General features: G+C 45.9%; 3 non-coding genes across 3 annotated transcripts; 1 reads left to right on the top strand and 2 right to left on the bottom strand.

Moving 5' to 3' along the window:
* Positions 1-35,533: 35,533 nt before the first annotated feature.
* On the bottom strand, positions 35,534-35,606 carry trnak-cuu (transfer RNA lysine (anticodon CUU)). The gene has a single exon. It is a non-coding gene; the product is annotated as a tRNA-Lys (tRNA).
* A 6,186-nt stretch (positions 35,607-41,792) lies between these two features.
* trnaw-cca (transfer RNA tryptophan (anticodon CCA)) lies at positions 41,793-41,864 on the top strand. Its single transcript has one exon. It is a non-coding gene; the product is annotated as a tRNA-Trp (tRNA).
* An 11,786-nt stretch (positions 41,865-53,650) lies between these two features.
* Positions 53,651-53,728, bottom strand: trnak-cuu (transfer RNA lysine (anticodon CUU)). Its single transcript has one exon. It is a non-coding gene; the product is annotated as a tRNA-Lys (tRNA).
* Positions 53,729-72,089: the final 18,361 nt, after the last annotated feature.

Here is a 72,089-nt window from a genome sequence, read left to right as displayed (position 1 = left end):
CTTTGATGTTACGGTTTAAACGCTCCACAGGCCCGGATGACTGCGGGTTGTGGGCGACATGCCATTTACCTTTAATGCTGAGCAACTTAAGGGTCTCCTGCATCACCTGCCTGGTGAAGTGGCTCCCCTAGTCGGACTTCACGTACTGGGGTAGTCCCCATCGGGAGAACACCTCCCTGACCAGGATCCTGGCTGTTCCCAGGGCAGTGGCTGTTCGGCATGGGAAGGCTTCCACCCATTTGGTGAATACATCCACCAACACGAGACAGTACTTGTAACCTCCATGGGCAGTGGGTAGGGGCCCAATGTAATCGACCTGGATCGACTGCCAGGATCCCTCTACCCTCCTGATATGTCCCATAGACACCTTCCTTTTCTGGGGGTCGGGGTTGTTGGCAGCGCACACCAGACAGCTGGCACAGAACTCGCGGACGTATTCCCTGAGTCCCGGCCACCACCCTGCCTGTTCCACCCGTTTCCAAGTGGTCTCAGGTCCAGGATGTCCTGCTCCTGGACCCTCGTGGGCCAGCTGGAGGAATTCTCTCCGCTGTTGTTGGGGTACTACCCATTGCTCCCCCCTGAACAGCATGCCTTCTGTACGGGCCGTCTACCCTATCCCCTTTTTCTAGCGTGTTCAGGACAGTTTTGGGGACGGGGTCTTGGATCTGAACCGTTTTTAGGTCCGGGGACAATGCTACCCCTGCCCTCCCTGTCATCCCAAAGCTGCCCCTGACTGCTGCGATGGGGCCTGGGTTGTACAGATCCTAGAGCTTGCCCGTGCGCGCACCTTGCTTGGCCAACATGTCAGCCTGCTGGTTTCCCTCGCTACGGGGTTCAGTGGTGGAATGTGCCTTCACTTTATGTATATAGATCTTCCATTCCTCCCCCACGGCTGTCATGATCTTTTCCAGTCGGGGCTTAATTGCCAGGGGTCTCCCGTCTGCAGATGTGTATCCGCGACGGGACCAGATAGCCAAGTACTCCAGACACGAATTGCATGTGAACATACTGTCCGTGAAAATCGTGTGTGGGCTGGGGGATTCTTCGGGGTGTGTGACTAAATACACCACCGCAGACAGTTCAGCGTGCTGGGCACTCATCGTACTGGGGAGTTTAATCACCAGGGCAATGCCTGCCTCTGGGTCATAAACTCCGCAGCCTGTGAGTCGTTCACCCGCAGATCCGTGCTTGAACCGTCCAGAAGGATCTCTCGGCCTCTGCGGTGTAACCCAGCCCGAAAACCTATGTTAATTTCCCACCGTACACCGGTGGGCAGTCCCTGGATAGATCATGTTGGCTGCGAGTCTTCGCTCGCAGAGACCCTTTACCCTCAGGTCCATCTGGGAGAGGAGTAGGGTCCAGCGAGCAATGCAGGCACTGCTCTCTGTCCCGTCCTAGATCCGACCGTCCAGGAGCATTTGGGTGGGCATATGGTGGGGAAGGAGTGTGATCGGGGACCCCCCTGTGAAGATCAGTGAACTTTTCACAGCCCAGTGAGTGGCTAGGAGATGCCGCTCACAGTTGGAGTGTCCCTTCTCCACATCCGTGAGTATCCTGGGGGAGTAGACCACTGGTCTCAGCCGGCCATGCCACTCTTGGAGCAGTACTGCACTCAGGCTGTCCCTTCACTGGCTGCTACCTCCAGGAAAAACTCTTTACCCCCATCAATAGCCCCGAGAGCTGGTGCGATCTGCAGGTCTTTCTTGAGTTGGATAAATGCTGCCTCGCAACCTTCGTCCCATTCCCACTCCACTCCCTTGTGTAGGATTCGGAGCAGAGGGGCTGCTGTGGCTGCATAATCCTCAATGAGATCTCTGCAGTACCTGGTTAGCCCGAGAAAAGGTCTTACTCCTGTCACTGTGTCGGGAGCTGGTAACTTCTGCACTGCTGCCCTTCTAGCTTTGTCAATGGCCCTTTCCCCAGCGCGCACAGCCAGTCCCAGGATTTTTACTTCCTTCAGGCCGATCTGTGCCTTTGTGGGATTCACTTTAAACCCTTCTTCTTTCAGCAGCTCCAGCAGTTCAGCCAGCAGTGGGCCATGTTCCTCCCCCTCATCGGTGAACAGGAGCAGGTCGTCCACATACTGTACCAGCTGCTGGGGTCTGCTGAAGCTCTTTAAAAAGTTGGCCATACATTGATGGAAAATATTGGGGCTGTTGTGGAAGCCCTGAAGGAGACAGTTCCAAGTGTATTGCTGTCCTTTAAAGGTCAAAGAAAAATTGGACTGATCGTTCCTTCTTAAAGATATGGACCAAACCCGTTGGAAATATCCAGCACTGTGAAGGTGGTCGCGGAGGCTGGGATATGTCCAATGAGGTCGATGACAGCAGCAACAGTGGGTGCACAGGCGGGGATGTTACGGTTCAGTACTCGATAGTCCACAGTGGCTCTCTAGGTGTTGTCCTGTTTCTTAACCGGCCACAACGGTGAGTTCACATGGGTAGCTATTGGTCTCAATACCCCTGTTTCACTAAAGAATCCAAGGCTGTTTCCATGTCTGCCTCCGCCTCCCTGGGGAAGTTATATTGTTTCTACGGTCGGGTCATGGGGTCCCCATCTATGCTAACCTGGACCCCGTTTATCCTCCCACAGTCGTGTTTGTGAGTGGCAAAAGCTGCAAGATTTGCCCTTACATACTCTTGGTACTCCATTGGAGTGTTACTGACCAGTGATTCACGGTCGTAACACTCCTTTGGCTTCATGGTGCACACTGTCCCCTTTCCCCGTTTTTCTGGGATAACCATTACCTCACTCTCCTGTCCCGTACAGACTGACCCCCAAAGACAGTCGTTTCTTAAATCCACTAGGATCCCGTGGCCTAGAATAAAGTCAGCCCCCAGGATCCCTCTCCCTTCCTGTTCCCACATCATCAGGACACAAGTCCACTTGGTGTGGAGTGTTCCTAAATGAACAGAGAGTGTAATGGAGAATGAGCCAACGTGCTCGGTGCCTGTGAAACCCACCAAGCTCTAGGGGACCCCGTTAGACAGAGGTGAGGCGGCGGGGTTATTTACATAGACAAGGGTGCTTGATGCACCGGTATCTAGCAGGTCAGTCCCTTTCACCTTCTCCACTTCCATCTGAACGGTCGGTCTCCCCCATGCATCGTACTCGAGGGAACACAGGTGAACAGGCTGTGTCTGTTCTAGTCACTGTTTTGGCTGGGATGGGGCAGATGGGATTTTGGTACCGGTGGCGGTGGCTACCCTCCCAGAGCCATCCAGCATTGTTCGCAGCGCAGTCAGAAAGGTATCAAACGTGTGGGGAGGGGCTGGCTTCTCGGTCTCGGTCTTTTGGGCAGGGGCAGGAGAACTCTTCCCTGCGCTACTCTTCCATGGGTTTCTACAATCCTTTCTCCAGTGCCCACTCTTTCCGCACCCAAAACAGGTACGTTTTGTACCGGAGGGATTGCCCCCCTCGTGGCACCATTCCCTCTTGTCCTGACTAGGTCTGATTTCGAGGACCATTCCCTTGGGTGGGTTCTCTTCCATCCCCCTGCCGTTCCAGTAGGCTCGGGTAAGTTCCCTGACCACTCCCTGTTCGGTGGCCTGGGGATCTCTCGGGTCAAACCAGGCCTCAGCCTTTGTCCTTATACGTGGTAAATTGTTTGCCATCAGGCTTCGTAGCCAGTGGGCTCTCTCATCCCGGCTTAGGTGATTCCTTTCGAGGTCCCCTCCACAGACGCTCTGGTACACAGGCCACAGCCTGTCTGCGAAAACCTGTCGGGTTTTCCCTGTGAGCTGCACTGTTGGGACTCCCATCATTACAGTCCATGGCTTCTAGAATATCTTCCTGGACAGCGGCACATGTCCTCTGCCCCCTCTTACTCTCGGCAGAGAGGGACTGGTACAGTTTGCCGTCCAGTGAGAGGAGGTGCATATTTGCAATCTCAGCATCATCACACGCGTTAATATCCCTTGCCTGTTCCACTTCCATAAAGTGGACTGAGGTGTCCCCCTTTGGGGTGAGCTTTCCCAGGTGACTTATCATAGCCCTAAGGTGTTGGTTCATGTGGGGAACCACAAACTGACTTTCCACGGGCCCCAGACACCCAGCACCGGTGGGCGGGCCAAACGTTTGTTGCCGGACCAGGCACATTGGCCCTGGTTCTGGCCCTTCCTGTTCTGGATCGCCTACCCCTCCTCCCTGCTGCCAAGCCAAGCTGAAACTCGGGGCCACAGGTGGTGGTGGTCCGCTATCCCTGTCCGCCCCACAACTCGTTCACCCTCCTGCTGCCGAACCGGTATAGTCACCGGCACCACAGGTGGTGGTTGAACAGTTTCCTCCTTCTCTTCCAGGTTTACCCGGGCCATACCCGGGTTTATTAGGAATACCTTGCCTTTTTCCTTGCACAGAGCAAGGGTTAAACTTTTGATTGTTGCTGGCAGGGACCGTGGTCTCCTGACTCAAACCCATTAGTGCTGGCTACTTTATAAGCTGCTGTACGTCTCTTAACTTATCCTCCAGCTCTTTTACTTGAAGGGTGAGGCGAGTGTTTTCCTCCCACAGTATCTTTTCATTATTCTTCGCCTCGGTAACCTGCCACTGAAAATAGTCCTGGCTGTTTTTGAACCTTTCCATTCGCTGTGTCTTTCCATGTTTTAGTTTACGGAGTTCCCCCCACACCTTTCTTCTGCCATAGCCCTGTCATGTGATGTTTCTGCACATTCACATCGTTCTGCCTGCAGTGACTCGATGTTCTTATCTCGGGGTTGGACCTTTTGCTGTCGTCAGGACAACCAAATTGCCTTTTCTACTGATTCCTTATGGTACTTGCTGGCTGTCCACTGGGCCGCAGCGTCTCCTGAACACTCAGCGCGCAAAAGACCAAGCACCCATTCCTTAGTGACATTCACTTTCTTGTACACATAGGAGGAAATCCTCTCTTCCATCTTTGTTCTTTCCTCCAAAACAGCAATCTCTGCATCACATCCTTTACACCAAAGTACTGCCATGGTCGCCATTCTGTCGGGCGTGGTGTGTGGGGTGAGGTTCACCTCTGACCTTCTGAGCGGTTTGAATCGCTCGCACTATCTGGGTTTTAGACTTTGGATTTATTTGGGAATGTGACAAAGTGCAAGAAACAACTGGTTTTGGTGCAAAGAACCTCAATTTTATTCAGAGCACGAACGTAAAATGTCAAGCTTGTAATTACTAGAATAAAAAAACACTTATCACACTTTAAAGGGGTTACAGAAAAATAATACACCTCCCACCTCCCAATGCCTAACTCTGACTCGGTGAAACTCGAGGGCAAACAGGGATTATGCTCACCAATCCTCTTATTGTTAGTTGGCGGTGGTTTGCAGTTTCGAGGTTCGCTGGACTCTGTAAGTTCTGCTTGCCGTACCCCGAACGTCGTGGAAGACGTCTTACTGCGTGGTCTTCAGTTGGGTGGTGTCCGCTGATGCGGTAGGGTGCGTATTGGATTTATGGGGTGAGTACCCACTTTCTTCCGTCAGCAGTAGGTTTTAAAGTTCTTTTGGGTAATGTTTCACCTGTTGGTATCGTGGAACAGATTGTAGAGGGGAAACTTTCGAAGCTTCGGTTTATTCTTGAGGACTTTTGTTCTTCGAATTTGTCGATCGCGGTGTTTTCGATGTTACCACATTGGCTGTGGTCAGTTGCTGCCACGATGATGATGTCCGAAGTTACTGGGAACTGCTTTCTCTGCTGTGATGATGTTCTTCCTTCTCCTGGAGTGTGGTCCAGGAGTGTCGTCGAGGCTGAAGATGTCGGAGCTCAGAAGAGCTGTATAGGAGGCTGTGTAGCAAGCTCTCTGGAAGGCTTGTTACAAAAAGCTGCAGCGATCTCTCTCCTTTTTCCCTCCTTCCCGTTCTCCTTCTTTTGTTAAAAAACAGGGACCCAGTTATACTTTGGGAGCCGTTCTAATCTGCGTGACAAATGAGCCCCGATTCTTTGTTTTAATTTTGGCGTGCTTGATATCTCTTTGTTATATTTTGGCGGGCCATTAATGGTAACCTGTCTCGGATGTGTCGATCTTTTGAATTTGTTAATTGATCGGGAAAATTAGATTTTTGGTATTTGCAATGTCTGCCGAGGCCTGGGTTTTCCATGCGGGCTGGATGGGCCATTGTCATTATGTATACGCTGGATGGGTTTCCTGCTCAGAGTGATGGCTGGCTATCTCTGGGTTGATTGTTGCTATGTCAATGTCCCCCAGGGAGATGGGTTTTCGAGTTTACACAATTCCCCAGATAATTTGTTCAGCTTCAATATCCCAGACAGCTTCAATACCCAAACTGCTTTCTTTGAACGATCCTTTAGTTCTCAGCCCTTTCCACACGGAACCAATCTGCCTTGTAAAATCCCAAATTTGATTAAAACTCGTAGTTTCTTCCATGTGCACTTTAAGATCCCAAACTTTCTGGTTGATTGTTCCAAATTAAATTTCCTTTCCAATGAGTCCACACACTGCGGGGTTGTCCAACGAATTTTTGCAATCCTACTCCGGCACCTATTTTCTATGTTTCTATGTTTCGATGTTTCTATGTTTCAAAAACTTTGGCATGATTGGTTCCATGGTGTAATGGTGAGCATTCTGGACTCAGTAAACCAGTGATCTGAGTTCACATTGTGGTGGAACCTCAATTCTTGCTGTCCCAGCTGCTGAAAATTTGGGACAAACAAGTGAAAGACACCTGGTGTTGGTGGGCAGTTGTGTTGCCTTTGTCAGTGAAGCCTGATCTGCGAGTCTAGTTGTCAAATCGTGTGTTCAACCATCAGTTACCTGTTCCAAATCAGCGGAGGATAAACCAGTTTTTTATCTTATGCTGCCTTTACCTGCACAATGTGTGCTGAGATTATCTGTGCAATATGCTTTCAGCAGGATGAATAAAAGCAACGCTTTTTGAAATACAGGCACTGCATGTTTTGTACTCGAAAAAAATTGTATTTTCTTTTCATGCCAAGCATTTACATTAATGCATTGCAATGCCAATGCACTTTTTATCTGTCAAGACTGAAGTACAAGCTGTGATGAACAGTGTGAAACAAAAACAGGCACTTGAGAACCCAAAGCCTCGACGGCATCTGTGTGAATTGGTCTGCATCGATAATTAGCAGAACGTAAAGAGGGGAACGCTATGGAAGAGAAAAGTCTCAGCCAAAGTGTAATGTTGGAGATGATTTTATTGTTTTTGAGAAATGTTTCAAATAATTTTTGCATTGTTGGTTCCATGGTGTAATGGTAAGGACTCTGAATTCAGCGATCTGAGTTCAAATCTTGGGGGACCCTGCATGCTTGTTGTCCCAGCTGCTGAAAATTTGGGACAAACAGATGAAAGACACCTGGTGGGCAGTTTTGTTGCCTTTGTCATTGATGCTTGAGCGACAAGTCTCGTTGCCAAATCGTGTGTTCATTCACTGGAGTTGAGAAGGATGAGAGGGGATCTCATAGAAACGTATAGGATTCTGACGGGACTGGACAGGTTAGATACAGGAAGAATGTTCCCGATGTTGGGGAAGTCCAGAACCAGGGGTTATAGTCTTAGGATAAGGGGTAGGCCATTTAGGACCAAGATGAGGAGAAACTTCTTCACTCAGAGAGTTCTTAACCTGTGGAATTTCCTGCCGCAGAGAGTTGTTGATGCCAGTTCATTGGATATATTCAAGAGGGAGTTAGATATGGCTCTTAAGGTTAAGGGGATCAAGGGGTATGGAGAGAAAGCAGGATGGGGGTACTGAAGGAATGGTCAGCCATGATCTTATAGAATGGCGGGGAAGGCTCGAAGGGCCGAATGGCCTAATCCTGCACCTGTTTTTTTCTATGTTTCTATGTTGCTAACCATCAGTTACCTGTTACAAATCAGCGGAGGAGAAATCAGTTTATTGTCTATAATACTGCCTTTACCTGCACAATGTGTGCTGAGTTTATCTGTGTAATATGTATTCAGCAAGATGAACAAAAATAACGCTTTTTGAAATGCAGGCACTGCCACGAGAGATAAAAAAAGGCCGAACCAAAGTGTAATGTTGGAGATGATTTTGCTGTTTTTGAGAAATGTTTCAAAGATTTTGGTGTAGTTGGTTCCATGGTGTAATGGTGAGCACTCTGGACTTTAAATCCAATTATCTGAGTTCAAATCTCAGTAGAGCCTGAATGCTTGTTGTCCCAACTGCTGAAATTTAGGGACAAACAAGTGAAAGATACCTGGTGCTGGAGGGAAGTTTTGTTGCCTTTGTCATTGATGCTTGATCCACAAGTCTAGTTGTCAAATCGTCTGCTCAACAATCAGTTACCTTTTACAAATCAGCGGAGGAGAAATCAGTTTGTTGTCGAATGCTGCCTTTGCCTGCACAATGTGTGCTGAGATTATCTGTGCAATATGCATTCCGCAGGATGAATAAAAGCAACGCTTTTTGAAATGCAGGCACTTCATAGAAACATCGAAACATAGAAAATACTTGCAGGAGTAGGCCATTCAGCCCTTCGAGCCTGCACCATCACACAATAAGATCATGGCTGATCATTCACCTCAGTACCCAATTCCTGCTTTGTCTCCATACCTCTTGATCCCTATAGCCGTCAGGGCCACATCTAACTCCCTCTTGAATATAGCCAATGAACTGTTATCAAAAACTCTCTGCAGTAGTGAATTGCACAGGTTAACAACTTTCTGAGTGAAGAAGGTTCTCCTCATCTCGGTCCTAAATGGCTTTCCCATTATTCCGAGACTGTGTTCCATGGTTCTGGACTTCCCCAATATTGGGAACATTCTTCCTGCATCTAACCTGTCCAGTCCCATCAAAATTTTATATGTTTCTATGAGATCCCCTCTCATTCTTCTAAACTCCAGTGAATAAAGGCACAGTCGATCCAGTCTCTCCTCATATGTCGGTCCTGCCATCACGCGAATCAGTCTGGTGAACCTTTGCACTCGACAAAACGTTGCATTTTCTTTTCATGCCAAGCATTTTACATCAATGCATTGCAATGCCAACGCACTTTTTACCTGGCAAGACTGAAGTACAAGCTGTGATGAACAGTGTGAAACAAAAACAGGCACTTGAGAACCCATAGCCTCGACGGCATCTGTGTAAATTGCTTTTGTGTTGCTTTCACGGGAAATTAACCCCTCACCTTCTTTTGCACAATAAAAGAAATGCTAACTGAGGGACAGTCGATACTTCAATCATTGTCCTGTATTTGAGGAGCGGGCAGGGAAGTTGACCTGAGTCCATGATCGGATCGGCCATGATCGTATTAAATGATGGAACAGGCGCGAGGGGCGTATGGCCGACTCCTGCTCCTATTCCTTATGTTCTTATGTTCTTGCGCATGTTCGCCTAATTTGTAATCTGCGCCTGATTTTTTAATGTGGAGAACAGGTTTTTTCAGTTCGACAAAAATCTTCACTTGCTACATTCTAACTTAGTATGGAGGACGTTTTCACTGTGGAAACTTTGAAATCAGGCGTCAGTGGCCGGACATGCCCCCTTTTGAAGAAAAAATTCTGTTCCAAAGTGGAACTGTTCTACCTGACTAGAACTGCAGAAAATATAACGTGGAGAATTGTGATTTCTAACATAGTCTGTTCTCCACCAGTTGCTCCTAAAAATCAGGCGCAAATCATGTGGAAACCTGGGCCCCATATATGTATCAATAGAATCAATTTCCACCAGTTTCTTTAAACCCAATCACATAATTTATTTCTAGTGGGCTGGATGGAGGAACATGATCCATGTAAAAAATTGTTATCGTTTTACTTGAACTGAATGCTCATAAAATATTGGAGTGGGAACAAACTGGATAATAGCACTGCTGGCAACATTTGCGGAATATAGTCGTGCAGCCAAAACGCACAATGACAACCTGGGACTGTGCGGCACCGAAAACTCGGGGAAAAACAGTTGAACACTTTGCACCTGGGTGGGCTTGAACCACCAAACTTTTGGTTAACAGCGAAAAGCACTAACCCATTGCGCTACAGGGACTGATGGAAGTATAAGGTGCAACACATCCACAACCAGGGTGTCAGTCAGTTAAAGCTTCAGATTGCTCTGACTGGTATGGAACTTGTCCACTCTCAGTTGTACTTTTCCCAAATAAATGAAGGGACATTCATTGTGGATGCGTGGAAGCAGTCTGGTTCCGCACACTGCAGCTACTTCCATGTCACCACCAACCAGCTCTCCCACAACCGGTGTGATCTACCTTCCAGCCTTCCGGTGCCTTGTCTGTGACGAAGTATTCTGACTGTCCCGAAGCCGGTATTAAGTTTTAATTCCTTTTCAGCTCCTGGCTGAGGATATTCCTGTGATTAAATGGGAACTAAATGCTTACAGGGACAGTTGGATTCACCGTTTCTTTGCATGGTGAAATTTCAAAGATTGAAAGCGACGCACATCAACCCCAAACGTCCCGTGAGATGGAAGCCCAGTTGCTGTTTCAAGCTTGAATGCAGGTACAAGCAAAACTTATTCAAAGAAAGTCCAAGTCCCTGAGACGCCTGATTGTTTGCACCAAACTCTTTGCAAAGAGTTGAGGTTCATATTTGGTGATCTGGGCACATCTTTCCCCAAACTACAACACTTCAAACATAACTCAATGGCTGTAAAGCGCTTTGGGGCATCATGAGTTCCTGAAAGGCGCTGCAGATATGCAAGTCCTTCTTTGCAAAAGTTCGATGCAATTTCAAAATATGCGAGCAATATCAGGGCTCCTCTGGGACCCCTCGTAAATTTCAATGAACAACTCCGAAGGGAAATCACAGCCCGAGACCAATGAGCCAACTGTTTGACAAACGTGAAGATAAGGTGTAACCATGATCAAAGCATTTTTTTGTGTGTCGCTATTCAGAACATAAGAACTTAAGAACTAGGAGCAGGAGGAGGCCATATGGCCCCTCGAGCCTGCTGCGCCATTTAATATGGTCATGGCTGATCCGATCATGTACTCAAGTCCACATCCCTGCCCATTCCCCATAAGCCTTATTCCATTTTCAGTTAAGAAGCTATCTCTGTCTTTAATTTATCAAATGTCGTGGCTTTCTCAGCTCTCTGAGGCAGTGAGTTCGACAGATTTACAACCCTCTGAGAGAAGAAATTCCTTTCATCACAGATTTAAATGGGAGGCCCCTTATTCTGAGATTATGTCCCCAAGTTCTAGTCTCCCCTATCAGTGGAACTATCCTCTCTGCATCCACCTTATCAAGCTCCCTCATTACCTTATACGTTTCGATAAGATCACCTCTCATTCTTCTTCATTCTAATGAGTAGAGGCCCAACCTACTCAACCTTTTCTCATAAGTCAACCCCTCATCTCCGGAGTCAACCCAGTGTACCTTCTCTGAACTGCCTCCAAAGCAAGTATATCCTTTCGTAAATATTGTAAGTGTTTGTGATCCTAGCCCAATTGCCAGACGGACGGTTTGAATCGCCCCCACATTACGAAAGTTCTAGACCCGCGAATTATTATTCAGAGTGTAAATTAAATGAGTCACGGAAAGGGATGCTTCGGTGATAAATCGTAGTATATTTATTTGGTCTAACATACAATGGCTAAAACATGCACTGCTAAACTAAATCACTGTCTCTGTGGAGAATTAAATCCAGGTTACAAACAATATACATACAGTACAGAAATGAACCTAGTAACACGCAGTAATTCCCTGGTGGATTCTAACCCCACCCCTACCAATGAATTACCCTCCCCAGAATAGCCCTGAAAAGCTTCACTTCTGAGAAAACCCTGAGCCCTTACCCAGCTGGCCTGGGATATCTGGTTACTGGCTTGGGACACTCGCGACCATGTTCACCACCACACGCAGCCGGTTTCCTTGCTCAGCTCAGTGCCTGGTCTTCAGTCTCGGTGGCTTCTTCTGCAGTACTGCGGCACCTTCCTCTGGTACATCGATCGGTAGAGCGAGAGCGAGATGGAGAGGGGGCTCTCTCTAGACACAAGCGGCAAGCTGCAAGCTCCAAGCTTCACACCAAGCTCCAAGCTAAAAATAAAGTGGAAAGGACCCTGTCTTTCTGGGAGTCTTGCTACCCCTATCTTTCCCGCCAATCTTTAAAACCCCTTTGCTTCTAAGCACGGGTACTTAGTCAGTGATGGGCCATCCCACCCATGCATTGGGCTGATGGCCCTTAGTCTGGGCATCTCTCTGAGCCTTTGTGTTGGGAAAGACCCAGCTCCTCCTTGGCTGGCCAGGCTGGTGGGTTCATTGTTCTGTGTCTCCTTCTGAGATGGAAGTGAGAAGTGCTTTTACAAATTAGAGTGGCTTTGTCAGTGGCCCCCCTTCCTGGACGACAGCTCTTTTGTCAATGGATGACTGACAGGTCTTTTGTCCCAGCTAACTGCCATGCGGTCTCTGGAGTTTTAACAAAACCAGCTTTTTCACATATCTGCGCAGGGTGTCCCCAGCACAGGGAAAATAGCCTCAGAAAAATAAAAACCACAAAATATTCTCGACTGAGTCCACTCTTTAAACAGAAACTTAGCGATCTTTTCATTCTGCTCTGCTAATTATCGATCTTGCCACGTAAAAAGTGCGTTGGCATTGCAATGCATTAATGTAAAATGAATGAAAAGAAAATGCAACGTTTTGTCGAGTGCAAAACATGCAGTGCCTGCATTTCAAAAAGCATTGCTTTTAATCATCCTGCGGAATGCATATTGCACAGATAATCTCAGCACACATTGTGCAGGCAAAGGCAGCATTAGACAACAAAGTGATTTGTCCTCCGCTGATTTGTAGAAGATAACTGACGGTTGAGCAAACAATTTGACAACTAGACTTGTAGATCAAGCATCAATGACAAAGGCAACAAAACTGCCCACCAGCACCAGGTGTCTTTCACTTGTTTGTCCCAAATTTTCAGCAGCTGGGACAACAAGAATTTAGGTTTCACCGAGATTTAAACTCAGATCGCTAGATTTAAAATCAAGAGGGCTCACCATTACACCATGGAACCAACTATGGCAAAACTTTTGAAACATACTTCGTCACAGACAAGGCACCGGAAGGCTGGAAAGTAGATCACACCGCTTGTGGGAGAGCTGGTTGGTGGTGACATGGAAGTGTCTGCAGTGTGCGGGGCCAGACTGCTTCCACACATCCACAATGAATGTCCCACCATTTACTTGGGAATAGTACAACTGAGAGTGGATAAGTTCCATCCGGGTCGGAGCAATCTGAAGCTTTAACTGACTGACACCCTGGTTTTGCATGTCTTGCAGTGTGTATCTGTGGCGCAATGGTTTAGTGCATTCGGCTGGTAACTGAAAGGTGGGTAATCCAAACCCATCTCCGGGCGAAGCCTTTTAATGTTTTTCCCCGAGGATTCGGTGCCGCACAGTTCCGGGTTGTCATCGTGCATTTTGGCTGCAGGAATATATTCCGCAAACATTGCAAGCAGTGCTGTTATCCAGTGAGTTCCCACTCCAATACTTTTATGAGCATTCAGCACAAGTAAAACGATAACAATTTTTTACATGGATCATGTTCCTCCATCCAGCCCACTCAAAATAAATTATGTTATTGGGTTTAAAGGAACTGGTGAAAATTGATTCTATTGATACATATATAGAACTGGAACTTCGGTCTCAAGTGCTCCTCCTATCAAGAATAGACACACACACAATCAATGGTTTTACAACTGAGTCATAAACACTTACAATTTCTCATACAGCATGTAAATGAGATAGGGATAAAAATTCATCACATGTAAAGAGAAAATGAATGATTAAAGATACTACTGTCCCTCAGTAACTATATTATTATTTATTTCATCCTGAAAAAGGTTATCGGTTATTTAACGGTGATTAAATTAATTCTTATTTTTTCATATTTGCTGCATGTCGTCAATTTTATAAGGTTTTGAATTGAAAAAAGCTGTTACAGAAGTTACCGCCCTGACCTGGAATCGAAGCTGTTTTTCGGTGGTATAAGTAGTGGTTTTACCCAATCATTGAAAGGTGACTTCAAAGAATCACGTGGCGTTAAATTCAGATCACTGTTACAATATGTTTCGGTGTGAAACAAGTGGATTGAAAAGGACAATAATGACACCAAGCATTACGATGCAGCGATGCAGCAATGCAGCGTTCCCTGGTGGTCCAGTGATTAGGATTCGGCGCTCTCACCACCGCGGCCCTGGGTAGATTTCCGCCCAGATAAATTGCACTTCCATCAAAATTAAAACCTTAAAAGAAAGAGTTACATGCATCTCATGTGAAAAAAAGATTCATTGATTTAAACATCATTAATTAATCCATTGTAGAACTTCAATCATTTATTTTGCCCTGAGTATGTGAGGAACTTTTATCCCGATCTCATTGTATTTTAGGAGCATGGTCCAGCCCCGGTATCTCCACCTGTGAAAGCAGTAAACTGCTGGAAATACACAACAGGACGGGTAGCCTTTGACAAACAATTAAACCCAGGTTACAGACTCTCTCCCTTCACCTGCCCTTTGCGGGACACTTGTTCCCCTTTAATTTTACAGACTGACTGAGTTCACTCACTGCGGGGAGAGAGTAGGTGTCTCCGCGGCCCCACTGTGCTAACATGGAAGATAACACGATGGGGATGTGGGGTGGTGGGTGGGGATCAGTGACATGTTTGTGTAAAGGGCAGCGGAGGAGAAGGATTGACAGCTGTCAGTGAGGGACAGAAGTTGTTTAAGGTGAGCCAACACATTCCCGATCAGCACAGAAGGCATTCACTGGTCAGCTGCCCTCTGCTGTACTTCTGGTCAGAGCGGTTTCCGCAGTGGAGCCCTTATCACGTTTGCTTTCCACGTGAAAGGATCCCGTGCAGGAAGATGAAGTTTAAACTTGCTGTGGATGAACAGTCATGGGCGAGTTTATTCTCCTGTCAAAAGGGCGACAGTGGCTTCTCCCTTATTCTTTAATTGCTCTTTATTTCACTTCACTAAATAGATATATTTGAGTGAGAGAAATTGTTCCAGAGTGTCGCCCACTTCATCGTTTGTTCCCTTTTAAACACATAAAATGAGGCCGGGGGAATAAATACAGAAAACAAAGCAGAGGGATATAGACAAGAGGAAGAGAGAAGGGGAAATACTGTCCCCACCCAGAACTAATGCAGAAACCCCTCTGCTGCGCTCGGTGTGGCCACCACAGCCTGGATACACTAACGTCCCAACAGCTCATTGATTGTCGGAGTGGGACCGTGCGGCGCTTCAGAAGACAGGACGAAAAAGCAAAGTCACTGATTCAGTCCCATGTGCTTCTCTGACTGACACCGGGGAAACGGTGAGACAGATTTTGGAGCATCGGTCTGGTTATTGTGAAACAGCAAAGAAAATATTACGTCTGGAATTAAATTATTTACTGTGTATCCTGCTCGTTTCGTGGTTAGGCATTCACAGAGGGAGCCCGAGTTCGGAAAGTAACTTTTTAATTCAAACTTTTTTCATATAATTACATACAATTAATTAAACTCTGTGGGAGGTGGGGTGATTAAAACATCACCGATCAGAAAGGAATTGTCCGCAAGAAGCCTCCAACCGGAATTTTTGGGCTAATATTCCCACCCGGATTGTTTTACAGACTTATAGTCAATACTTCAATAACTGAACTGTAATAATTTCAGGAGCTTTCATCATAGATTATATTTTACACCCTATCTGACTTAACACACTCTGAATTTTTGAAATTGGTTTAAAATGTTCATTGCTCAGAAGACAAGGAAACTGGGGTACTTTTTTCAATTTATTTCACAGCAAATATATTCTAAAATGATGTTTCGGCCCGAGCTCAAACCGGGGCCGTTTCGTGCGTGAGACGAACGTGATAACCACTACACGACAGAAACCACTGCTGAACTTATTGCCCAGACAGAAGTGTTAAGCAAGAAGGTGTAATTCTGAATCCCTTTCTGTGAAAAAATCTTTTCACAAACATTTCTCTGACCGAAGCTGCACAAGTCAAAAATGTTCCTTTCAAAGTCGTCAAACTCCCAAATTAACGCACCCCGCGAATCTTCTGGATCAGAAAGCTCGAGTTGTGCCGACTCAATCCATAAATCTGACTTTACTCACCCTGTATTTTAGGAGATTGGTTTAAAATGTTCATTGCTCATAAGACACGGAACCTGGGGCTAATTTTGTTCAATGTATTTCACAGCAAATATATTCTAAAATAAAGCACGCGCCCAGGCTCAAACCAGGGACATTTCATGTGGGAGGTGAACATGATAACGGCTACACTACGTAAATCTTTCCTTAACCCAGCCCCCGGTTCGTCATTTGTACCACAATTTAACCCAATGAGATCGGGATAAAAGTTCCTCACATGCTCATGGCAAAATAAATGGTGAAAGATTTACAAAATAATTTATGTATTAATTAATGATGTTCAAGTCAATGATTCTTATTTTTTATACATGATTTGCATATAGATCTGTAAAATAAATGAACTCTTTTTTTTATAAGGTTTTGAATTAAAAGTACAACTTCCCAGGGTGGGAATTGAATCCAGGACACAAGGTTGAGAGTATTGAATCCTTACCACTCGACAACCAGGGACCAATAGACCGTTTCACTGCTGCATCATTATAGTTCATGACATTATTGTCATTTTCAGTTCACTTGATTCACACCGAAAAAGATTGTAACTGTTGTGTATGCATGCCTGTTTACTGTGTGATGTCTGTAACACTGCTATGCAACACTGAATATTCTCCTACACTCTACACACCTTACTTACACCAGAGGATGCTGCTGCTTGAGACTGAAAGGTTACCTGCAACCCAGTATATAAAGGAGCTCACAGCTTGGTGTCCTCACTCGAGGAGCTTCAAATAAATGACTACAGGTCTACACAGTTTAAGTATCATACCCTGCCTCGTGGAGTCATTACTCAAGGTGCCTGCATACACTACAGTCAACGCCACTTGAAATCACATTCAAATGATTCACTGAATCCACCCCTTGTACCACCGCAACATAGGTTCGATTCTTGGTCAGGGAGATAATATTTACAACACAGTTTTCAAACTAATAGCCCTATATAAATGTCAACATGCAGCTAATGTGAAAAAATTAATTCATTTAATCATGTTCAATGAACCGATAACTTTCTTTTGCAGAATTAAAGAAATGATAATATGGTTACTGAGGGATAGTGGTACATAAAAACATAAGAACATAAAAATTAGGAACAGGAGTCGGCCATCTAGCCCCTCGAGTCTGCTCCGCCATTCAACAAGATCATGGTTGATCTGGCCGTGGAATCAGCTCCACTTATCCGCCCGCTCCTCACAACCCTTAATTCTCTTATTGGTTCAAAATCTATCAATCTGTGACTTGAATACATTCAATGCGCGAGCCTCAACTGCTTCCTTGGCCAGAGAATTCCACAGATTCACAACACTCTGGAAGAAGGAATTCCTTCTCAACTCGGTTTTAAATTGGCTCCCCCGTATTTTGAGGATGTGCCCCCTAGTTCTCGTCTCCCCGACCAGTGGAAACAACCTCTCTGCCTTTATCTTGTCTATCCCTTTCATTATTTTAAATGTTTCTATAAGATCACCGCTCATCCTTCTGAACTCCAACGAGTAAAGACCCAGTCTACTCAATCTATCATCATAAGGTAACCCCCTCATCTCCGGAATCAGCCTAGTGAATCGTCTCTGTACCCCCTCCAAAGCTAGTATATCCTTCCTGAAGTAAGGTGACCAAAATTGCATGCAGTACTCCAGGTGCGGCCTCACCAATACCCTCTACAGTTGCAGCAGGACCTCCCTGCTTTTGTACTCCATGCCTCTCGCAATGAAGGCCAACACTCCATTCGGCTTCCTGATTACCTGTTGCACCTGCAAACTAACTTTTTGGGATTCATGCACAAGCAAGGGCCCCCAGGTCCCTCTGCACCGCAGCATGTTGCAATTTCTCCCCATTCAAATAATATTCCCTTTTTCCTGTTTTTTTTCCCAAGGTGGATGACATCACACTTTCTGACATTGTATTCCATCTGCCAAACCTTAGCCCACTCATTTAACCTATCTAAATCTATTTGCAGCCTCTCTGTGTCCTATACACAACCCGCTTTCCCACTAATCTTTGTGTCATCTGCAAATTTTGTTGCACTACACTCTGTCCCCTCTTCCTAGGTCATCAATGTATATTGTAAACAGTTGTGGTCCCAGCACCGATCCCAGTGGCACATCACTAACCACCGATTTCCAACCCGAAAAGGGCCCATTTATCCCGACTTTCTGCTTTCTGTTAGCCAGCCAATTCTCTCTCCATGCTAATACATTTCCACTGACTTCGCGTACCTTTATCTTCTGCAGTAACCTTTTGTGTAATACCTTATCGATTGCCTTTTGAAAATCTAAATACACCACATCCATCGGTATACCTCTATCCACCATGCTCGTTATATCCTCAAAGAATTCCAGTAAATGAGTTAAACATGATTTCCCCTTCATGAATCCATGCTGCGTTTGCTTGATTGCACTATTCCTACCTAGATGTCCCGCTGTTTCTTCCTTCATGATAGTTTCAAGGATTTTCCCTACTACAGATGTTAAACTAACCAGCCTAAAGTTACCTGCCTTTTGTCTGCCCCCTTTTTTAAACAGAGGCGTTACATTAGCTGCTTTCCAATCCGCTGGTACCTCCCCAGAGTCCAGAGAATTTTGGTAGATTATAACGAATGCATCTGCTATAACTTCCGCCATCTCTTTTAATACCCTGGCGTTTCATCAGGACCAGGGGACTTGTCTACCTTGAGTCCCATTAGCCTGTCCAGCACTAACCCCCTAGTGATAGTGATTGTTTCAAGGTCCTCCCTTCCCACAATCCTGTGACCAGCAATTTCTGGCATGGTTTCTGTGTCTTCCATTGTGAAGACCGAAGCAAAAAAATTGTTTAATATCTCAGCCATTTCCATATTTCCCATTATGAAATCCCCTTTTCATCTTCTAAGGGACCAACATTTACTTTAGTCACTCTTTTCCGTTTTATATATCGGTAAAAGCTTTAACTATCCGTTTTTATGCTTTGCACAAGCTTACCTTCGTAATCTATCTTTCCTTTCTTTATTGCTTTCTTAGTCATTCTTTGCTGTCGTTTAAAATTTTCCCAATCTTCTATTTTCCCACTAACCTTGGCCACCTTATACGCATTGGTTTTTAATTTGATATTCTCCTTTATTTCCTTGGTTATCCACGGCTGGTTATCCCTTCTCTTACCGCCCTTCTTTTTCACTGGAATATATTTTTATTGAGCACTATGAAAGAGCTCCTTAAAAGTCCTCCACTGTTCCTCAATTATGCCACCGTTTAGTCTGTGTTTCCAGTCTACTTTAGCCAACTCTGCCCTCATCCCACTGTAGACCCCTTTGTTTAAGCATAGTATGCTCGTTTGAGACACTACTTCCTCACCCCCAATCTGTATTACAAATTCAACCATACTCTGATCACTTATTCCGAGAGGATCTTTTACGAGCTTCAATCATTAATTTTCTCTTTACATGTGATGAACTTTTATCCCTATCTCGTTTACACGCTGTATTTTAGGAGAATGGTTTAAAATTTTAAGTGCTTATTGTCATGTATTCAACCAACATTGTAACCCATATATAATCTGAACTCAGTTGTACACTGTGAGAACAATGACCACGAGGTGGTGAACTTATGGGAGACACTGCTAACCTGGACCTTCAGGTATAAAAGGGGAAGCTCCACCCAATTTCATCACTTGAATGCAAAGGAATAAAGGACAGGTCACAGACTGACCTTCTCTCAAGCATGGGCCTCGTGTGAATTTATACTGTACTGCAAGGACGTATCACTTATGACTCCAGGAACCCGGTGCAACTTTTGTTAAAATTAACAGGACCAACTATTTCACAGAAAAAATCTTCTCTGACATAATGTTTTTAGATCATGCACTGGTCGATCATTCTTCGGTGCAAAGTGGATGAACTGACCCTTCCCCACATTGAACCCCAGTAATCACAGTTAAGGGGAGATTTAATAGAGATTTTCAGAATTATGGGGAAACTGTTTCCACGGGCAGGAGTGTCGGTAACCAGAGGACAAAGACATAAGATAATTGGTAAACGGAAAAATCCGGGTCGGGGGATGTGGGGTGAGGAGATGTATTTTTACCTGCTCCTGATCCTTACATGTTTATGATCTTATGACCTTTCACAGGAGAACAATCTCGCCCCTGAGCATGTATGAGGAGAAAGCTCCAGAAAATATTCAATATTCCCACCCGGTGAGCTTTCGCGTGTGAGGCGAACGTGTTAACCGCTGCACTGCGGAAACATCTCCACTTTCAGCACCTGGTCAGACGGAAATGTTAAGCGAGCAGGTGAACTGCTGAATCCCACTTTTAAGGAGTTGGTCGAGGTGCCGAACAAATGGGTTTTGCTCAATGACGATAATAAAGAAGTGGGACTCGAACCCACACTTCCAGAAAAAACTGCAAACTGAACACAGCACCTGAGACCGCTCGGCCATCCTGACTATTTAATGCTGTATGTGGCTACCTGCAGGTTGATTTTGAACTTTTGTATCCTGTCACATGAAATAAATGAGGGCAGCAGGCGGATCTCTGCCTGACACCGGGGAAGCAGTGAGACAGACCTTGGAGCAAGGGTCTGGTTATTGTTAAACAGCAAAGAAAATATTAATTCTGGAATTATCCAAAAGCAATGTGACCCCGACGTAAAATAATCAGGGGCTCAGTTTTGCCAGTATTTTCACAACTTAATGTTGCAATGTGAAACAATGCAGGAAATCAGTGGTGAAGATAAAATCCCACGGTGCTCATTTTCAAATTCAACTCAGTACGATTTGAAATAAAGTGAAAGAATTTTACAGTGAAAAGATTTGGAAGTGTTACTTGTATTTGTGTCTTTAATTGAACTTTGTGGCGTCTGACTCCCGTTCATGCCTCTGCTGAATAAGAAAGGAGAGTTTGACGTTGATCAGACTGCACTGCCCCTGATATTTGTGAGCTCATCCTTTATATTCAGTGGTTTCTCGCCCTTTGATGGGCTGCAGTGTAGGAGATATCACGTTGGCCTCACACGCGAAAGGTCCCCGGTGGATCCGTTTTCTCTCACTGAAAGTTATCTATTTATTGAAGTGAAAAAAGAGCAATTAAGGAATAAGGGAGCCCTTTTACCAGGAGAATAAATAGCAAATAAAAACAGCAAATGCTGGAAATCTCAGCAGGTCAGGCAGCATTTGCCAGGAGACTAAACTTGCCTCCGATTCTTCATCCACAGTAAGTTTAGGGAAATTCCAACGTCCTGGGCCCATACAAAGTTTCTACGGATTGCGGGATTTACGCATATCTTGCCCAGCAAATATCCTCAAAAACCTTGCAGCTAAAAAAGCAAGCGCATTGCGTAATTTTGCAGGTGCAAGTGTTTAAAAACACTCATAACCACAATAAAATAAAATAAACACAAATAAAAAAAAACTCTGCCAACTAAGGCAAGTTTATTTTTAACCCGAATTACAAAGCTTAAAAAAAATTGGAACTATCTTGTTTTTTTCTAATGCGTTTATTAACTTTAATTTCAATTAATTTTAATTATGTGAGGTCTGTTTTTTATTATTTCTCAGTGTGTGTGTGTTTTTTGTTCTCATGAATAGCACTGAGAACCCGCAGGTACGCGAGTCTCATTGCTATTAATGGGAAAGCTGTGGAATACGTACCTGATTGGCTGAGCAGTCACACGTGGGATCACTCCGGACGGGAGCGTGCTTCGCAGCGCGGGAAGAGAAGGCCTCCCCAGTGGAATCCACGGTGCCTCCTAGACCACCAGGTAGGTTCGTAAAACATCTCCGGTCGGAAGGGAATTGTCCGCGGGAAGCCTCCAACCGGAATTTTTGGGCCAATATTCCCACCCGGATTGTTTTGCAGACTGACAGTCGAGACTTCAAACACTGAACTGGAATAATTTCAGGAGCTTTAATCATAGATGACATTTTACACCCTATCTGACTTAACACACTCTGTATTTTATCAGATTGGTTTAAAATGTTCATTGCTCAAAAGACAAGGAACCTGGGGCACTTATGTTCAATTTATTTCACAGCAAATATATTCTAAAATGATATTTCTGCCTGTGCTTGAACTGGGGACCTTTTGTGTGTGAAAAACTAACATGATAACTGCTACACTACTGAAACCCCTGCTTAACTGCCTGCCCAGAGAGAAGTGTCAAACCAGAAGGTGTAATTCTGAATCCCTTTCTGTGAAAAAATCATGACACAAACATTTCTCTGACCGAAGCTGCACAAGTCAAAAATGTTCCTTTCAAAGTCGTTAAACTCCCAAATATCCGTGCCCCCCGAATCTTCTGAATCAGAAAGCTCTAGGTGTACCGACTTAATCCATAAATAACAAATAAAAACAGAATTGCTAGAAATCTCAGCTGGTCAGACAGCATCAGCGTTTTTACCAGGAGACTAAGCTCGCCTCCGATTGTTCATCCACAGCAAGTTTAAACATAATATAGAATCATGGAACGGTTACAGCACGGAAGTAGGCCGTTCGGCCTGTCGAGCCTGTGCCGACTCTTAGCTAGTCCCACTCCTCTGGCCTTTACCCGTACCCCTGAGATATTTTTTCTTCAGATACTTATCCAAATCCATTTTGAAAGATAAGATTAATTCTGCCTCTGCCAACCTTTCAGGCAGCACATTCCGGATCCTAACCACTCGCTGCCAAATGGCCTCCTCCTGTTCCTATGTTCCTGTGTATAAAGTCTGGGAAATACGAGTTCAATTCCTGCCACTCTCACAGCCTTCCTAAATATAGCACCGTCATTCTATTCTCGTAAAACCAGCTCCTGAAGTATCGGCCAGCTGTGTTGGTTGGACCTCTGGTTATGTTCCTTAGACAACATCTACCACCGTGTGTCTGTAGTGTAGTGGTTATCATCTTCACCAAACACACCAAAGGTCTCCGGGCGAAATCATTTTGAAAACATTAAAATGGGCCGAATGGCCGACTCCTGTTCCTAATTCTTACGTTCTTATGATCTTATGTCCTTTCACTGGAGAACAATCTCTCCCCTGAACATGCATGAGGAGTAAGTTCCAACAAAATATTTCCACCCGGTGAGCTTTCCCGCGTGTGAGGCGAACGTTTTAAATGCTACACTGTGGACACATCTCTACTTGCAGCACCAGGTCAGACGGAAATGTTAAGCGAGCAGCTGAACTGCTGAATCCCACTGTTAAGGACTTTGTCGTGGTGTCAGAACAAATTCTGGGTGAGCCTCCATTTGCCGGCGAAGTTTGAACTTGCGGTTAGAACTTTTGCAAAGAATGACTGCATTTTTACGTGGCCTTTCAACAACTCAGGATATCCCCAAGTGATTTAAAGTCAATGAAGTACCAATGGAGCCTTGTAATGTGGGGAAAGATGTGCCCCAATCACCCCACACGCATCTGAACTCTTTCCGAAGCAATGGAGTGTGTAACCTGGGTCCATAACATAAAGTAATGGGCTCATCAACGATTAAAGCCCATTATTAATCCTCTCACACACCTCAATTATGTTTATGCAATGCATCGATGGAAACTTCAATTACTGAAGTTTACTGAGTTAAGAAACTTTAATCATTGATGAATTTTTATCCCCTATCTGATTTTACACACACTGTATTTTAGGAGAGTGAGTTAAAATGCCCATCGCTCATGATACAAGGAACCTGGGGCGACTATTTAAAAGGTATCCCACAGAAAAATATTTGCTAAAATAATGTTTCTGTCTGAGCTCAAACCGAGGATATTTCACATGTGCGGCGAAGGTGATAACCGTTACACGACGGAAACCTCTGCTTGCACCTCGAAAAAAAGCATCCTGCAGCGCTGCCTCACTTCCCAGCAACAGATCAAAGCGACAAACAAACCCATCGATTATTCCCACTACCCCACCTCCACAGATACTGCCCGACCTGCTGAGTGTTTCCAGCATTTTCTGTTTTTACTGATTACAGGTATTCGTTCAAAATCAAACTGGAGGTAGCCACACACAGATTGAACAGAGCCAGAGAGACAGACAGGATCGGGAAACACCGGGAAAGGGGGCGAAACCAACAGGCGCCTGGCTGCAATCACCGACAGAGACATGTGATTTACATAATCCTGGCGAGCTCAGTAGATACAGCATGAGGCTCTTATTCTCAGGGTTGTGGGTTTGAGCCCCACGTTGGGTGAATCATTATCGTTAAATTTTATGTCGCTTTCCCGGCAAACTTCATGAATTAACCGATCAGCTTCTTTTGCACAGTGAAAGTAATGTTAACTGAGGAGAGTCGATAATTGAACAATTGGTTCTGGGCTTTGCATGTTAACTGTTAAACCATATCCCATTTTACACACTGTACTTGAGGCATCTGATTCAGAATGTTTATTGTAACATGAACGTGCCCCTGGGGAAACAGTGAGACAGGTTTTAGAGCAAGGGTCTGGTTATTGTGAAACAGCAAACACAATATCAATTCCGGAAGAACAACACTAAATTAACTGATTTGAACACGCAGCCTCCTGATCGGGAGTTAGACCCGTAACCGTTGCACCACGATGTCCAGATTCTACAACAGTCCCAGCGGATCGGAAGGTAGAAAATGTAACATCGCTATTCAAAAAAGGAGGGAGAGAGAAAACCGGGAACTACAGGACAGTTAGTCTGACATCAGTCATCGGGAAAATGCTGTCATCCATTGTTAAGGAAGTGGTATCAGGGCACTTTGAAAATTACAACATGATTTGACAGAGTCAACATGGTTTTATGTAAATGTCATGGGCAGGTACAGAAAATAATCAAATAAGACTAATGTTCAGCTGGCCTTCATATCTCGCGAACTCGATCACCAGCAAGTGAGCAGGAAGGCCAATGGAATCTTGGCCTTTAGAGCAAAGGGGATGGAGTATAAAAGCAGGGAAATCTTGCTCCAGTTATACAGGTATTGGTGAGGCAACACCTGGAATACTGCGTGCAGTTTTGTTTTCCATATTTACGAAAGGATATACTTGCTCTGGAGGCAGTTCAGAGAAGGTTCACTGGTCGATTCCGGAGTTGAGGGGGTTGACTTATGAGGAAAGGTTGTTTCGATTGGGCCTCTACTCATTGGAATTCAGAAGAATGGGTGATGATCTTATCCAAATGTATAAGATTATGAGGGGGCTTGACAAGGTGGATGCAGAGAGGATGTTTCCATTGGTGGGGGAGACAAGAACGAGATCTTAGAATAAGGGGCCGCCCATTTAAAACTGAGGTGGGGAGAAATTTCTTCACTCAGAGGGTTGTAAATCTGTGGAATTCGCTGCCTCAGAGAGCTGTGGAAGCTGGGACATTGAATATATTTAAGTCAGAAATCGATAATTTCTTAAATGATAAGGGGATAAGGGGTTATGGGGAGCGGGCGGGGAAGTGGAGCTGAGTCAATGATCAGATCAGCCATGATCTTATTAAATGGTGGAGCAGGCTCGAGGGACGGTGTGGCCGACTCCTGCTCCTATTTCTTATGTTCGTATAACTGGAACACAAGGGGACAGATGTTGTGTGCAGCTATACAAAGTCCTGGTTAGACCTTACTTGGGGGACCGTGTTCAGTTCTGGTACCGCACAAGCAGCATCAGCTTTTTTGCCAGGAGACTAAACTCGCCTCCGATTGTTCATCCACAGCAAGTTTAAATATAATGTTCCCGCCTGGGATAGAACCAGGAAATTTTCACATGGAAAGCAAACGTGATAACCGCCACACTACAGAAACCTCTGTTACAGGAAGCACAACAGAGGGGTGCTGAACAGTGAGCTCCCTCGGTGCTGATCGGGACCGATGCTGATGTGGAAGCAAGTCATCCTCGACTCCGGGGGACTGCCTCAGAAGAAGAGAGGAGGATCAGGAATGTGTTGGCTCACCTTAAACAACTTCTGTCCTTCACTGAAAGCTCTCGATCCTTCTCCTCCGCTGCCCTTTACAGAAATGTCACGTAATTACCACCCACCATGTTCACTTCCACATCCTCACAGTGGGCCACAGAGACTCCTGCCGTCTCCCCGCAATCAGCGAACTCACTCATTTTTTAAAGTTACACCCGGAACAAGTGTCCCGCAAAGGGCAGGAGAAGCCAGAGAGTCTGTAAACTCAGTGTGTAACAGAAAGTAACGGGGTTATTAACGGTGATTACAGCAATTCATCATCACCATAGGCAGTCCCTCGAAATCGAGGAAGACTTGCTTCCATTCAATAAGTGAGTTCTCAGGTGACTGAACCGTCCAATACAGGAATTACAGTCTCTGTCACAGGTTGGACAGACCGTGGTTGAAGGAAATGTTGGGTGGGACTGGTTTGCCACACGCTACTTCCGCTGCCTGTGCATGTGTTATACATGCTCTCGACGATGAGACTCGAGGTGCTCAGCGCCCTCCAGATGCTCTTCCTCCACTGAGGGTGGTCTTTATCCAGGGACTCCCAGCTGTTGTTGGGGATGTTGCATTTTATGAAGTGGCTTTGAGGATCCTTGAAACGTTTCCCCTGATCACCTGGTGCTCGCTTGCCGTGCAGGAGCTCCGAGCAGAGCGCTTGCTTTTGGAGTCTTGTGTCAGGCATGCAAACAATGAGGCCCGTCCAACGGAGCTGGTCGAGTGTGGTCAGTGCTTTGATGCTGGGGATGTTGGCCTGATCGAGGACGCTAACGTTGGTGCATCTGTTCTCCGAGGGGATTTGCTGGATTTTGCAGAAACATCATTGGTGGTATTTCTCCAGTGACTTGAGGTGCCCACTGTATAAGGTCCATATCTCTGAACCATACAGGAGGACGGGTATCACTACAGCCCTGTAGACCATGAGCTGAGTGGCAGATTTGAGGGCCTGATCTTCGAACACTCTCTTCCTCAGGCAGCCGAAGGCTGCACTGGCGCACTGGAGGCAGTGTTGAACCTCGTCGTCGATGCCTGCCCTCGCTGATAATAGGCTCCCGAGGTATGCAATTATTCATCCTCTCACAGACCTCAATTATTTTCATGCGATAAACTGATTGAGAATAGAAAGAGGGTTAGTATCTGGGTCTTAACCACCCGACCACCAAGGAAAAATTACGATAATGGTATGTATTATATCTATATTAATAGAATCATAGAATCAGAAAGTTTCAGCACAGAGTGAGGCCATTTCAGCCCATCGTGTCCCCGCCGGCCGACCAAGAGCTATCCAGCCTAATCCCACTTTCCAGCTCTCGGTCCAGAGCTCTGTAGGTTGTGCAACTTTAAGTGCACATCCACGTATCTTTTAAATGTAGTGAGGGTCCCTCCCTCTACCACCCTTTCAGGCATTGAGTTCCAGACCCCCACCACCCTCTGGGTGATGAAATGTCCCCTCATATCTCCTCTAAACCTCCCCAATTACTTTAATTCTTCTCCCCCTGGTTGTTGACCCCTCTGCCAAGGGAAACAGGATCTTCCGATCCATTCTATCCAGGCCCCTCAATTTTATACACCTCAATCAGGTCTCCGCTCAGATGCCTCTGTTACAAAGAAAACAGATTCAGCATCTCCAAACTATCCTCATTGACAAAATTCTCCAGACCAGGCAACATTCTAGTAAATCTCCTCTGCACCCTTTCCAGGGAAATCACATCTTTCCTGTAATGTGGTGACCAGAACTGCACGCAGTACTCCAGCTGTGGTGTAGCCAGTGTTTTGTACAGTTCAAGCATAACCTCCTTGCTCTTGTATTCCATGCCTTGACTAACAAAGGCAAGTATTCCATATGCCTTCTTAACCACATTAACTACCTGGCCTGCTACCTTCATGGATCTGTGGACCTGCACTCCAAGGTCCCTTTGTTCCTCTAAACTTTTCAGTGTCGTACCATTTAATGTATATTCCCTTGCCTTGTTAAACCTCCCCAAATGCATTACCTCACACTTATCCGGATTGAATTCCATTTGCCACAGTTCTGCCCAACTGACCAGTACATTGATCATCATCATCATAGGCGGTCCCTCGATCGAGGATGATTTGCTTCCATGAGTTCACAGGAGTTTCGATGAAGGACCCGATGTTCCAGTCCTGAATCCAATTGAGGGGATGGAAGATCCCTTTGTGTGGATTTTTTTAACGTGGGGCGACCGTTGCACACCTGCCACCACATGGGCTTGACAGAGCTGGGTCTTGGTCCAGTGGAAAGGGTTAACCAAGACGACAGGAGACCAGCTCTGCTGCACGGACCCAGTGCCCACAAATATCGCAGTGTGGGCTGGGCCCGTGCTGCCCCTGGGCCCTCGGCTCTGCTGGGCCCCGTCCCCTCATCTGGCGCACCTCCTCCACGATCTGTCGCCGCTCCTCCACCATAAAAATTCAACGCATCTCGCCACATACACTCACCGCTCATCCGTCCCGACCTTCCCACTCCTCTGTACCTGGGCCCTGCCGATGTTCCTGCTCACGCTCCAAAATGACGACCAGGGTTTTGATGACGTCACCCAGACGCCCATTTCAAAAACATCGGCATTTGTTTAAATACCTTAAAACTGTTAACATATATGTGATAAAGCTTGAAGCACCTCCCGGAATTCCTTCTAAGATGTGATTATGGTTTGTTGATCCAGATTCCAGAATCCATGGAGAGATGTTACCCATGGTATAAGGTGGTGTGGATGGATTCCGATGGACTGCATGGATAGCTTACCAACTTCGCTTGTTTTTTAGTATCATCGCGCTGGTCCCTCGGAGAACAGTGTGAAGTGGTGGGAGGATCAATGTGGCCAGGATTCGTGTCCTGGTCAATACTTGTCCCTCAATCAACATCACAAAGACAGATGATCAGGTCATCATCACACTGCTGCCTATAGGAGCCTGCCGTGTGCAAATTGGCGGCTGTGTCTCCCACACTGCAAGAGTGACCGCACTTCAAAAAGTACTTCATTGGCTGCAAAGCGCCTTGAGACATCCATTGATATCTTCCTGTAGTCCGCCACTTTCTTCTTCATTATCAACCACTCAGCCTATTTTAGTGTCATCTTAAAACTTCTTACTCATACCCTCAACATTTCAGTCCAAGTCATTGATGCATACCACAAAAAGCAAGGGACCCAGCACTGAGCCCTGCGGAACCCTACTGGATCACAAAATCAACCATTACGCTTTGATTCCTGCCTCTGAACAAATTTTGGACCCAACTTCCACTTTGCTCTTGAATCCCATGGGCTTTTACATTCGTAAGCAGTCTGCCAAGTGCGACCTTATCAAAAGCTTTGCTAAAGTGCATATACATTATATCATACCACTGCCCTCATCAACCCTCCTGGTTACCTCCTCGAAAAATGCAATGAACTTAGTCAGACACGACCTTTCCTTGACAAATTCATGTTGACTATCCTTGATTAATCCATTTCTTTCCAAATGAAGATTTATCCTGTCCCTCAGGATTTTTACAAATAATTGTAAAAGGTTCGGCTGGCCAGCCTGTATTTACTCAATCCCTTTCTCCCTTTTTAAACAAAGGTACAACGTTAGCAGTGCTCCAATCCTCTGGCCCCGCACCTGTAGCCAGTGAGGATTGGACAATGGTGGTCAGAGCCTCTGCTATTTCCTCTTTTGCTGCTCTTATCAGCCTGGGATACATTTCATCCGGGCCTGGGGATTTATCCACTTTCAAAGCTGCTAAGCCACCACTACTTCCTCTCTCACTCTCTTTATTTCATCTAATATTTCACACTTCTCCACCCTCATTGCAAAGTCCACATTGCCCCTCTCTTTTGTGAAATCAGATGCAAAGTATTCATAAAGAATCCTACCCACGTCTTCCGCCTCTGCGTACAGATTCCCTTTATGGACTCTAATAGGCCCCACTCTTTATCTTGTTATCAGCGTGCTCTTAATGTATTTGTAAAACATCTTTGGGTTTTCCCAGATTTAATTGCCAACATTCTCTCATGCTCTCTCTTTGCTTTCCTGATATATTTTTTAATTGCACCTCTGCACCTCTAGAGTTTCTGCAGTATTGAGTTATCCGTATCTGTCATAAGCTTTCCTTTTTTTCGTTAACTTTCCCTGTATGTCCCCTGACATCCCAGGAGCTCTAGATTTGTTAGTCCCACCTTTGTTTTAAGGGAACATACTTGCTCTGTACCCTCAGGATCTCCTCCTTGAATGCCTCCCACTGCTCTGACACTGATTTAACAGCAAGTAGCCGTTCTCAGTCCACTTTGGCCAAATTCCATCTCAGCTCAGCAAAATTGGCTTTACCCCAATTGAGAACTTTTATTCCTGGTCCCCTTTGTCCTTTTCTATAACTACCCTAAACCTTACTGAGTATGATCACTCGCACCAAAATGCTCTCCCTCTGATACCCCTTCTACCTGCCCCTCTTCGATCACAAGACCCAGTCCAGAACCGCTCCTCCCTTGATGGGCTTGTTACATACTGGATAAAGAAGTTCTCCTGAATGCATTTTAGGAATTCTCCACCATCTGTACCATTCACACTATCATTTTCACAGTTCATATTCGGGTAGTTAAAATCCTCCACTTTTACAGCTCGATAGGTTTTGCACTTCTCAACATTCTGCCCATATACTTGTTCTTCTATCTCCCTCTAACTTCCTGGGGGTCTACAGTGCACTCCCAGTAGTGTGACCGCCCCTTTTTTGTTCTTCAATTCAACCCACATGGCCTCGTTTGATGACCCCTCTCACACATCATTCCTTTTGACAGCTGCAGGATCCGTCAATAATCTCTCACAACTCAACTGAAAGCAGCTGGAATGTGCAGATTTGAGAGGGGTTTTCTGCACGGTCAGGGCTGGAAACTGTCGAGTTTGAATGTGTACCGAACTGTACAGAGTATTCAACAAATATAGCAGGACTGGGAGACATTGTGCTTTGTCAATACTGAACCAGAAATGCACATTATTCAATGCTTCTCATATTTAATTGAGCACGTTTTCAGCTGGTTTTGAAACAGGAACCTTTTGCGTGTTAAGCGAATGTGATGACCATTACACTACGGAACCCACACTTTCAAAGCAGACTGCAACCTGAATTCAGCAACTTAGACCGCTCGGCCATCCTGACTGCTCAATATTATGTGTGGCCACCTGCAGTTTGATTTTGAACTTTTGTGTCCTGTCACATGAAGTAAATGAGGACAGCAGGCGTATCTCTGCCTGACACCGGGGAAACGGTGAGACAGACCTTGGAGCAAGGGTCTGGTTATTGCGAAACAGCAAAGAAAATATTAATTCTGGAATTACCCAAAAGGACAGGGACCTCAGCATGATTTAAACATGCAACTTTCTGATCAAGAGGCAGACACACCACCGCTGCACCACGAGACCTAAACACTGAGTCTGAGATGTTCGTCAATATGAAGGTTCTGCAATAAAAGGGGCTTTAAATTCCCCTTTAAAATCGCCTGTCAGAAGCTGCGCTCACCTGCCAGTCACCATATGTTTATTTGTTAAACTTTTGTGTTGCTTTCACGGGATAGCATCATTAGTAAACCCATCACCTTCTTTTGCACAATGAAAGAAATGCTAACTGAGGGAGAGTTGATACTTTAATCAATAAATACAGCAAATGCTGCAAATCTCAGCAGGTCAGGCAGCATTTGCCAGGAGATTAACCTCGCCTCCCATTGTTCTTCCACAGCAAGTTTAAACATAATGCTCCCACTTGGGATCGAACCAGGGACCTTACACGTATAGAGCAAACGTGACAACCACTACACTACGGAAACCTCTGGCAAAGCAGTCCCAACAGAGGGGAGCTGACCAGTGAACTCCCTCTGTGCTGATCGGGAATGTGCTGGCTCACCTTAAACAACTTCTGTCCCACACTCAAAGCTCTCAATCCTTCTCCTCCGCTGCCTTCACAGAAATGTCATGGATCACCCAGCCACAGTGTTCACTTCCACATCCTCACAGTGGGGCCACAGAGGCTCCTACCGTCTCCCCGCGATTCGCGAACTCGCCCAGTTTGTAAAATTAAACCCGGAACACGTGCCCGGCAAAGGGTAGGAGAAGCGGGAGAGTGTGTAAGCTCGTTCTGTAACAGATAGTAGTGAGGTTATTAACGGCGATTACAGCAATCATTAATCCTCTCACACACCTTAATTATTTTTCTGCGATGAACTGATTGAGAATGGAAAGAAGTTTAATGCTCGAGATCTTCACCACTTGACCAGAGAACAGCTTCGATAATTTGTATAAATATAAAAATATATATTTATTTATGGACCTGAATATCAACGGCTCGCTGCCAAGACCTCATGGCGCGACGGTCGTGCATCTAACTTTGAGCGAGAGAAATTGTTCCACAGTGACACCCATTTCATCTTTTGTTCCCTTTTAAACACTAGAAACTGAGACAGGGGAATAAATAGAGAAACCAAAGCTCAACGATACAGACAAGAGGAAGAGAGAAGGGGAAATACTGTCCCCACCCAGAACTGATGCAGAAACCCCTCTGCTGCGCTCGGGGTGGCCACCCACAGACTGGATACACTAACGTCCCAACAGCTCATTGACTGTCGGAGTGGGACCGTGCGGCGCTTCGGAAGACAGGTCGAAAAAGCAAAGTCACTGAATCGATCTCATGTGCTCCTTCTGCCAAGAATAGCTACACACAAAAAATGCTTTTATAAAAGTTACACCTTATCTCAACGTTTGTCAAAAAGTTAGCTTGTTGGTCAAGGGGTATGATTCTCGTTTCTGGCTTGTTGATTGAAATTTGCGAGAGATCCCGGCCGAGCCCATTATTCTGCCGCGAATTTTGAAATTACATCGAACTTTTGCAAAGAAGGACTTGCATTTCTGCAACACCTTTCAGGAACTCATGATGCCTTAAAGTGCTTTACAGTCGTTGAGTTATGTTTGAAGTGTTGTAGTGTGGGGAAAGATGTGCCCAAATCACCCCACACGAACCTCAACTCTTTGCGAAGGAGTTCGGTGCAAATAATCAGGGACTTGGACTATCTTTGAATGAGTTCTGCTTGTACCTGTATTCAAGCTTAAAACAGCAACTGGGCTTCCATCTCACGGGAGCAGCGTGTCGCAGTTCGCGAGTAGGTGACGAGGTTTGGGGTTGATGTACGTCACTTTCAATCTTTGAAATTTCACCAAGCAAAGAAATGATGAATCCAACTGTCCCTGTAATCCTTTTGTTCAGGTTTAATCACAGGAATATCTGCAGTCAGGAGGTGAAAAGTAATTAAAACCGACGACTGGCTTTGGGACAATCAGTATACTTTGTCACAGACAAGGCACCGGAAGGCTGGAAGGTGGATCACACCAGTTGTGGGAGAGCTGGTTGGTGGTGACATGGAAGTGTCTGCAGTGTGCGGGACCAGACTGCTTCCATGCATCCACAATGAATGTCCCTCCCTTTATTTGGGAAAAGTACAACTGAGAGTAGACAAGTTCCATCCCGGTCGGAGCAATCTGAAGCTTTTTCTGACTGACACCCTGGTTTGGGATGTCTTGCAGTTTACATTTAAGTTAGTCTCTGTGGCGCAATGGGTTAGCGCATTCAGCTGTTAACCGAACGGTTGGTGGTTTGAGCCCACCCAGGAACGAAGCTTTTAAATGTTTTCCCCGAGGATTCAGTGCCGCACAGTTCCAGGTTGTCATTGTGCGTTTTGGCTGCACGAATATATTCCGCAAACATTGCCAGCTGTGCTGTTATCCAGTGAGTTCCCACTCCAATACTTTTATGAACATTTAGTTAATGGAAAACGATAACAATTTTTTACATGGACCATGGTCCTCCATCCAGTCCACGAGAAATAAATTACGTTACTGGGTTTAAAGGAATTGGTGGAAATTGTCTGACCGATCGTTATGGCTTTGCTCAGATTCTGAGAGTCAACAGTTTGCGAAGAATTATCTCATGGCCAATGCCTAGTATGAAAATGTCTCTCAGCATTTGTTCTAGGAATCCCTCAAATTCGCAATGTCCTGCGAGGCACCTTAATTTGGCGACATAGCTCGCCACTTCCTGGCCCTCCGACCGTTGGCACGTGTAGAACCGATACCTCGCCATCAGATCGCTTTCTTTAGGATTTAGATGCTCGCAGACCAGCTTACACAATTCTTCATAGGATTTAGTTGTTGGTGTCACCAGAGCTAGAAGATTCTTCATGTGGCCATAGGTTGGTGCCCCACAGACGGTAAAGATGATCGCCCTTCATTTGGCAGCGTTCTCGTCGCCTTCCAGCTCGTTGGCCACGAAGTATTTGTCGAGTATCTCCACAAAGGCTTCGCAATCGTCCACTTCTGAGAACTTCTCCAGGATACCAACTGTTCCTTGCATTTTTGCGTGGTTGTTCATTGTCTCGTCGCCAATTGATATGCTCATAATAAAGGATGAAACTTAGTATTGTGAACACTGAGTAAGTGTGACCTTTGCTCCTTTAATAAGACTGCAGAGTGCAGGTACCTGATGGGTGGCCTGCTGACAGACCGTGCTCCCAAGGGATACTGGGATCCCTTGGGACTCCGACAGGTAGGCCCTCTGGTGGTGGTGTGCACAGGTTGTCAAGGGTTAAATACATAACACAAGATGTGAACAGAAATCAACCATCAAAAGCCCTGTCATTAACCGCAAAGGGTTTCCTGCAATTTTCTGATCGCAAAGCGCTTTCAGTCCTTGTCCTTAAAATTGAAGACTTGGAAATTGGGGATTTTAATGACTTTGAAAGGAGGACATTGTTGTTTGGTGCCGTTCTGGTCAGAGAAATGTTTGTGAAAGGAACTTTTTGCAGAGAGAGGGATTGAGCATTTCAGCTTGTTCCTGAACACTTCTCTCTGGGCACTGAGCGAAGCAGCAATTTCTGTCGTGTGGAGGTTATCACATTTCCTTCACACTTGAAAAGTTCCCGGTTCAAGCCTGTGCAGAAACCTTATTTATCAAACAAAAACTTGTCTGCAATAAAAACTGTTTTGGATACATTGTTGAATGAGCAATGCACATTTAAAACCAATCTCCTCCAATACAGATTGTGTAAAATCAGATCGGGGATAAAACTTCATCAAGGATTAAAGTTTCATGAGTTATTAAAGTTCACTTTTTGAAGTTTTGACTGTCCCTGTCAGCATTTCATTCATTCTGTGAAACAATGCGATCGGTTTACACCAGCAGATCTAAGCTGCATTTGAAACCACAAACAACTCATTAATTATTCGCTTTTCCCTAGTTCCAGAGCTCAGAGGGTTATTGTCCATCCCTGGGATACAAGCTACCTCGGACCCAGGCCAAAGCTCCCCGTACACCGAGCACAGGCTCAGGAAAACCCCGGGGGAGAGGTTATCCCGGTCACTGGGCCTTCCAGCAGCCCTGAACAAGCGCCCGGTCTGAAACTTTCCAGAGTAATAACTTGTATCTGGAACATCTAACAGTAAGGACGGCCGAGCGGTCTGAGGCGCTGCTTTCAATATTTGATTAAATTATCAATTCTCCCTCAGTTCGCATTTTTATCATTGTGCAAAAGAAGATCATGGGTTCATTAATGATATTTACCCGCGAAAGCAACATAAAAGTTTAATGAAAAGTAATCGCCCAACGTGGGGCTCGAACCCACGACCCTGAGATTAAGAGTCTCATGCTCTACCGACTGAGCTAGTCGGGCTTCTCAACATTTACTCTGTCAATCCCCTTCAGAATATTGTCCGTTTCAATGAGATCACCTCTCATTCTTCTGAACTCCAGAGAGTATCGGCATATTCTACACAATCTCTCACCATAGGACAGTCCTCTCATCCCAGGAATCAATCTGTTGAACCTCCGTTGTACCACCCCCAAGGCAAGTGTATCCTTCCTCAGATAAGGAGACCAAAACTGTGCGCAGTACTCCAGGTGTGGTCTCACCAGGGCCCTGCACAATTGGAGCAAGATTTCCTTACTCTTGCACTATGGGCGGAATATTAGGTGCTATGGTCCGAATATCCTGATTTTCTTCTGATTCTACGGTTGTATAAAAAGTTATTAAAATTCGACAGTCACTCGGCAAACATATTTGTATTTCCTTCAGTGTGCAACACTGATGGATGGATTAATGATGATTGAAACAATTATTCAGTATTTCACAGACTTGAATTATATTTGTCAGCTTGCTCTGTAAAAATGCTTTCCCTAACCAGGAATCAAACCCAGACCATGGCAGTGAGAACACCAAATACTAACCACTAGACTACCAGGGAACACTGCTTGCAGCCTCTGCGATAGCTTTAAATATAGTCAGCTTACAATCACAGCTGTGAATTGTGCGGTGACACGGGGTGTAACTGGATTTGCTGGGAGCAGCGTGGAGGCCCCGACCTGCGTGAGAACACCAGCGGCAGGTCGGGGCCATAAAAGGAGCGGTGAGCGGCGGCCTGGGAGCAGCGTGGTGGTGTACCACGGCAAGGTAGAGTGCGAGCTGGTGAATGAGGGCGACGGCAGCGAAGAGTGACGTCATCAAAGTCCAGGTCGGTGATTGGAGCGTTGGCAGGTCCAGCATGAGCAGCGAGAGACTGTGGAGGGATGTGATCGGGGCCCAGGGGTGGTGTGCGTTCAGGGCCAGGGGCCCAGGGGCAGCACGGGCCAGCCCACACTGCGATATGTGTGGGCACTGGGTCCGTGCAGCAGAGCTGGTCTCCAGCCGTCTTGGATAACCCTTGCCACTGGACCAAGAACTCGCTCTGTCAAGCCCGTGTGATGGCTGGTGTGCAACGGCCACTACACGTTAAAAAAATCCACGCACAGGCATCTTCCACCCTTCAACATGCAGTTCGGGACTTGGAATATTAGGTCCATCATTGAAACACCTGTGAACTCATCCTTTTTTGGCGTGGAAGCAAGTCATCCTCGCTTCGAGGGACTGCCTATGATGATGACGAACTGGATTTGCTGCAGTCCGCGGGCAGCAGGTGATGAAAACGGGCGTGAGAGGGTGAGTGACAGGTGGGCACTACTTCTGATGCTGTCTGACCCACGGTGGGAGTGGCCGGGGATTTTAAAGCCCTTTCATTGCACCAATGCAGGGTAAATGAAACTGTGTTTCAGGAACCTTCATGTATACAAACATGGGCACTCTGCACTGTAGACCTCGTGGTGTAACGGTCGTGTGTCTGACTCCAGATCAGAAGGCTGCGTGTTTATATCACGTCGGGATCACTGTACTTTTCCATATTGTTCTTCCGGAATTGAGATTTTCTTTGCTGCATCACAATTTACGTTCCCACCCATCTTTGTACCATCAGCAAACTTGGCTCCATTACACTGGGTCCCTGTATCCCTGGGATAGGGGAGGGACGACACACCGGAGAAGTGTGAGCTTGTGGACCGGAGAAGTTGCAGCTGCTGGAGCTGTGCGTTTTATCGGGGAGGGACGGGGGGAGAGCCCGCCGAGCGACCGGAGAAGCTGAGAAGCTGCTGTGCTTTTCATCGGGTTTGACACTGTTTAAAAATTGCAGAGTGCCAAGTTTTCTCTCCCTACTGCCCATGCGCGAAGGTGCCGGCAGTGTTTTCGGCGCAGGCATTTGGCTCCACCCCCCACTTCACCATCGACACCATGCCAGCACTCTGGGGACTGTACACAGCGGCCAGGATGGGGCGAGTTTTTCCCCGAGCCATTTCCAGCGCGCAAAGTCGGTGCGCTTGAGGTCAGTGCGCCGACAAAACTGCTTGGGGAAAATCTAGCTCTTAAAGAGTAAGGAGTACACTGTAGGAAATACAAATATGTTTGCCAAGCAACTGTCAAATTTTAATAACATTTTATACAACCATCGAATCAGCAAAAAACAGGGCACTTGCCCCATAGTACTTAATATATAGACCACAGTACAAGAGTAAGGAAGTCTTGCTACAATTGTACAGGGCCCTGGTGAGAGGAGGAGAAACATCTTCACTCAGAGAGTTGTTTACCTGTGGAATTCTCTGTCGCAGAGTTGTTGATGCCAGTTTGTTAGATATATTCAAGAGGGAGTTGGATGTGGCCCTTATAGCTAAAGGGATCAAGGGGTATGGAGAGAAAGCAGGAAAGGGGTACTGAGCTGAATCATCATCCATGATCTTATTGAATGGTGATGCAGGCTCGAAGGGCCGAATGGCCTACTCCTGCATCAATTTTCTATGTTTCGATGTTTCTCTGTCCTGCTACTGCTTCTTTAATAATGGATTCCAACATTTGCCCAACCACAGAGGTTCGGCGAACTGGTCTATAGTTTCCTGCTTTTTGTCTGCCTCCTTTTTTAAATAGGGGCATTACATTTGCAGTTTTCCAACCTGCTGGGTCCTCCCTAGACTCCAGCGAGTGCATGTCCACAGATCCCTGAAAGTAGCAGGCCAGGTAGCTAAGATGGTTGAGAAGAAATATGGAATGATTGCCTTTATTAACCGAGGCATCAAATACAAGAGATGGGGTCGGTGGGGCAGGTTAGGTCACAGCTAGAGTACTGCGTGCAGTTCTGGTCGCCATATTACAGGAAGGACATGATTGCACTGAAGATGGTGCAGAGGAGATTTACGAGGATGTTGCCGGGAGTGGAGAATCTTCGCCATGAGGACAGATTAGAAAGGCTGGATTTGTTTTCCATGGTACAGAGACTGAGGGGAGACCTCATTGAGGTGTATAAAATAATGAGGGTCCAAGATTTAGTGGATAGAAAGGACCTATTTCAGTTAGCAGAGGGGTCAGCAACAAGGAGGCATAAATTTAAAGTAATTGGTCGAAAGTTTAGAGGGGATATTTCTTCACGCAGAGGGTTGTGGGGGTCTGGAACTCACTGCCTGAAAGGGTGGTAGAGGCAGAAACCCTCACCACATTTAAAAAGTGCTTGGATATGCACCTGAAGTGCTGTAACCTACAGGGTTATGGACCTAGAGCTGGAAAGTGGGATTAGGCTGGAGAGCCTCTAGTTGGCCGGCGCAGACACGATGGACCGAAATGGCCTCCTTCTGTGCTGCAAACTTCTTTGATTCTATGAACTCATTTGCAAAGAGTTGAGGTGCGTGTGAAGTGATTTGGGCACATCTTTCCTCACATGGCAACATTTCAAAGGTACTGAACGGCTGCACAGCGCTTTGAGGCGTCATGAGTTACTGACAGACGCTGCAGAAATCCAAGTCCTTCTTTGCAAAATTTCAATGCAATCTCAAGGCTGGTTTGGGATTTAAAGCCAGGATCTTTCTGCAAATTTCAAGTAACAACCACAAAGCAAGAATCATACCCCTAGACCAACAAACCACCTGCTTAGCAAATGTGGAGATAAGATGTAACCATTATTGAAGCATTTTTAGTGTGTGTTGCTGTTCTTGATCGGAGGAGCACATGAGACGGAATCAGTGACTTTGCCTTTTCGACATGTCTTCTGAAGCGCCGCACGGTCCCACTCCTGCAGTCAATGAGCTGTTGGGACGTTAATGTATCCATCATCATCATCATCATAGGCGGTCCCTCGAAACGAGGATGACTTGCTTCCACGCCGAAAAAGGATGAGTTCACAGGCGTTTCAATGAATGACCCGAACGACATCCCAAAGCGTGAAAGATGCCTGTGCGTGGATTTTTTAAACGTGTGGTGGCCGTTGCACCCCAGCCATCACACGGGCTTGACAGAGCTCGGTCTTGGTCCAGTGACAAGGGTTGAGGAAGACGACAGGCGACCAGCTCTGCTGCACGGACCTAGTGCACACATATCGCAGTGTGGGCTGGCCCGTGCTAACCCTGGGCCCCTGGACCCAAACTCATGCCTCCGCTGGGCCCCGATCACATCCCTCCACAGTCTCTCACCGCTCCTTCGCCCCGATCTCGCCGCTCCTGCTGTATCTGCCCACGCTCCAATCACCGACCTGGACCTTGATGACGTCACACTTCGCTGCCGCCACCCTCCTGCACCAGCTCACGCTGCTCCCTGGATTAGTCTCCCGGGACCTCCAAGCTGCTCCCAGGGCCGCTCGCCGTTCCTTTTATGGCCCCGACCTGCCGCTGGTGTTCTCCCGTTAGTGTATCCAGGCTGTGGGTGGCCACCCCGAGCGCAGTAGAGGGGTTTCTGCATTCGTTCTGGGTGGGGACAGTATCTTTCCCCTTCTCTCTTCCTCTTGTCTGTATCCCTGTGCTTTGATTTCTCTATTTATTCCCCCTGTCTCAGTTTCTAGTGTTTTAAAGGGAACAAAAGATGAAATGGGTGTCACTGTGGAACAATTTCTCTCACTCAAAGATAGACGCATTACCGTTGCGCCATTAGGTCGAGGCAGCTAGCCGTTGATATTCAGGTTCATATATAAATATATATAAATATATCTATATGTCTCATAACTGTTCCCTGGTGGTCGAGGGATTAAGATCCGGCGCACTAAACTGGTTTCAATTCTCGATCAATTCATCGCATAAAAATAATTGAGGTCTGTAAGACGATTAATGATTGCTGTAATCACCATGAATACCAATACTTTCTGCGATAGACCGAGCTTACAGACTATCTGGCTTCTCCTGCCCTTTGCTGGGCACGTGTTCGGGGTTTAATTTAGTAAACTGGGCGAGTTCGCTGATCGTGGGGAGACGGTAGGAGCCTCTGTGGCCCCACTGTGAGGATGTGGAAGTGAACACGGTGGCTGGGTGATCCGTGACATTTCTGTAAAGGGCAGCGGAGGAGAAGGATTGAGAACTTTCAGTGTGGGACAGAAGTTGTTTAAGGTGAGCCAACACATTCCCGATCAGCACAGAGGGAGCTCACTGGTCAGCTCCCCTCTGTTGGAGCTGTTGTGCCAGAGGTTTCTGTAGTGTAGTGATTATCACATTTGCTTTATACGTGAAAAGTACCCGGTTTGATTCTGGGTAGAAACATTATGTTTAAACTTGCTACAAGGGAACAAGCGGAGGAGAGTTTAGTCTCCTGGAAAATGCTGCCTGACCTGCTGAGATTTCCAGCATTTGCTGTTTTTATTTGCTATTTATTCTCCTGGTAGAAAGGCTCCCTTATTCCTGAATTGCTCTTTATTTAACCAATAAATAGATAACTTTCAGTGAGAGAAAACGGATCCACCGGGGACCTTTCGTGTGTGAGGCCAGCGTGATATCCGCCACACTGCAGCCCATCAAAGGGCGAGAAACCACTGAATATAAAGGATGAGCTCACAAATATCAGGGTCAATGCAGTCTGGTCAACGTCAAACCCTCCTTTCTTATTCAGCAGAGGCATGAACGGGACTCAGACGCCACAAAGTTTAATTAAAGACACAAATACAAGTAACACTTCCAAATCTTTTCACTGTAAAATTCTTTCACTTTATTTGAAATCCTACTGCGTTGAATCTGAAAATGATCACCATGGGATTTTATCATCGCTGCTGATTCTAATTTCTCTGCACGGAAGGAATAACCGGTGCTGTTAAATTTGACAAAAGTTGCCACAGATTCCTGGTGACATCTGCAATACAGTGTGTAAAATGGGTTAACATGCTGAAGAACAGAAGAACAAAACAAATAGGAGCAGGAGTCGATCATACGCCCCTCGAGCCTGCTCCGCCATTTAATACGATCATGGCCGATGTGATCATGGACTCAGGTCCACTTCCCTGCCCGCTCCGCAAAGCACAGGACAAATGATTGAAGTATCGACTGTCCCTCAGTTAGCATTTCTTTCATTGTGCAAAAGAAGGTGACGTGTTAATTAATGATGCTTTTCCATGAACGCAATACAAAAGTTGAAGAAAAATACATACGGTGACTGGCAGGTGAGCGTTGCTTCTGACACCCGGTGGGAATGGGCGGGGATTTTGAAGCCCCTTGTGTTGTGAAAGCTTCATATAGAGGAACATCTCACAATCATTGTGTAGGCCTCGTGGCACAACGGCAGCGCGTCTGACTCCAGATCAGAAGGTTGCGTGTTCAAATCACGTCGGGGTCACTGTTCTTTCAGAATTAATATTTTCTTTGCTGTTTGGCAATAACCAGACCCTTGTTCCAAGGTCTGTCTCATTGTTTCCCCAGTGTCATGCAGAGATACGCCTGCTGCCCTCATTTAATTCATGTGCCAGGACACAAAAGTTCAAAATCAACTTGCAGGTGGCCACACACACCACCGAGCGGTCTCAGGTGCTGTGATTAGATCGCAGTTTTTTCTGGAGGTGTGGGTTTGAATTCAACTTCTGACATTTCTTGTTTTTAATCATAAAGCGAAACTCATTGTTTGACAGCACGACCAACTCCTTAAAACTGGGATTCAGCAGTTCACCTGCTCGCTTAACATTTCCGTCTGACCTGGTGCTGAAATTGGAGATGTTTCCGCAGTGTCGCGGTTAACACGTTCGCCTCACACGCGAAAGCTCACCAGGCGGGAATATTTTCTGTAGCTTTCTCCTCATGCATGCTCAGGGGCGAGTTTGTTCTCCTGTGAAAAGTTCATAAGATGATAAGCATGTAAGAATTAGGGGCCGGAATAGGCCATTCGGCCTCTCGAGCCTGGTCCACCATTCAAGAAGATCCTGGCAGTTCCTCGACAGCAAGTTTAAACATTTGGGGCAGAGCCAACAGGCACCTGCCTGCAATCAGTGAGAGAACGGTATGTTTGGCAGAAGCCTGGCGAGCTCAGTCAGTGAAATATAAGACTTTTAATCTCAGGGTCGTCGTTTCGACACCAACATTGGACATTTACATTTTTCATAGAATTATAGAATGATAGAAGTTTGCAGCACATAAGGAGGGCATTTTGGCCCATCACTTCCACCCCGGCCAACAAGAGTCAATCCAGCTTCATCCCACTTTCCAGCTCTGGGTCCATAACCCTGCAGGTTACGGCACTTCAGGTGCACATCCAAATACTTTTTACATGTGGTATCTGCCTCCGCCATTCTTTCAGGCAGCGAGTTCCTGACCGTCACAAACCTCTGCATGAAGAATTTTACCTTCAAATCCTCTTTAAACCTTCTACCAATTACTTTAAATATATGCCCCCTGGTTGTTGACCCCTCTGCTATCCACTATATCTCGGCCCCTCATAATTTTATACATCTCAATGTTGTCTCCCCTCAGCCTCCTCTGTTCCAATGAAAACAAACCCAGCCGATCCAAACTGTCCTCATAGCTAAAATTCTCCACGCCTGGCAACATCCTCGTAAATCTCCTCTGTACCCTCTCGTACAATCACATAATTCCTGTAATAAAGTAACCAGAACTACATGCAATACTCCAGCTGTGGCCGAACCAGTGTTTTATACATTTCAAGCATAACCAACCTGCTCTTCTATCCCATGCCTCAGCCAATAAAGGTAAGCATTCCGTGCGCCTTCTTACCCACCTTATCCAACTGGCCTGCTACCTTCAGGGATCTGTGGACATGCACTCCAAGGTCCCTTTGTTCTTCCACACTTCTCAATGTCCAACCATTTAATGTGTGTTTCTTTCCTTGTTTTCCCTCCCCAAATGCACAGCCTCACACTTCTCTGGATTAAATTAGTATCACCTGAAAACGTTTTAATCATACCTCCTATATTTAAGTTTAGATCATTGATGTTGCCACTAAAAGACAGGGACCTAGCACTGAGCCCTGTGGAACCCCACTGGAAACATCCTTCCAGTCCCAAACACTCCCTTCAAACATTACCCTTTGCTTCCTTCCTCTGAGCCAATTTTGGATCCAACTTGCCACTTTGCCCTGGATCCCATGGGCTTTTACTTTCGTGACCAGTCTTCCATGTGGGAACTTGGCGAAAGCTTTGCTAAAATCCTTATACACTACAGCAAACGCACTGCCCTCATCGATCCTGTTGGTTACCTCCTCAAAAAATTCAATCAAGTGAGTCAGACAAGACCTTCCCTGAACAAACCCATGCTGACTATCCGTGATTAACCCATGTCTTTCTAAATGCAGAAATTAAATCATTGATAAATTGTATCCTGCTTTCACGGGAAAGCACCATTAATTAACTGATGATCTTTGTTGTGTATGTATAAAATAAGTATACATACTGTACACTCAATGTACAGTTACATAAGACCACTGGATGTATCTTCACACTGTACACACACTATGCATGTACCACCAGAGGGTGCAACTGGTGGAGAACTCGGGGTCACCTGCACACAACAGGTTACCAGGTATAAAAGGGAGCTCACAGTACTGTACCCTCACTCAGGAGCTGCAATAAGTGGACGAAGGTCACCACAGTTCAAGTGCAATACCTGACTTCGTGGAGTCATTACTAGAGTGCTTACAAACACACTAACTGGTGACGAGAATACGAATTTCCATGTGACAATGGCTAACCTTGGCACGCTTGAACAATTCGCCGATGGGGAAGATTGGGAGGCCTTTGTGGAAAGGCTCGAACACTTCTTTATTGCGAATGACGTGGGGGGAGACGACCCGACATCGCTGGCTGATAAGTGCTGAGCTGTCCTGCTCAGCAGTTGTGGGCCCACCGTCTATGGCCTTGTCAGGGACCTGCTAGTCCCAGAGAAGACAATAATATATGTGGAGCTCGTAACGCTGATACAGGAACAGCTCAAACCTATAGAGAGCATCCTCACAGCCAGACACCGGTTCTCTCCCCACCGGTGGATCCGAAGGCCAGGAAATCGCAAAATATGCTGCAGACCTGAGACGATTGGCTGCAGCATGTGATTTTAGTGATCACCTCACCTCACCACTAAGGGACATCTTTGTTACTGGAATCGGTCACGAGGGCCTTCTCCACAGACTGCGCCCTGCGGACACCACGGTCACCCTGCAGAAGGCAATTAACGTGAGCCAGGCGTTCATGATCTCGGCCTGCGATTCCAAGTGGATGTCTCACCCCCAGGACTCTAACCCAGCAAGTACTGTGAACGGAAAGGTGCCTTTTAGAGGCAGGGCTGCTGCTAGCAGTCTCTCTCAGGGAAGAGAGAACAGAACACCGAGTCCCACAATCCTGAATCCGCCACATGGGGCCAACCGGCCAACCCCATGCTGGCGCTGTGGAGGAAATCACAGGGCCCACCAGTGCCACTATAAAGACTATACTTGCAAAGGCTGTAACATGAAGGGCCACCTCCAGCGAATAAGCAAGAGAAATCGTACTCACCGAGTCGATGAAGAGTTGGCCGATCATCCGGACTCCAGCGACGATGAGGTGTACGGAGTGTTTACCAGCACCACCGGGAGTTCCCCGGTGAAAATGGAAGTTAAAATCAATGATGTTCCAGTCACGATGGAGGTGGACATAGGGGCGAGCCAGTCACTGATGAATCAGGCGGCATTTGAGAAACTCTGGGACAATCCAATCGAACGACCTAAAATGATCCCGATCGAAGTGAAACTGCTCACCTGCACAAACGATACATCCCAGTCGTTGGCAGCGTGGATGTCCAGGTGTCCCATGGCGGCGAGATGCACAGGATACCTTTGTGGATCATTGCTGGTGATGGTCCAAAGCTATTAGGAAGAAGGTGGATGAAAAAGATCAATTGGAGCTGGGAAAAGCTCCAACCTCCAGCGATCGACATCCCTCATGGCCCCGAAGTTGGATCCAGCACAACACCTGAAAAACCAACCGCCCAACTCGACTGTGAGGCGACGACACAGACCGGTCAACCCAACGGCGAGATGATCCAGCCCAAACGACTCGACCTCACCTTCCAGGCTCCAGTGGCAGGACTCCAGAGGAAGAAAATTCACGCAGAAGATAACTTCCCGGCTTCCGTGGCAGAACCTGGGGAGAAAAGGATCACCGCAGCCTACCTCATGGAGAGAAAGAAGATTGCGTCCGAACCACGAGGTGAAGGGCCTGAAGTCAAGATGGCGGCAGCCAGACCACAAGGGAGCAACACGTGATGCCGAGCGGCGAACAGGATTGGGGTAAAGATTGCAAGACCCTCTTAAAGGAGACCGGCAACCCATCACAATTAAAGGGACAGTTCCACTCTTTATACAGCGATGATGGTGATAAATATGTAAAAGATGTAACTGACAATTTCAAGTTTTTAAATGTAACTAATCATGATAAGTCAGGCGATTGCGGTCAGAACCAAAGTATTGTGAGTGTCAACGAAGTGATGACGTGCGATGCTGGGATTTACAAGCATGCCGACAAAACCAAGGGCAACCTCCCGTCAGCACCCAGGTCCAGCGATCATGTAGCCTGCCCCTCCGGGACCAATGTGATACCCCAGGGAGTGTGGCCACACACAGAGGGTGCATACCAGCTGCAGGGCCAGTGATCAGCGGACGGCAAAGGCACCACGACCAGTACCCTGCCCCCGATCGGCTCTAACTCTCTGGCCACCAGGGCCAGTACTGGGAGCGAGCGGATAGCAACCTCCTGCCCTCCCAACGGGACCTGGGATGACCAGGCTCCCACTATCGCTGAAGAGTAGCAGGGAGACACTGCAGCCTTCAAAGGAGGACAGGGAGGCCACACACTCCTGTGGCTCTGCCCATCACGAGGCAACGGCAAAGGCTCTGAGACTCAGCCAGGTGAGCGATCTGAGCCCACCCAGCTGGCAGGGGACGCAGTTCCGTAATCAGACAACCTGGACACAGTCTGGTCACTCTGGAACTAGTGTCCTCACCCACCTGCACATACACAACCCAGGGGCAAGGCTGTGATACCACGTATGTACCTTACCTGTAAAATGTACTTGTTCCACTACTGTAGAACCCAAACAGTGATGTAACTAATCCGATGTTTTTTTGTTCTTTCTGTCTGTACAGGTCTGCACTTGCAGGTGTTGAGCCACACACATGGTCTATGTATGGGGGGCTGAATGGATGTATGTAGCCATGGACACACATGGATCACACCCAGAACCCACTCAACCCCCACTGCAACCTCCAACCATCCACTGCTGAACATTTCCCAATGTCGTGGCAATAAGGACTTGGGGGTCCACAGGGAGAGAACCAAGCCAAAGCATAGTCAAGGTGCAAGAGCTTTGGGTCTCGGGCCAGAGCACACAATGCAAAGGCCAGTGGCACAAGACTAAGGGGAGAGTGATGTTGTGTATATATAATATAAGTCTACTCCCTGTACATTCAATGTACAGTTACATAGGACTACTGGATGTACCTCCACACTGTATAAACTATGCCTGTACCATCAGAGAGTGCAACTGGTGGAGACCTAGGGGTCACCTGTACACGACAGGTAACCAGTTATAAAACGGAGCTCACCATACTGTACCCTTCTCAGGAACTACAATAAATGGACTAAGGTCACCACAGTTCAAGTAAAATACCTTGCCTCATGGAGTCATTACTTGAGTGCTTACAGACACAATAGAAAGAGATTGAACATTAAATGGTAGGACATTGAGAATTGTAGACGAACAAAGCGACCTGGGAGTGCATGTCCACAGATCCCTGAAGGTAGCAGGCAAGGTGGATTAGCTGGTTAAGAAGACATGCAGAATGCTGGCCTTTTTTAGCCGAGGCCTAGAATAAGAGAGCAGGTGGATTATGCTTGAATATAAAACACTGGTTAGGCCACAGCTGGAGTACTGCGTGCAGTTCTCGTCTCCACTTTACAGGAAGAAGACTGTGATTGCACTGGAGACTTACAGAGGAGATTTCGAGGATGTTATCGGGAGTGGAGAATCTCAGCTATGAGGACAGATTGGATAGGCTGGAGTTGTTTTTCTTGGAACAAAGTGGGCTGAGGGGAGGCATCATTGAAGTGTATACAATTATGAGGGGCCTTAATATAATGGATAGAATGGGCCCATTTCCCTTAGCAGAGAGGTCAACAAACATGGGGCATAAATTTTAAGTCATTGGTAGAAAGTGTAGGGGGGATTTGAGGGAAACTTTCTTCACGCAGAGGTTTGTGTGGGTCTGGAACTCACTGCCTGAAAGGGTGGGAGAGGCCGAAACGCTCACCACATTTAAAAAGTGCTTGGATGTGCACCTGAAGTGCCGTAAACTGCAGGGTTGTGGACCGAGAGCTGGAAAGTGGGATTAGGCTGGAGAGCCTGTTATTGGCCGGCACGGTCACGATGGGCCGAAATGGCCTCCTTCCATGCTGTAAACTTCTGATTATATAATTCTATGAAAAATAATCACCAAACGTGGGGCTCGCACCTCTGACCCTGAGATTTAGAATCTCATGATCTACTGACTGAGTTAGCTGGGCTTCTGCAAAATGCACCTTTTTGTCGTTGATTACAGCTCCGCCCCAGATGTTTAAACTTGCTGTCGAGGAACTGCCAGGATCTTCTTGAATGGTGGACCAGGCTCGAGGGGCCGAATGGCGTACTCCGGCCCCTAATCCTGACATGCTTATGATCTTATGACATTTCACAGGAGAACAAACTCGCCCCTGAGCATGCATGAGGAGAAAGCTCCAGAAAATAATCCCGCCTGGTGAGCTTTCGCGTGTGAGGCGAACGTGTTCACCGCTACACTGCGGAAACATCTCCACTTTCAGCACCAGGTCAGACGGATGTGTTAAGCGAGCAGGTGGACTGCAAATCCCACTTTTAAGGCGTTGGTCGTGGTGTCAAACAATGAGTTTCACTTCATGATTAAAAACAGGAAGTGTCAGAAGTGTGATGTGAACCCACACCTCCAGAGGATACTGCGACCTAAACACAGAACCTTGGACCGCTCTGCCATCCTGACTATTTAATGCTGTATGTGGCCAACTGCAGGTTTATTTTGAACTTTTGTGTCCTTTCACATGAAATAAATGAGGGCAGCAGGAGTATCTCTGCCTGACACCGGGGAAACAGTGAGACAGACCTTGGAGCAAGGGTCTGGTTATTGCCAAACAGCAAAGAAAATATTAATTCCCGAATTATCCTGAAGAACAGTGACCTCGACGTGATCTGGGGTCAGACGCGCAACCGTTGCGCCACGAGGTCGATATAGCACATCGAAAATGTTTGACTATATGAAAGTTTCACAATACAAGGGGCATTAAAATCCCCGCCCATTCCCACCGGGTGTCAGAAGCAGCGCTCACCTGCCAGTCACCGTATGTTTTTTCGTTCAACTTTTGTGTTGCTTTCACGGGGTTGCATCATTAATTAACCCGTCACCTTCTTTTGCACAATGAAAGAAATGCTAACTGAGGCAGAGTCGATACTTCAACCATTTTTTTTCTGGGCTTTGCATAGAAACATAGAAACATAAAAACATAGAAAACAGGTGCAGGAGTAGGCCATCCGGCCCTTCGAGCCTGCACCACCATTCAATATGATCATGACTGATCATTCACCTCAGTACACCTTTCCTGCTTTCTCTCCATACCCTTGATACCTTTAGCCGTAATGACCACATTTAACTCTCTTTTGAATATATCAAACGAATTGGACTCAACAAATTTCTGTGCTCGAGAATTCCACAGGTTCAGAATTCTCTGAGTGAAGAAGTATCTCCTCATCTCGGTCCTAAATGGCTTACCCCTTGTCCTGAGACTATGACCTCTGGTGCTCGACTTCCCCAACATCGGGAACATATTTCCTGCCTCTAACCTATCCAATCCCATCAGACCTGTATATGTTCTATGCGATCCCTTCTCATTCTTCTAAATTCCAGTGAAGAAAAGTCTAGTTGGTCCAGTCTTTCTTTACATGTCAGTCCTGCCCTCCCGGGAATCAGTCTGGTGAACCTTCGCTGCACTCCCTCAATAGCAAGAATGTCCTTCTTCAGATTAGGAGACCAAAACTGTACACAATATTCCAGGTGTGGCCTCACCAAGGCCTGCGTCCGCGCACATACAGAGGCTGAATTCCAGGACATAGTCGACGTATTTACTGAGGCGTATGAAAGCATGGGCCTTACGCTAAACATCCGTAAGACAAAGGTCCTCCACCAGCCTGTCCTCACCGCACAGCACTACCCCCCAGTCATCAAGATCCACGGCGCGGCCCTGGACACCATGGACCACTTCCCATATCTCGGGAGCCTCCTATCAACAAGAGCAGGCATCGATGACGAGATTCAACACGGCCTCCATGCGCCAGTGCAGCCTTTGGCCGCCTGAGGAAAAGAGTGTTTGAAGACCAGGCCCTCAAAACTGCCACCAGGCTCATGTTCTACAGAGCTGTAGTAATACCTGCCCTCCAGTAAGGCTCAGAGACATGGACCATGTACAGTCGACACCTCAAGTTGCTGAAGAAATATCACCAACGATGTCTCCGCAAGATCCTACAAATCCCCTGGGAGGACAGACGCACCAACATCAACAGCCTTATTCAGGCTAACATCCCCAGCTTTGAAGCACTGACCTCACTCGATCAGCTCCGCTGGGCAGGCCACATAGTCCGCATGCCAGACACGAGACTCCCAAAGCAAGTGAACTACTCGGAGCTCCTTCATGGCAAACGAGCCAAAGTTGGCAGCAGAAACTCTACAAGGACACACTCAAAGTCTCCCTGATAAAGTGCAACATCCCCACTGACACCCAGGAGTCCCTGACTCAAGACCACCCGAAGTGGAGAATGTGCATCCGAGAGGGTGCTGAGCACCTCGATCTAAACGCCGAGTGCATGCAGAAATCAAGTGTAGACAGCAGAAAGAGCGTTCGGCAAACCTGTCCCACCCATCCCTTCCCTCAACAACTATCTGTCCCACCTGTGATAGGGTCTGTGGCTCTAGTATTGGACTGTTCAGCCACCAAAGAACTCACTTTAGGAGTGGAAGCATGTCTTCCTCGATTCCGAGGGACTGCCAATGTAGATTCCAAAATTCATGGAAACCCCCCAGTGTTTGGACGCACTGAAAAGGAAATTCGATTTAGGACTATTAAACATAAAGTTTGGGATTCTAAAAAGCATATGGAAGAAATCTACAATTCGTAACCAAGTTTGGGATTTTAAAAGGCATGTTTGGGCCTGTGGGGAAAAGCTGCAGTGACAGAGGGGTGGGATTTAGAGTTTGGATATTGTCGCTCATCAGTTTGTCTGGGGGAGCTGTTTAACCATAGTCAGGCTCCCAGAAAACATTAGCATTTAAACAATCGATCACGGAATAAACATTATCCACCCCACCCACAGGACCCAAATATCACATCCATATTCCAACACCTTTTCAACATGTATAGAAATATCTGGCTCAGCTCAGACATCCCGAAGCCAAAGCAGTGCTATTACAATGGACAAGAGTTCATCAGTTCATAAAGAAGGAGTGTCGCCGTCCCAAAGTCAATCAACACCAGATTAAAACATTTAATCAAGTCTCAGTTAGCTAGTCCGCCAAAACTTACACAAAGAAGACCACTTAAATCAATGGGCAGCAAAACTTAAACAAAAGAAACGTTAGATTTGGCACGAAGATTAAGCAGCCTCTCAGAGTATAACTGGGGGCCGATCGTACCAAGAGCAACATATTTTTCTGACCATTACTTTGGAACAACAAGATCAAGATCGAGAGCAAACGGCGAGATAACACAGGAAGAGACATCACGACATCGGAGAAAAGAACTTCAAAAAACCAATCAGTGGAACATCAATACCAACTGACTTGGTAACAGGCATCAACCGGACCACCGCGACCGACGGACCCAACCAGGAAAATCAACCACTAGAAAACCGGGGTCCACGCAAGTTTTCCACTCTACAATTTGTGCCTCGACTGTCCAGCAGGTAAAAATTACCGAAACAACTTAAAACCCTATTGATGACAAAGGATACCGGCTTCGGGACAATCAGAATACTTCTTCACAGACAAGGCACCGGAAGGCTGGAAGGTCGATCACACCGGTTGTGGGAGAGCTGGTTGGCGGTGACATGGAAGTGTCTGCAGTGTGCGGGACCAGACTGCTTCCACACATCCACAATGAATGTCCCACCCTTTATTTGGGAAGAGTACAATTGAGAGTGGACAAGTTCCATCCCGGTCAGAGCAATCTGAAGCTTTAACTGACTGACACCCGAGTTTGGGATTGTAATGTCTGTCAGCATGTAATGCTTGTAGCTCCACACTGTGGATGTGGACGTATTGTGTACTGCAACTGTACAGTTAATCATTAAACAGAACAGGCTCTTTCCGGAGAGTTCCGAGAGAGCAGCCTGCATGTTAGGAAGCTGTGTGTGCTGTGCTCTGTGAAGATGTCACAGGGATGTCTTGCAACATGTGCATCTATCAGTCTCTGTGGTGCAATGGATTAGTGCGTTCAGCTATTAACTGCAAGCTTGGTGGATCGTAGCCCATTCAGGGACGAAGCCTTTAATTGTTTTTCCCCGAAGATTCGGTGCCGTGCAGTTCCAGGTTGTCATTGTGCATTTTGGCTGCACGAATATATTCCGCAACCATTGCCAGCTGTGCTGTTATCAAGTTATACCAACTGTTACTTGCATTTTCGCGTGGTTGTTCGTTGTCTCGTCGCCAATTGATACGCTCATAATAAAGAATGAACTGAGTACTGTGAACAATGAGTAAGTATGACATTAGCTCCTTTAATAAGACTCCAGAGTGCTTCTATACCGTGCTGCCAAGGGATGCTGGAATCCCTTGGGACTTCAACAGGTCGGCCCTCAGGTGGTGGTATGATACAGATCGCCAAGGGTTAAATACATGACAAAGGTGTGTACGGAAATCAATCATCAAAAGCCCTTTCATTAATCACAGGGGTTTCCGGCAATTTTCTGATCTAAAGCGCTTTCCGTCCTTGTCCTTAAAATTGCAGATGTGGGAATTGATGAGTTTAATGACTTTGAAAGGAGAACATTGTTGTTTGGTGCAGTTCCGTTCAGAGAAAAGTTTGTGAAAGGAACTTTTTGCAGAGAGAGGGATTGAGCATTTCAGCTTGTTGCTGAACACTTCTCTCTGGGCACTGAGCTAAGCAGCAGTTTCCGTAGTGTAGCGGTTATCATGTTTGCCTCACACGCGAAAGGTCTCTGTTTCGAGCCTGTGCGGAAACATTATTTGTCAAGCAAAAACGTGTCTGCAATAAAATTGAACAAAAGCTGTCCGGGATACATTGTCGCATGAGCAATGAACATTTTAAAACTAGTATACTCAAATACAGAGTGTGTAAAATCAGATCGGGGATAAAACTTCATCAAGGGTTAAAGTTTCACTAATTATTAAAGTTCAGTTTTTGAAATTTCGATTGTCCCTGTTCGCATTTCTTTCATTCTGTGAAACAACACTATCGGTTTATACCATCAGATCTAAGTTGCATTTGAAACGCACAAACAACTCATTAATTATTCGCTCTTCCACAGTTCCAGAGCTCAGAGGGTTATTGTCCATCCCTGGGATGCAAACTACCTCCGACTCGGGCCAAAGCTCCCCGTGCACCGATCACAGGCTCAGGAAAACCCTGGGGGAGAGGATATCCCAAATACTGGGCCTTCCAGCAGCCCTGAACAAGCGCCCGGTCTGAAACTTTCCTGAGTAATAACGTGTAATTGAAGGACCCAACAGTCAGGATTGCCGAGCGGTCTAAGGCGCTGCGTTCAGGTCTGGAGGCGTGGGTTCGAATCCCACTTCTGACATTCAGTGTTTTTAATTACAAACTCATTTGTTTTGACACCACTCTGAAGTGCTTTGGGACATCCATCTGACTTCATAAAATTACTCCATCTCAATTATAAACGGTGATATCAAAGTTACTTCCCAAACCAGGAAATGATCCCGGGTGGCTGTAGCGAAAGGAATGGTTTTGTGAAGCATTGAAAGGTGCCCTCTAAATATCTCTAAATAATAGAAGATTATGGGTTCATTAATGATGTTTTCCCGTGAAAGCAACATAAATTTTAAGAAACAGTAATCGACGAACATGGGGCTCAAACCCACGACCTTGAGATTAAGAGTCTCATGCTTTACCGACTGAGCTAGCCAGGCTTGTCAACATCTACCCTGTCAATCCCCTTCAGAATATTGTCCGTTTCAACGAGATCACCTCCAATTCTTCGAAACTCCAGAGAGAATCGGCATATTCGACACAATCTCTCATCATAGGACAGCCCTCTCATCCCAGGAATCAATCTGTTGAACCTCTGTTGCACCATCTCCAAGGCAAGTATATCCTTCCTTAGATAAGTACTATGGGCGAATATCCTGTTTTTCTGCTGATTCTACGGTTGTATAAAAAGTTATTCAATTCAACAGTCGCTGGGCAAATATATTTGTATTTTTTTCAGTGTGCAATACATGTAGGTGCATTAATGTTGATTGAAACAATTATTCAGTATTTCACCGACTTGAATTATTTTTAATCAACTTGCTCTGTAACAATGCTTTCCCTGACCGAAAATCAAACCCTGACTGACCACAGCAATGAGAGCACCAAACCCTAACCACTAGACTACCAGGGAGCACTGTTTGCAGTTGCCCCATCGTACCGAAAATATAGCCCACAGTACAAGAGTGAGGAAGTCTTGCTACAATTGTACAGGGCCCTGGTGAGACCACACCTGGAGTACTGCACACAGTTTTGGTCTCCTTATCTGTGGAAGGATTCACTTGCCTGGGAGGTGGTACAACAGAGGTTCACCAGATTGATTCCTGGGATGAGAGGATTGTATTAAGTTGAGAGATTGTGTAGAATGGGACTATACTCTCTGGTAGTTTAGAAGAATGAGAGGTGATCTCATTGAAACACACAATATTCTGAAGGGGATTGACAGGGTAGATGCTGAGAGGTTTTATCCTCCGGTCTGGAGTGTCTAGAACCAGGGGGCACAGTCTCAGGTGAAGGGGTCGGCCATTTAAGACAGAGATGAGGAGGAATTTCTTCACTCAGAGGGTTATGAATCTGTGGAATTCTCTGCTCCACAGGCCTGTGGATGCTGAGTCTCTGAATATATTCAAGGCTGCGTTAGATAGATATTTGGAGTCTCAGGGAATCAAGGGATCGGGAGATCGAGCGGGAAAGTGGAGTTGAGATCGACGATCAGTCATGATCACATTGAATGGTGGAGCAGGCTTGAGGGGCCGTATGGCCTACTACTGCTCCGATTTCTTATGTTGTTACCTGTGCTGGCTCTGTGAAAGAAGGTTCCAATTAGTCCCATTCCCCAGCACCCTGCAAATGTTTCTTTTTCAACTATATTTCCCTTTGGAAAGTTAATATTAAATCTGCTTCCAAAACCCTGTCAGGCAGAAAAATATTCACATTAATTTTATACAGCCCCATGTTAGACAGTACTTTCCCTGCTTTGCATGTCATGCGTCGGCAAATGTATGGCAGATGAAGTATAATGTGGATAAATGTGAAGTTATCCACTTTGGTGGTAAAAACAGAGAGACAGACTATTATCTGAATGGTGACAGATTAGGAAAAGGGGAGGTGCAACGAGACCTGGGTATCATGGTACATCAGTCATTGAAGGTTTGCATGCAGGTACAGCAGGCAGTTAAGAAAGCAAATGGCATGTTGGCCTTCAGAGCGAGGGGATTTGAGTACAGGAGCAAGGAAGTGTTCCTACAGTTGTACAGGGCATTGGTGAGGCCGAGCCTGGATTATTGTGTACGGTTTTGGTCTCCTAACTTGAGGAAGGACATTCTTGCTATTGAGGGAGTGCAGTGAAGGTTCACCAGACTGATTCCCGGGATGGCGGGACTGACATATCAAGAAAGACTGGATCAACTGGGCTTGTATTCACTGGAGTTCAGAAAAATGAGAGGGGATCTCATAGAAACGTTTAAAATTCTGACGGAGTTAGACAGGTTAGATGCAGGAAGAATGTTCCCAATGTTGAGGAAGTCCAGAACCAGGGGTCACAGTCTAAGGATAAGGGGTAAGCCATTTAGGACCGAGATGAGGAGAAACTTCTTCACCCAGACAGTGGTGAACCTGTTGAATTCTCTACCACAGAAAGTTGTTGAGGCCAATTCACTAAATATATTCAAAAACGAGTTAGATGTAGTCCATACTACTCGGGGGATCAAGGGGTATGGCGAGAAAGCAGAAATGGGGTTCTGAAGTTGTATGTTCAGTCATGAACTCATTGAATGGCGGTGCAGGCTAAAAGGGCCGAATGGCCTACTCCTGCACATGTTTCTATGTTTCTATGAATTATTATCTTGTCTCATTTTACACACTGCATTTTTGACATTGCTTTAAAATGTTTGGTGCCTGTGACACCAGCCATTGTTAGATTTAGTCACACACCATCCTGACTTGGAAATATATTGTTCGTTCCTTCATCGTCAATGGGTTAAAAGTCTCGAACTCCCTCCCGAACAGCTCTGTGGGAGCACCTTCTCCACACGGACTGCAGCGGTTCAAGATGGTGGCTCACCACCACCTTCTCAAGGGCAATTAGGGTTGGGCAATAAATTCTGGCCTTGCCAGTGACACCCAGATCCTGTGAACTAATATAATAAAACACTATTTTAGGAATCTGGTTCTAAATATTCTTTCCTGATGACACCAGGAATCTGGGGCAACTTTTGTCAAATTGGGCTCAAAACTGGAGCGGTAATTACTACCGTGCACAGAAAATAGAATCAGTATTAAAGATAAAATCACATGGTGCTCATTATCAGAATCAACGTAGTAAGATTTGAAATAAAGTGAAAGAATTGCACAGTGAAAGGATTTGGAAATTAAATTTGACTTGTATTTCGCTCTTTAATTAAACTTTGTGGCATCTGTCTGCCATTCATGTCTCTGTTGAATAAGGAAGGAGGGGTTTGACATTGACCAGACTGCACTGTTCCTGATATTTGTGGCTCATCGTTTACAATGAGATGTTACTTAACTATTGGTCAGTGCCCACTTTAGCTCAGCCGTTGCTTCGTAGTACCAACTTTGTGAAAAGTTTGAATTTGTCTTAATGCACTTGCTGCCTGGTGTTTTTGTTGTCATTTTCAATCCCCTTCTTTCGCACTGAAACAAATTGTAACCGTGTTTTTAAATTCGCCGTGCGAGAGTTTTGCAGTGCATATTTAAATGCTTCACATAAACCTTTCCAATCACTTCAGTTATCAGGGTTCGATTCCCAGTTAGGGAAGTAATTTTGCTACCACAAAGTGAAGTAATTTAATTAAATTACACAGATGACTCAAAGCACTTCAGACTGGTGTCAAAACAAATGCGTTGATAATTAGAAATAAGGAATGTCAGAAGTTGGACTTGAGTTTCTGGGATGGAGTATAAATAATCCTCTGTGCACTGGAGCTGGGAAGGGTGAATAATTAATGAGCTATTTCCGTGTTTGAAATGCGGCTTCGATCTGCTGGTATTAACCGATAGCATTGTTGAGCAGAATGAAAGAAATGCTAACATGATCACTGAGGGTCAGTCGAAACTTCAACAACTTCATTTTAATAATTTGTGAAACTTGAATCATTAAGGAAGTTTTATTCCCTTTCTGATTTTACACACTCTGTATTTTAGGAGACTGGTTTTAAATGTTCATTGTTCATCATGGAATCAGAGAAGTTTACAGGACGGAAGGAGGCCATTGTCGCATGAGCAATGGACTTTGAAAAACAGTTTTTGTTACAAAAATAACATTTTCATTTGGGCTCAAACCAAGGTGTGAGGCGAATATGATAACCGCTTCACTAAAGAAACTGCTGCTTAGTGCAGTACCCAGAGAGAAGTGATCAGCTACAAGATGAAATGCTGAATCTGTTTCTGCAAAAAATTCCTTTCACAAACATTTCTCTGACCGAAACTGCACAAAATAAAAATGCTCCTTTAAAATGTGCGAATTATTTTCGTTATACTTTTATTTTGCTTTCATGAGGTAACATAATTAATGAATCGATAATCTTCTTTTGCACAATGAAAGAAATGCTAACTGAGAGAACGTCAATCCATCAATAATTTGTTCTGTGCTCTGCATGTTTGTAATGTCGCCAAGTTTGCTGATGATACAAAGATAGGTGGGAAAGCAAGTTATGAGGAGGACACAAACAATCTGCAAAGCGATATTGATAGGCTCAGTGGGTGGGCAGAAATTTGTCAGATGGAGTATAATGTGGGAAATATGAGGTTATCCACTGTGGTAGCAAAAAAAATAATAAAAAATCAAATAATTATTTAAAGGGGGAGAGATTACGAAATGCTGCGGTGCAGAGGGACCTGGGGGTCCTTGTACATGAAACACAAAAGGTTAGTATTCAGGTACAGCAAGTAATTAGGAAGGCAAATGGAATGTTAGTCTTAATTACAAGGGGGATGGAGTATAAAAGCAGGGAAATCCTGCTACAACTGTACAATTGTGAGACCACCAAGTGCAGAAGCTCGAAAGGAATATAAGAAGTGCAGGGGTGCAATTCAAAAATATATCAGGAAAGCAAAGAGAGAGCATGAAAGAATGTTGACAAGTAAAATCAGGAAAAACACAAACACAAAGACATTAAGTGTAAGAGTATAATGCGAGAAAGTGTTGAGCCTATTAGAGACCACAAAGGAAATCTGTGTGTGGAGGCAGAAGAGGTGGCTATGATTCTTAATCGATACTTTGCCTCTTTTTCACAAAAGAGAGGGGCTGTTGATGTAGCACTTCAAAGACCGGACCTTGTCCGGGTGAAATGTGCCCGCACTGTCTCAGTTGCTTTTCTACCGAGACTACCTCTGGTTCTTCCAATGTGTCGAGTCGAGTAGGTCTCAATTCAACATCAGCTCTTTATTTCTCCAGCATATGCACGATGTTTTATAAATATATTAAGAGCAAGAGGATAACTAAAGAAAGGGTGGGGCCTATTAGATACCATGAGGGTAATCGGTGTGTGGAGGCGGAAGATGTGGAGATGGTTCTCAATGAATACTTTGCGTCTGTTTTCACAAAAGAGAGGGGCGATGCAGACACTACTATCGAGGAGAAGAAAGGTGAAATATTAGATGAAATAAACATAGTGAGAGATGAGGTATTAAGGGGTTTAGCAGCTCTGAAAGTGGATATCCCCAGGCCTGGATGAAATGCATCCCAGGCTGTTAAGTGAAGCAAAAGAGGAAATAGCAGAGGCTTTGACCATCGTTTTCCAATCCTCTCTATTTTCAGGTGTGGTGCCAGAGGATTGGAGGGCAGCTAACGTTGTACCTTTGTTTAAGAAGGAAGAAAGGGATAGACCGAGTTATTACAGGCCAGTCAGCCTAACCTCGGTGGTGGGTAAATTATTGGAAAAAACCTAAAGGACAGGATAAATCTTCACTTAGAAAGACACGGATTCATCAACGACAGTCAGTACAGATTTGTTAAGGAAAGGTCGTGTCTGACTAACTTGATTGAATTTTTTGGGGTGGTAACCAGGAGGGTCGATGAAGGCAAAGCATATGATGTAGTGTGTATGGATTGTAGCAAAGCTTTTGATAAGGTCCCACATGGCAGACTGGTCACAAAAGTAAAAGCCCATGGAATCCAGGGCAAAGTGGCAAGTTGGATCCAAAACTGGCTCGGAGGCAGGAAGCAAAGGGTAATGGTTGATGGGTGTTTTGAGACTAGAAAGATGTTTCCAGTGGGGTTCCGCAGGGCTCAGTACTCGGACCGTTGCTTTTTGTGATTTACATCAATGATCTACACTTGAATATAGGGGTTATGATTCAGAAGTTTGCAGATGATAATAAAATCTGCGGTGTGGTTGATAATGAAGAAGAAAGCTGCGGAATGCAGGAGGAAATCAATCAACTGGTCAGGTGGGCAGAACAGTGGCAAATGGAATTTAATCCGGAGAAGTGTGAGGTCATGCATTTTGGGAGGGCTAACAAGGAAAGGGAATACACATTAAATGGTAGGACACTGAGAAGTGCAGAGGAACAAATGGACATAAGAACACAAGAACATAAGAAATAGGAGCAGGAGTAGGCCATACGGCCCCTCGAGCCTGCTCCACCATTTAATATGATCATGGCTGCTCCGATCATGGACTGGGTCCACTTACCTGCCCGCTCCACGTAACCCCTTATTCCCTTATCGTTTAAGAAATTGTCTACATCTGTCTCAAATTTATTCAACGACCCAGCTTCCATAGCTCTCTGGGGCAGCGAATTCCACAGATTTACAACCTTCTGAGAGAAGAAATTTCTCCTCATCTCAGTTTTCAATGGGCGGCCCCTTATTCTAAGATTATGCCTCCTAGTTCTAGTCTCCCCAATCAGTGGAAACATCCTCTCTGCATCCATCTTGTCAAGCACCCTCATAATCTTATACGTTTCGATAAGGTCACCTCTCATTCTTCTGAATTCCAATGAGTAGAGGCCCAACCTACTCAACCTTTCCTCATAAGTCAACCCCCTCATCTCCGGAATCAACCTAGTGATCCTTCTCTGAACTGCCTCCAAAGCAAGTATATCCTTTCGTAAATATGGAAACCAAAACTGCACGCAGTATTCCAGGTGTGGCCTCACCAATACCCTGTATAACTACAGCAAGACTTCCCTGCTTTTATACTCCATCTCCTTTGCAATAAAGGCCAAGATTCCATTGGCTTTCCTGATCATAAATTTAATTTAAGACAGAGCTAGACAGTTTCTTAACTGATAAGGAAATAAGGGGTTATGGGGAGCAGGCAGAGAAGTGGACCTGAGCCCATGTTCGGATCAGTCATGATCGTATTAAATGGAGGAGCAGGCTCGAGGGGCCGTATCTCCTACTCCTGCTCCTATTTCTTATGTTATGTTCTTATCACTTGCTGTACCTGCATACTAACCTTTTGTGTTTCATGCAAAATTACCACAGGTCCCACTGTGCTGCAGCACTTTGCAATCTTTCTCCACTTAAATAATAACTTGCTCTTTGATTTTTTTCTGCCAATGTTCATAACCTCACACTTTCCAACATTGTACTCCATCTGCCAAATGTTTGCTCACTCACTTAGCCTGTTTATGTCCTTTTGAAGATTTTTTGTATCCTCGTCACACATTGCTTTTCCTCCCATCTTTGTATCATCAGCATACTTGGCAATGTTACACTCGATCCCTTTTCCCAAGTCATTAATATAGATTGTAAATAGTTGGGGCCCCAGCATCGATCACTGCGGCATCCAACTAATGACTGATTGCCAAACCGAGAATAAACCATTTATCCCGACTCTCTGTATTCTGTTAGTTAGCCAGTCCTCCATCCATGCTAATATATTACCCCCAACCCCGTGAAATTTTATCTTGTGCAGTAGCCTTTTATGTGGCACCTTGTCAAAATGCTTTCTCGAAGTTAAAATACATCACATCCACGAGTTCCCTTTATCCACCCTGTTCATTACATCCTCAAAGAATTAATAATTGCTGTAATCACCATGAATACCTCTACATTCTGTGATAGACCGAGCTTACAGACTATCTGGCTTCTCCTGCCCTTTGCCGGGCACGTGTTCCGGGTTTAATTTTACAAACTGGGTGAGTTGGCTGATCGCGGGGAGACAGTAGGAGCCTCTGTGGCCCAACTGTGAGGATGTGGAAGTGAACACAGTGGCTGGGTGATCCGTGACATTTCTGTAAAGGGCAGTGGAGGAGAAGGATTGAGAGCTTTCAGTGTGGGACAGAAGTTGAATCAGGTGAGCCAACACATTCCTGATCAGCACAGAGGGATCTCACTGGTCAGCTCCCCTTTGTTGCGGTTGCTGTGCCAGAGATTTCTGTAGTACAGCGGTTATCACGTTTTCTTTACATGAGACAGGACCCTGGTTCAATCCTGGCCACGAACTTTATGTTTAAACGTGCTAAAGAGGAACAATCAGAGGCGAGTTTATTCTCCTGGCAAATGCTGCCTGATCTGCTGAGATTTCCAGCATTTGCTGTTTTTATTTGCTATTTATTCTCCTGGCAAAAGGGCTCTCTTATTCCTTTATTGCTCTTTATTTCACTTCAATAAATAGATAACTTTCAGTGAGAGAAAACGGATCCACCGGGGACCTTTCGTGTGTGAGGCCAACGTGATATCCGCTGCACTGCAACCAATCAAAGAGTGAGAAACCACTGAATATAAAGGATGAGCTCACAAATATCAGGGGCTGTGCAGTCTGGTCAACGTCAGACCCTCCTTTCTTATTCAGCAGAGGCATGAACGGGAGTCAGATGCCACAAAGTTAAATTAAAGACATAAATACAAGTAACACTTCCAAATATTTTCACTGTAAAATTATTTCACTTTATTTGAAATCCTACTGCATTGAATCTGAAAATGAGCACCGTGGGATTTTATTCTCACTACTGATTCTATTTTCTGTGCACGGTCGGATTAACCGGTGCTGTTAAATTTGACAAAAGTTGCCCCAGATTCCTGGTGTTATCGCAATGAAGGTTTTGAACCAGAATCCTAAAATACAGTGTGTAAAATGGGTTAATATGCAGAAGAACATAAGAACATAAGAAATAGGAGCAGGAGTCGGCCATACGCCCCTCGAGCCTGCTCCGCCATTTAATACGATCATGGCCGATGCAATCATGGACTCAGGTCCACTTGTCTGCCCGCTCCCCAAAGCACAGGACAAATGATTGAAGTATCTGACTGTCCCTCAGTTAGCATTTCTTTCATTGTGCAAAAGAAGGTGAGGGGTTAATTAATGATGCTTTCCCGTGAAAGCAACACAAATGTTTCAGAAAAAAACATGCAGTGACTGGCAGGTGAGCGCTGCTTCTGACACCTGGTGGGAATGGGCGGGGATTTTAAAGCCACTTGTATTGTGAAACCTTCATATAGACGAACATCCCACACTTTCTGTGTAGACCTCGTGGCGCAATGGTAGCGTGTCTGACTCCAAATCAGAAGGTTGCGTGTTCAAATCATGTCGGATTCACTGTATTTTTGGAAATTGTTCTTCCAGAATTAATATTTTCTTAGCTGTTTGGCAATAACCAGACCCTTGCTCCAAGGTCTGTCTCACTGTTTCCCTGGTGTCAGGCAGAGATACGCCTGCTGCCACATTTATTTCATGTGACAGGACACAACAGTTCAAAATCAACCTGCCGGTGGCCACACTTCGCACTGAATAGTCAGGATGGCCGAGCGGTCTAAGGTGCTGTTCGCAGTCTCCTCTGGAGGTGTGGACTTGAATCTGACATTTCTTACTTTTAATCATTAAGTGAAACTCATTGTTTGAAACCACGACTAACTCCGAAAAACTGGGATTCAGCAGTTCACCTGCTCGCTTCACATTTCCTTCTGACCTGGTGCTGAAAGTGGAGATGTTTCCACAGTGTCGCGGTTCACATGTTTGCCTCACAAGTGAAAGCTCACTGGCGGGAATGTTTTCTGCAGATTTCTCCTCATGCATGCTCAGGGGAGAGTTTGTTCTCCTGTGAAAGGTCATAAGATCATAAGCATGGAAGGATTAGGGGCCGGAGTAGGCCATTCGGACCCACAAGCCTGGTCCACTATTGAAGAAGATCCTGGCAGTTCCTCGACAACAAGTTTAAACATCTGGTTATGTTCCTAACATCATTTGAACCGCAGTGTTTCCGTAGCGTCGTTGTTATCACGTTCGCTTCACACGCGAAAGGATCCCGGGCGGAACGTGATTTTTGATACTATTTTTGCTGTGAAATAAATTGAACAAAAGTCGCCCCAGATTCCCTGTCACATGAGCAATAAACATTTTAAATCAGTCTCCTAAATACAGAGTGTTATGTCTTGAATAAAGAATCTGACCAGATACTGCAACATGAAAGTAAGGTGTGACCGTCGTCCTTTATTACAAGTCTCCAGTGTGCCTCTCCAACCTGTGAGGCCTCCTGATGTACAGGTGCTCCCAAGGGATTGTGGGATCCCTTGGGACTCCAGTGGATGAGCCCTCTGATGGTTAAACAAGGTATTTACAGGTTTATATATGTAACAACACTCCCCCCGCACCGCTCCCCCCAGCCTCCCCAAAGTCAGCAGTGTAACTATTTACAATTTGAGTCAATCTGTGGCCTTCCTTTCCCTGATTGAACGTCTCAGTGAAAATGCTGGTTTTGGTGAGTCATCTGTTGGGCCCTCGCTGGCCTGCTGGGCGTGGTGAGTCCTGCTGGGCTGCTGCGGGTGATGGGTTCTGCTTCGTGGTCAACAGCTGGGTTGATTGCCACTTGTGTGTGTGTTGGAGGAGCGAAAAAGGTAGAGTCTATTGTGGGTTGTTCTGGATAGTCCGTGAATCTGAGTTTGGTTTGGTCCAAGTGTTTCCTGCAAGTGAGTCCATATGAAAGTTTGACCAGGAACACCCTACTCCCCTCTTTGGCCACGACAGTGCTGGGAAGCCACTTGGGACCTTGTCTGTAGTTCAACAGAAATACAGGATCATTAATCTCCATTTCACGTGACACATTTGCTTGATCATGATATGTATTCTCTTGAAGCCGCCTGCTCTCTACCTGTTTGTGTAGATCAGGGTGGACTAACGAGAGCCTTGTCTTAAGTGCCCTTTTCATGAGCAGTTCCGCGGAGGGAACCCAAGTGAGCGAGTGGGGTCTTGTGCGGTAACTAAGCAGGACTCGGGATAGGTGACTCTGCAGTGAGCCCTCAGTTACCCTCTTCAAGCTCTGCTTGATTGCTGCACTGCTCTCTCTGTCTGACCATTGGATGTTGGTTTAAACGGGGCAGATGTGACATGTTTGATCCCATTGCGTGTCATGAACTCTTTGAACTCAGCACTGGTGAAGCACAGCCCATTGTCACTGACAAGAACGTTAGGCAGGCCGTGCATGGCAAACATGATCCGCAAGCTTTCAATGGTGGCAGCGGACATCATCTCACATTCAATCCACTTGGAGTACGCATCGACAACCACAAGGAACATTTTACCCAAGAACGGGCCTGCATAGTCGACGTGTACCCTAGACCACGGTTTGGAGGGCCAAGACCAAAAACTTAGCAGCGCCTCCCTGGGTACATTGCTTAACTGCGAGCATGTATTACATCTGTGAACGCAGGACTCTAAGTCCGCATCGATACCGGGCCACCACATGTGGGATCTGGCTATCGCTTTCGTCATTACAATGCCTGGGTAGGTACTGTGGAGATCACTAATGAAAGTGTCACTGATCTTTATTGGCACCACTACTTGATACAGTCTGCCTGTATGGACATTTTATCTCTGCGCCGCTGGTACGGCTTTATTTCTTCCTGCATCTCGAACGGAACACCAGACCAACTCCCGTGGAGCACACAGTTTTTTTACTAAGGACAATGAGGGATCCTGGCTCATCTCGGTTCTAATCTGTCGGGCGGTAAAAGGTGATTGCTCACTCTCGAATGCTTCCATTACCATAACTAAATCTGGGGGCTGTGCCATCTCCACCCCTGTGGTGGGCAATGGCAGCCTACTGAGAGCATCGGCACAGTTTTCTATGCCTGGTCTGTGGCGGATGGCGTAGTTGTATGCGGACAATGTGGGCGCCCATCTCTGGATGCGGGCCGATGCATCTGTATTTAGCCCTTACTTTCAGAAAAGAGGGATATAAGTGGCTTATGGTCAGTTTCCAAATCAAATTTGAGCCCAAACAGATATTGATGCATTTTTTTTACTCCATAAACACATGTTCACACTTCTTTTTCGATCATGCTGTAGGCCATCTCAGCCATAGACAGACTCCTGGATGTATAAGTAACCAGTTGCAATTTCCCAGATTCATGAGCTTGATGCAATACACACTCAACATCGTATGACGACGCATCACATGCTAGCACCAAACGCTTACATGCATCATACAGCACAAGCAATTTGGTTGAGTATAACAGTTTTCTAGCTTTTACAGCGGCATTTTCTTGGCTTTTACCCCATACCCATTCGTTTTCTTCATGCAGTAAAGCGTGCAGTGGTTCTAACAGTGTTCTGAGACCCGGTAAGAAGTTAGGAAAGTCGTTCAGGAGTCCTGGAAATGACCGCAGCTCCGTCACGTTCTGTGGCCTTGGTGTGTTGGCGATTGCCTCCATTTACGAATCAGTGGGCCTGATGCTGTCCGCTGCAATTCTGCTCCCCAGGAACTCCACTTCAGGCGCCAGGACAACGCACTTCGAGCATTTTAACCTTTGCCCCACGCGATTAAATCGACTAAGAACCTCCTCCAGGTTCTGCAGATGCTCATCTGTGCTCCGACCTGTAACCAAGATGTTGTCCTGGAAGACCATGGTGCGCGGGACCGAATTCAGTAAGCTTTCCATGTTTCTCTGGAATATCGCCGCGGCTGATCGAATCCCAAATGGGCATCTGTTGTGAATGAAGAGACCTTTGTGCGTGTTGATGCAGGTGAGGCCCTTCGATGATTCCTCCAGCTGCTGCGTCATGTAGGCTGAGGTCAAGTCCAGCTTCGTGAACGTCTTTCCTCCACCAGCGTCGCAAAAAGGTTGTCTGCATTTGGTAGTGGGTATTGATCCTGAAGGTAGAAACATTTGATAGTTACTTTGTAATCACCACAGAATCTGACTGTGCCTTCACCCTTGAGGACTGGAACAATCGGACTGGTCCGCTCGTTGAATTCGATCGGCAAAATGATGCCCTCTCGTTGCAGCCTGTCCAGCTCGATCTCCACCCTCTCTCTCATCATGTACGGTACTGCTCTCGCTTTGTGATGGATAGGTCGCGCCCCGGGGAATTAGGTGGATCTGCACTTTTGCTCTTTGGAACTTCACGATGCCTGGTTCGAACAATGAGGGGAATTTGTTTAAGACCTGAGCAGACGAAATGTTGTCGACGGGCGAATTCACTTGGATGTCGTTCCAGTTCCAGCGTATATTCCCCAGCCAGCTCCTGCCGAGCAGCGTGGGGCCATCGCCCGGTACCACCCAGAGTGGTAACTTGTGTATCGCTCCATCGTAGGAGACCTTTACAGTAGCACTGCGGATTAAGGGAATCAGTTCATTTGTGTAAGTTCTCAGTTTAGTGCGAATGGGAGTCAGGACTGGCCTTGAGGCCTTGCTGCACCACAATTTATCGAAAGTCTTTCTGCTCATAATGGACCGTCTCGCGCCCATGTCTCGCTCCATTGACACCGGGAGTCCATTTAGCTCAACCTTCAGCATTATCGGGGGCACTTTGTGGAAAATGTATGCACCCCATATACCTCTACCTCCTCGGTCTGATGCTCTGGTTCGCTGTGATCTGCCGTGGATCTGCCCTCCTCTGCAACATGGTGGTTTGCAGGATTAGCAGGGTTTTCAGCTTGCCTGCACATTCGTTGCAGGTGTCCCATTGTTCCACAGCCCTTGCAAACGTATCCTTTGAAGCGGCATGAATGGAAACGATGATCACCCCCGCAGCGGCAAAAAGGTGTTAATGGCGTAGCATTCATCGCCCTTGATGGTGGACTCTGAGACATCTGCAGACGTACAGCTGCAGGCATGTGAGGCCTGCCCTGTACGTAACGATTTGAAAACAACATTACTTTGTTCACAGTACTTGTACAGCACTCGTGTGCTGAGAGATTTTTTGGTATTGTCATTGCTGGCGATGAACGCTTGGGCTATCGCTATGGCTTCACTCAAGGTTGGGGTCTGGACTGTCAAAATTAGTTTACGAAGTATTTCTTCATGGCCAATGCCAAGTACAAAGAAGTCCCTGAGCATGTGCTCCAAATGTCCTTCAAATTCCAAATGCCTGCAAGGTGTCTTTGCTCGATGACATAGCTCGCCACTTCCCGGCCTTCAGACCTTTTGCACATGTCGAACCGGAACCTCGCCATCAGAACGCTTTCCTTCAGGTTAAGATGCTCCCGGACCAGTCTGCACAAATCAACATACGATTTCTCTGTGCGTTTCGCTGGAGCAAGCAGCTTTTGTATGAGGCCATATGATGGTGCCCCGCAAACAGTGAGGTGAATCGCCCTTCCTTTGGCAGCATTCGCTTTTCCTTCCAGCTCGCTGGCCACGAAGTATTGGTCGAGTCGCTCCACTAAGGTTTCCCAATCATCTCCCTCCGAAAATTTCTCCAGGATGCCCATTGGTCTCTGCATCGTTGCGGTGGGGTTCGTCATCTGTATCTCATCGCCAGTTGTAGTGCATGAATAAAGAGTCTGACCAGATACTGTGAGCTCAAACTAATTTGTGACCGTAGTCTTTTCTTGCAGGTCTCCAGAGTGCTTCTCCAGCCTGTGAGGCCTCCTTAAGTACAAGTGCTCCCAAGGGATTGTGGGATCTCTTGGGACTCCAGGGGATGAGCCCTCTGGTGCTTAAACAAGGTATTTACAGGTTGACATACATAACACTTGTTTGCATAAGTTCCATGCAAATTGAAAGGGCTCATTCGGTATTTAAACGTGGAATCTCTCGCAAATTGCCATTAACAACCTTGAAGTGAGAATCATACCCCGGACCAACGAAACGACTGCTTGACAAGAATGGCGATAAAGTGTAACCATTATAAAAGCATGTTATTGTGTGTATCTATTCTTTGTAGCCGGAGCACATGAGACCGAATCAGTGACTTTGCTTTTTCGACCTGTCTTCTGAAGCGCCGCACGGTCCCACTCCGACAGTCAATGAGCTGTTGGGACGTTAGTGTATCCAGGCTGTGGTTGGCCACCCCGAGCGCAGCAGAGGGGTTTCTGCATTCCTTCTGGGTGGGGACAGTATCTTTCCCCTTCTCTCTTCCTCTTGTCTATAACGTTGTGCTTTGATTTCTCTATTTATTCCTCGTCTCAGTTTCTAGTGTTTAAAAGGGAACAAACGATGAAATGGGTTTCACTGTAGAAAATAATTTCTCTCACTTAAATTTAGACGTGCTACCGTTGCGCCCTGAGGTCTCGGCAACTTGTCGTTGATATTCACGGTCATATATAAATATATATAAATATATCTACATGTATCGTAGCTGTTCCCTGGTGGTCGAGGGGTTAAGATCCGGCGCACTAACCTGGGAACGATACTCGATCAATTCGTCAAATAAATATAAATGAGGTCTGTGAGACGATTAGTAATTGCTGTAATCACCATGAATAACCCCATTACTTTCTGTTATGGACCGAACTTACAGATTCTCTTGTTTCTCCTGCCCGTTGCTGGACACGTGTTCCGGGTTTAATTTTGAGTTCGCTGATCGCGGGGAGACGGTCGGAGCCTCTGTGGCCCCACTGTGAGGATGTGGAGGTGAACACGGTGGCTGGGTCATCCGTGACATTTCTGTAAAGGGCAGTGGAGGAGAAGGATTGAGAACTTTCAGTGTGGGACAGAAGTTGTTGAAGGTGAGCCAACACATTCCCGATCAGCACAGTGGGAGCTCACTGGTCAGCTCCCCTCTGTTGGGGCCGCTGTGCCAGAGGTTTCCGTAGTGTAGCGGTTATCATGTTTGCTTTACGCGTGAAAGATCCCTGGTTCAATCCCGGGCGTAAACATTATGTTTAAAGTTGCAAAAGTGGAACAATCCGAAGCGAGTTTAGTTTCCTGACAAATGCTGCCTCACCAGCTGAGATTTCCAGCAATTGCTGTTTTTATTTGCTATTTATTCTCCCGGCAAAAGGGCTCCCTTATTCCTGAATTGCTCTTTATTTCACTTCAATAAATAGATAACTTTCAGTGAGAGAAAACGGATCCACCGGGGACCTTTCGCGTGTGAGGCCAACGTGATATCCGCTACACTGCAGCCCATCAAAGGGCGAGAAACCACTGAATATAAAGGATGAGCTCACAAATATCAGGGGCAGTGCAGTCTGGTCAACGTCAAACCCTCTTTTCTTATTCAGCAGAGGCATGAACGGGAGTCAGACGCCACAAAGTTTAATTAAAGACACAAATACAAGTAACACTTCCAAATCCTTTCACTGTAAAATTCTTGCACTTTATTTGAAATCCTACGATGTTGAATCTGAAAATGATCACCGTGGGATTTTATCTTCACGACTGATTCTATTTTCTGTGCATGGTCGGATTAACCGATGCTGTTAAATTTGACAAAAGTTGCCCCAGATTCCCGGTGTCATCAGCAATGAAGATTTTGAAACAATCCCCGACAAAAATTGTGTAAAATGGGATCTGGTTTAACAGTTAACATGCAAAATACAGAAGAAATGATTGAAGTATCGACTGTCTATCAGTAAGCATTTCTTTCATTGTGCAAAAGATGGCATTGGGTTAAGTAATGATGCTTTCCCGTGAAATAAAAACAAAAGTTCAACAAAAAAACGGACGGTGACTGGCAAGTGAGCGCTGCTTCTGACTCCGAGTGGGAATGGGCAGGGATTTTAAAGCCCTTATTTTAAGGAGCGTTCATATCGATAAACATCTCATATTCGTCGTGTGCAGCTAGTGGTGCAACGGTAACACATCTCACTCGAGATGAGGACACTGCTATCGAAATCATGTCAGGGTTCCTGACCTTTGGGATAATTCCGGAATCAATATTTTCTTTACTGTGTCTTAATAACCAGACCCTTGCTCCAAGGTCTGTCTCACTGTTTCCCCGGTGTCAGGCAGAGATACGCCTGCTGCCCTCATTTATTTCATGTGACAGGACACAAAAGTTCAAAATCAACCTGCAGGGGGCCAGATGCAGCAGCACCGAGTCAGGATGGCTGAGCGGTCGAAGGTGCTGTGTTTGGATTGCAATTGCATGTGGAGGAGTGGGTTCAAATGCAATGTATGACACTTTCTGCTTTCAATCATAAAGCGAAACTCATTGTTTGACAGCTCGACCAACTCTTTAAAAGTGGCATTCTGCAGTTCACCTGCTCGCTTAACATTTCCGTCTAACCGGGTGCTGAAAGTGGAGATGTTTCTGCAGTGTAGCGGTTAACACGTTCGCCTCACATGCGAAAGCTCACCGGGCGGGAATATTTTCTGTAGCTTTCTCCTCATGCATGCTCAGGGGCAAGTTTGTTCTCCTGTGAAAAATCATGAGATGATAAACATGTAAGGATTCAGAGCCCGAGTCGGCCATTTGGCCCCTCGAGCCTGGTCCACCATTCAAGAAGATCCTGGCAGTTCCTCGACAGCAAGTTTAAACATCTGGGGCGGAGCCAACAGGCGCCTGGCTGCAATCAGCGACAAAAACCCGCATTTGGCAGAAGCCCCGCTCGATCAATTGGGAGAGCATGAAACTATTAATCTTAGGGTCACTGGTTCGAGCCCCACGTTGGGGCTTTTTGTTCAAGGTGATCCTGCATTCAACGGATCATTAATTAACCGATGATCTTCATTTGCATAATTAAAGAAATGCTAACTGAATGAGGGTCAATAATTTAATAATTTGGGACAAACAAGTGAAAGACACCTGGTGCTGGTGGGCAATTTTGTTGCCTTTGTCATTGATGCTTGATCTACAAGTCTAGTTATCAAATCGTGCTTAACCGTCAGTTACCTGTTACAAATCAGCGGAGGAGAAACTAGTTTGTTGCTGCATTTACCTGCACAATGTGTGCTGAGATTATCTGTGCAATATGCAATCAGCAGGAAGAATAAAAGCAACACTTTTTGAAATGCAGGCACTGCATGTTTTGCACTCAACAAAACGTTGCATTTTCTTTTCATTGCAAGCATTTTACATTAATTCATTGCAATGCCAACGCACTTTTTACCTGGCAAGACTGAATGCTGTGATAAACAGTGTGAAACAGAAACAGCTACTTGAGAACCCATAGCCTCGAAGTTATCTGTGTGAATTGCTCTGCATCGATAATTAGCAGAGCGTAAAGTGGGGAAACTGACGGTGTGGATGAGAAAAGGCCGAGCCAAAGTGTAATGTTGGAGATGATCTTGTTTTTGAGAAATATTTCAAAGAATTTGGCATCGTTGGTTCCATGGTGTAATGGTAAGCACTCTGGACATGAATCTAGCGATCTGAGTTTAAAATTCGGTGGAAACTGAATGCTTGCTGTCTCAGCTGCTAAAAATTTGGGACAAACAAGTGAGAGACACCTGGTGCTGGTGGACAGTTTTGTTGCCTTTGTCATTGACGCTTGATCTAAAATGCACAGTCCCGCATTGCTGAACTCTTTGCTTCAGTACGCAGTCTGAAGTTTGGATTAAATAACAGGAAGATTGAAGTTTGGATGGTAAAGAGACTGTTAGACAATGTGGTGCCTTCAGCCAGTGAGATGAGTAACTGGTCATTGTCTGGATGTTAAATATTTGAGTACCTTGTTATGGTGGGAATAATGAAAACTCAGGACTAAACGATTTGATAATGTCTGTATGTTCAGTAATTGAGTGTCACCTTGTTACTATTTAATGACATCTGTAGGTTAAACAAGCAATATTAAGTCTGTCTGTTAAACGATTCAGAAAGCAGTTAGTCAGGAGTGTCTAAATGCAAAGAATAAGAGTTCAAAGGCTTTTTCAGTGTAAAGATGAGACTTTTATGGACTGTAGAGACATAGACAGCAGAGACACTGGACATTCGGAAGGTGTGTGTCTC

The sequence above is a fragment of the Pristiophorus japonicus genome, unplaced genomic scaffold (assembly GCF_044704955.1).
Source record: "Pristiophorus japonicus isolate sPriJap1 unplaced genomic scaffold, sPriJap1.hap1 HAP1_SCAFFOLD_89, whole genome shotgun sequence".
Lineage (NCBI taxonomy): Eukaryota > Metazoa > Chordata > Chondrichthyes > Pristiophoridae > Pristiophorus > Pristiophorus japonicus.
Note: the sequence above shows the minus strand (reverse complement) of the source record. Positions and strands in the feature narration are given on the sequence as shown.